Source organism: Chelonoidis abingdonii, chromosome 8 (assembly GCF_003597395.2).
Source record: "Chelonoidis abingdonii isolate Lonesome George chromosome 8, CheloAbing_2.0, whole genome shotgun sequence".
NCBI lineage: Eukaryota > Metazoa > Chordata > Testudines > Testudinidae > Chelonoidis > Chelonoidis abingdonii.
The window spans coordinates 32,821,852-32,886,697 of NC_133776.1; the positions used below are offsets into that span (position 1 = coordinate 32,821,852).

Consider the following 64,846-nt stretch of genomic DNA (forward strand, 5'->3'; position numbering starts at 1 on the left):
CTGTGCTGATGAGCTCTGCATGGTCACCTATGCTGACCAGCTCTCCACGCTGGGCAAACAGGACATTAAATTCAAAAGTTGGCAGGGCTTTTCCTGTCTACCTGGCCAGTGCATCTGAGTTGAATGTGCTGTGCAGAGCAGTCACAATAGCGCACTATGGGATAGCTCCCAGAGGCCAATATCCTTGAACTGCGTCCACACTAACCCTAATTCGAACTAGCAATGTTGACTTCAGTGCTACAGAAATTGACGTTAAGAGCCCTTTATGTTGAAGTAAATAGCTTCGTTGTGTGGACGAGTGCAGGGTTAATTCCATTTAATGCTGCTAAATTCAACCTAAACTCATAGTGTAGACCGGGCCTAAGTGGAAGTCGAGAGAAGGCAGACAGAGGAGCGTGGCTGGAGATATAGTGTTGCACCACATCTTCCTCTCTCCATTCTCAAGTTCTGACTGCCTAGAATATGCAAGTGAAACCTGACAGCCCTGCCAAGTGTAATCCAAGCTGCTCAGAAAATCAGAGGCAGCAAGATTGCCAGGGTCAGTCTCTGAATGTTTGTGGCAGCACCCAGATAGACACACCCACAGGTGATAACAATAACAATATATGCTATATCTCAGGTTGCTTTCACCAGCTAGGAGGGTCAGGGACCCAACTTGCTTTTCTAGTAAGTGGTACTGTCCTATTCCAGCCAGAGAAGATGGTGCCTTTGTCTCCTCCTGATACTGTTCTACCACAATGAAAGCCAGACTGGTATGAAAAGATGGATCTTTATCTTTAAAGTAGACAGAAAGCTCCAGCAAGAAAAATCTGATGTTTCAGGGTGGAGGAAGCCATGGTTAACCAAGCTGCCAACCACTTGGAACAATTCTGCTGGGCAGGACTTTGTAGATGCAATGGTGGAAGAGAACAGCATTTTCTTTGTGTCAGCCACAGCCATGGCATATGACTCTGTAAAAGGCTGAATGCCCCCTCTCAGAATGCAGGCTAGGCAGTACATATTGCTACAGTTGAGGGAGTTTTGTTAAAAGAAAAACATGCATCTCACCTTTAAAGGTACAGACCATGCACTTCTTGAAGCTTCCTGATTTTTTACATACCTAAAATCTTTATAGTCCCAACTGCCTTCAAAGAGATGCATTACAGAGCCAAACTCTGCTCTTTTTATACGCAATTATCTATTTAAGCACATTCTAGTAAGTGATGCCTGAAATATTTCTTTGGACTGGATTTCAACATTTTCCTACTCTCTAAGCAGTTTCCTCTTGTTTTCTGTCACAATCCCATGCCATTTGTGGTTCCATGTGCCCCCAACCAAAGCTCAAGTTTATGTTGTGCTTTCTCCACTTGGCGATTTTGGTTTGGGATCTCACAATTTATGTGAGTGAATCAAAGGCAGCTTCTCATCTGTCAATCACAGCCTCTGCAGATTTTGCCCTTAGGAAGTATAAATTGAAAACTAACTCTAAGAGCACACTGGATTTTCCTAAAACTTTTCTTGAATTTTCTAATGCTGATTTATATGAGGAAGTTCCACCAAAGAGTATGAGAAATCCATACAGCACTCTCTGTTCATCTCCCAGGCAGGTCATGAGGGTTCTTTATTTTAGTCAGACATGAACTATTACATAGAAGCATACTGTGACAAACACCTCGTGTTGTGGGACATAAACAGGCTGAAGTCAGTGGGAGCAGGGACAGAACCATGATGTTATAAGATACTATGATCTTAAAATATGTCTCTTTGCTCTGGATGGTTTCTAATCAAAGAGCTGTTTTGCTGGGGAGGACAAAGAGTCTGTTCACTTAATACTACAACAAAGGCCTGTCTCAAAGATGTGGAAGAACATCCATATGAGGAAATTAGCATCTAATGCTTCAATATCTCAAAAACAATCTTATTTTCATTAAGAGGTGGTTTAAATTATTTACTCCAGCTGGCAGACCTTTGGTAAATGTTTATTGTTTCCTTTGCATTCCTCATTCCTATAAAAGGTATCATCAATGTTCCTCTTTGTTTCATATCCATCAGAACCTGGTATATGAGAGAGACTCCAGTCACCACACACAGAATAGAAAGGCACGTTTACTTTAGCGAGCATTTTAAATAATATACTGTTTATCCACATAGGCTTTATTAATCCAGTGTTTATTATCTCAAATCAGACTGAGGGTGAGAAACAGCAGATAACCTATAACATATCCCTAAAAAGTTATGAATTTTACATATTCTCATGAAAGGAAGGGCTTCTGTGAGAGGGTGTCCTGGGAATTCATGCCCTGGAAAAACTTCCAATTTTACTGGCAGCTACATGGGCTCCAGCCTTCTGAGGCAGAAAACATTCAGTCCATCTACTGAAGAAATCTGCAAAAATAAGGTTATATTGACACCCTCTTGCTGTTTTAGGTAATGATCCAATAATAACTACTCCCAGAAATAATTTAATGGGAATTATTTTACCAGTAGCTCTTTCTTGCAACAAATCAATCAGTAAGCATCTCATAGCAGCAGCAGATGATACCTCACTATAGTTATGGTCATGTCAGTTTTTTCCATTTTAACTCTCTTTTTTCAAGGATTTAAAACTCAGATGTAAAAAACCACACCAGAAAAAAACAGTTGGCAAGAGGGTTCTAGTTGGAGACCAAATATTTTTTACAGAATTTAAAAACAATTTGTTTGGTCATCTTGAGGATAATTATATAAAACTACAGAGGTTTTGTGGTTTCCGTTGAGTTTTTGGTACTCCTGTGCCTCAAATAAATTTAACTGTAAACAGGGAAGGTAACAGATTAATTTCTGGTAAAACAGAGCAGCATCAGGGGGCAAGCCTAGCCCTTGGTTCAGAATGTGAATGAATGCATTTGGGTAGTTAAAAATATGAAACCCAGCCAAACTGGGACCCATACAGGAGTGAAATGTGTTGCTCTGCAGTCACTGTGAGTTTTGGTCACAGGTGCTAACTTCTGATTATCATGGACCCTTGTTTTCTTAAATAAAGTGCCTGAGGAATTTTGAAATGGAGTTAGTTTGTCACAATAAACCATAATATCCCTAGGAAGGAGTGTTTCCCTAACTACATAGGGCATGACCTAAAGCCATTTCCACAAAAGTCTTGTAAAAGGAGAATCAGGTCCCTAGTCTTTCAGTCACAAATGGGCCAGATTATATATCTTTTGTTTCAATTTGTATTGTTTTCCAAATAATAATTTAGATGATGCTTAGGGACAAGGTACATGAATATGAATTAATTTTATTTTCAGGTATTTTCTTGGGTCCACACAGACCCGACAGCACTGTGGATTATTTTATTCAAATTCATTAGACTAAATTCTACCTTCAGACATACAAATAAAACTTCTCTGAAGTTACTACGACCTTGGCCAACTCACTGAATCTCTGTCTCTCAGTCCCTGCACCCATCTGTAAAACAGATAATAATGTACTTACTCATCTTTATAAGGTGCTTTGACATGGTCAATTAGAAAGGTCCTACTTTTTTCTTATTAGTTTAAATTCAGTCCAGAGGCATATGGGATATGAGCTAGGCATTCTTTAGTTCCTGGAGAACAAGCTTCCATATCACAACTGGCACTAAAGGAAACTTTGTTTGCAGTCTCTGCACTGAAACCAAAGACTGAATGGATCTAGAGCCTGAATTGCCCCTTCACTCACAAACATGGGTTGAAGTATGTTGGCATGGGGTCTGGAGGATCTTCCACTGCAACTGACTGGGTCCAAATTGTCAGTCTCCAAAATTGTAATGTCAGCATAGTTTAGGAGTATTAAAGTTAATGTTGAACTTTATAAAAGAATATTAAATTGAGTCAACTTTTGTTTGTTGTTGTTGATGGTGAATTATTTCCCCACAGGTTCATAACATTAAAATGAACTACAGATCTTTGTAAAACTAAAAGAAGTGAAACCCTTAGAATACACATACGATGATAAATTTCATTTGATATTGGATACAACTCTTCCTGAAAATAAAGTTCTGCAATTTGTGCAACAGGATTGTTATTGCCAACTGTAAATATGCTGGAGTATAAAGGCATTATCATTAACCAAACTTTTTCAGATGTAATTTTAAAAACACTGAATCATGTCATGTTAATTGTGTTGAATTTTATAGTCTTTGCTTCAAAAACTATGATGAGCATAAATTGTGCTACTTCATGGGAGTTCATGAATTTGGCTTATTGGACTTCACAGATTTCATGCAGTCTACAGTTCGGCCTACCAAATAGCCTTAGCAATAACAGAACAAGCATTTTTCCTCTGCCAGGAAAGTTTTTTTAAAAAAAATAATCTAATCTTTTGCACATATTTATGCTGTTTATGTGTCTTACTTTGCAGTACAGCAATGGATTTAGTACTGACAATCATATTCCTTAAAACAATAAGTAACAATGGTTCTGTGAAATTCACTAAACAGCAACATAATAGATTCCAGATGTGTTTAAAATACACAATTTTGTGCTAAAGGCTAAAAATTCGGCCTTAGAGTGCATGTGTGCATCTCCCATGCCAGTCATTTTGTATTTAGACAAATTAAATTTACTATTGTAACACACATAGCAGATAGCTGAGTTTTAGCCATTGGTAAAATAGTTTGGCCTAGATTCTGCATTCCATCCGAACCGCATTTAGAAAGAGGGGAAGATCACAAGAAACCCGATGCAACTCCCTGATTCAGCGCTGTCCAGTCCTGGTGCAAAGTCCCTCTTCCTTCCCCATGCCCTAAACTTGAAAGGTGAATAATGGGGAACCAATGCAGGGATTCAGGGGGATTGAACAGAACATACATTGTAGGGTTTTTTTATGTCAAATGTTAGATTATGCCTAGTAGAGGATGGCTGCATCTAGGTCTTCCTTTGCAAAATGCTTGTATAACTTTCTCTACCCTGACTAATCTATCTTCAACAAAACAACAGCACCAACATTACAATGAAGGGGCAGACACTTTTCCCAGGTTCAGCACTTAACTTTGAGGGAATGAACCTTTCAGATCTGACCCCGCCCCCATATCATTCAGATGTATGATTCCTGGGTTATACATTCAATTGAGTCAGTGTAACCCACACACCTCCTGGGTGTGGTGTTCAGTCCCATCTAGTGGCACCAAGACCACTTAAAGAGAGAGTTAAATGAGTCTGCTCCACAACCTTAGCTAAGAGACAGTTGGCTTTTAGCTCATGCAGTAGACTCTAAAGGCTCATGCACTAAGCTCCAGAGGTCCTTGGTTCAATCCCACCCACTGACGACCAGGGTCTGTCAGTGTTACAAATGGGAGATCGTCTGGGATTTCAGCTGGGAAGTCTCTGAAGCTCACAACACGCTTCCTCAACTAGGGGAAGTATGTAACCTCCACACCTTCTGGGTGTGGTGTTCTGTCTCATCTAGTGGTGCTAAGACCACTTAGAGAGAGCGAGTCTGCTCTACAGCCTTAGCTAAGCACCAGTTAGCTTTTGGCTCATGCACTAAGCTCCAGAGGTTCCTGGTTTGATCCTGCCTGCCAGCGACTGGGGTCTGTCAGCATTACATTAGCACTTTCCATTTCAGCAGAGAAGCCAAGTTGCAAGAAAGGTCCTGAGTCACAGTAGAGTCTTTGTGGTTTCCCATCTCCTCTCAATGTAGAGGAAATCTTTTTATTACATATTTTGCAAAGGGTTTGCTCCTCATTGCCCTCTTCACCTGCAAGTCATACTTTTTTTCAGTGGACAGTGGTTTTGTTATAGAGGTATGCTGTAATCCCAGGGGGAAAAAGGATATTTTATATTTTATAGTTAGATGAACTAAAGTTTCTCACAGTATTCCCCCACCCTAGGGAATGTTTGTATTAAAGCAGATTCTCTGGAGGGGCAATTAAACCACACTGTTCCCTGTTACATCTATGGGTTTATAAATTAAAACAAAAGAAATGTTTTGAAATATTAGGAATACTGAACTGGAATAATTTCAGAAGGAGTTTGATTCCATTCTCACTTACTCCAGTGTTAACAGCGTCAGTGAGTGAAGTGCAATGTGTAAAACTGGTGTGAAATCAAATTCCAGCCTGTGTTGTACAGGTGTAACTGAGAACAGAGTACAACTCTGTGTTTTGCCATGTCTATAGTCATTTACTGTGTGGGAACGGAAAGTTATTGACAATCACTTTAGGATAACTGCAAGAAAAAGTCATGTGATCTGCTTTATAAAGATATTTAAAATACCAAAAAAAAACCTCCTGTGTCATATGAATAGCACAGAGATTTTTTCCCTCGATAAAAAGATCAGAACGAGTTACAGTATGTTCTCCAACTGCTACTGCCGCATTAAGATTTTGCTACATTGTAGTGGCTTTCTGAGGAGGTAAATGACTGCTCATTGATCTCACCTTTGAAAAGTGTTCTGCAGTAATGAACTAGCAACTTTATTGCACAACACCATATTTTATTAGTTAGCTCAGTAGTATTACACATTAAGATGCTATTGTGCCAGTCTAGTAATGCGAAAATTTCCTATTAAATGTCTTTTCTCTGAGAGCAGTGTATGTCCATTGCTCCTAATGATACACTCATAGAATCTATACAATTGCCTCCTTTTGCACATTTATTAGATTTGGTTCAGTACAGTCTTCCAAGTCAGAAGTGATGGGGCTTTTAAAACTGGCCTTGAGAAACTATAGTGTGGTGTCCAGAATTGAATGCAATAATCCAGTTGTAATTGGACCATAGAAGGAGGAAGTACTGTATTCTTTCTCTACTCCACTATTTAATGCATCTGTGTATACAGCCCCAAATTGCATTGTCCTTTACTTTCATAACACAGGGTAAACTAGAGCCAAATATGCTGTCCACTCTCATCCCTACATCCTGCTTTCTAGTGACTTACATGGTCCCAACCATCTTCATATTATCTGGGCATATTTTTCAGCATTACTCTTACCCAAGTTTCTCACTCCCATTACATATAGAGAGTTCTCTTTCCCCAGAATTATTAGCTTGCTTTTTCCTAATTGTACTTCACTTTATTTTGACTACATGTGAACAAACATTTAGTGTCATGGCTTCCCTCCCTGATATTCTTTCAGTCAGTGGCAATGGAGGGTGTACACTACATTGTATAAATATATAAAGAGTGTCCAGCAGATAGCTGCTACCTTCAGCGGGACTATGCCTTTATTAACAGAGTAATAAAAGGAATAGTTTAAAATAAACTATTGTTCTGTATCTTGCTCAAGATGCCAATTGTTTAAGCCAGGCTCAACTATAATACTTTTGAAGTTTATTCATATACTGTCAAGAACTTTTCTGACTTTGCTTGATGAGAATGGATCCAACGACGGTTCTCTTCCATCTCTCTCCTGAAGATGATTTTACTTCTCATGAACAGAAATAAAACAGATTCTTTTTGAACATTTCTGTGACAGGATCTCTTTACTGCTCCCTTTCTACTTCTTTCCCTGAGGCAAAGAATGATTAATACTCTTCTCTGCCAAGGCAAATGGATCTAGCTTTTTGGAATTTCCATCCATAATATTAATTTACTTGAATACTTGCCAATTCAGGCAGAATTTGGCCTGGAATACTGATTGATTGCTGAGACAATCTGTCTTTATTTTTAGTGCTCCACTGATGTGAATGGCTTTTATTGACAGTTGGGGATGCCCTGCCCAATGCTGGAACTCTAATGCTATCCTATTGAGACTGAAGCTCCTGGTTCCTCCCTAATTGTTGATGTATGAGACAGCTGTAAGATTGTCTGACATCAGTGACAACATTAATATGTTTCTGATTTTCTAATCTGATGGCCTTAAACTCCAGAGTTTTGTGCAGATGTTTCTTTTGTGTCTTGACTCTTTTCTTTGGACCGATATCTTTAATTTGCACTGCTGAAGCCCTTGGATAAAAAGTTGTTATTATCACTCTTAGAAGATCCTACAGAATCCATTACCTTAGCAATTTCTTTACCCTCTGTGGGACTCTGTAATTATACATTCATGCTATCAGCTAACAGACTTTTGAAAGTCCATTTGAAAATGCTGGCACAGTCTTATGTGAAGCCTGGCGTATGAGGAAATATCTGTGCACTATACATCTTAAAACATCCTGGTAAACATGCATTTCATTTGATACTTCTTGGACCTCTTTTGTCTTAGGAAGGTTTACAAATTATTAGTATTTATATATGGCACCCATGTTATCAAGCAATAAAGCAGTACTGGCCCTCTTAATCTCTTTCTCTGTCATGGTATCAAATGCACAAAGTCAACAACTGACTTGAACAATAGGAGGTAAAAATGTTTCAGAAAGAGGCGCAATTTTAATGTTGGTGTTCCTTGAAAGAGGTAAGAGAGAATGAAAAAGCAAAAACCTGGTGCTTAAGTTAGGGCCCGAAGAAATAAAGAGCTTTGCTCTGAACACATTTACATCAGTTCAAATCAGGTTAAAACACCTGATGTCAGTGGAGTTATGTTTGTGTAAAAACACAGAGAGATCAGAACCAGGCCCTATGCCTTTTGAAAAATCAATAGGAATACCATATTGATGGCTCTTTTCAAAGCAAAGGCAGAACTTCTGATCTGAAGTCTGGAACTTTCATTTGAGCTTTGCACTACCCCCATTCTCCATTAAGAAATGGCATTACCCTGTGTTTAGATCAGGATTAGTGGACTTGCTATGACCAATAAATTTACAGAGCTGGGTTCCTGATCAAAGTGCTATTCACTTCAAAGTGTAGCAGTCTATTGCTGCTGAAACAAGGAGTAGAGGAACTCAAGGTTCATACTGTCTGTATGAGAACAGCATTCATTAGTTAATATTTCCATATAAAGAAGACTGTTACATGCAACTTTGCTTGGAATTCTCTTAAAACCAAATGTCTAGAACTGCAGTGTCCCTGTCCTTTTATAAGAACAAACCAGGACTATTAGTACCACATTATGTCACACACAGCAGCAGCCAGCTCCTGTTTCCAGGTGTATATATGCCATGTGGATGTTGTTATTAGGGAATGGTATCTATTTAAATGTATAGAATAATAATGTCTATTTTTATTTGTATGGTCCTTTTTTAAATTTTAAGTTTATTATTCTGCCTCAAAATCTAGCTGATTGTTAGCATGGTGTTGCATCTTAGGTAAAAAATGCTGTTTTCCACTTCAAAAAAATTGTTTAATGCTCAGAGGGAAAAGACAGACTAGCCAGACAATGGTTTGGAAGCTTGTCTCCTATTTTGTTCATATAAAATATCTTCTTTGGACGTTCTTTCACTCCTAGGTCACTAGTTTAAGCATGGCCCAGGATGCTAGACACTGGAAAATGTTTATTCTTGTAAAGCTGTTCAGTTGTTTATGAAAAATGCTGGTAGAGAGAAAGGGAGCTGATTGAAGGGGAGAAGAAAGGAGGGCTTGGCAGTGCCAGTATCAAAGAAAGAAGAATGTATACCAAACTAGTGTATTCCCCTCTCAGATAGCAGTCATCTCTTGCTACTATTCTACTGCAATGCTGAAGGTTTAGAGTGACAACTCTGATAATGATGCATAATGGGGTTAGGGAAGGGTTAATAAAAATGGAATTTGTTTTATGCATTTTTCCTTTACAGAGAAGCTACTTACTTTCCTTTTCCTTGGAAGTTAAGAAAGCTGTGTGTCTGCATTAGGATATGGTTTTTAATTATATAAGCACATACAATTTTTGCACAGAATCACTACCTTATTTAGTGCATAAGTGAGACACAGAAAGGGACATAATTAAGATTTCACGCAAGCATAAATCTGGCATTTCCTAACTCTTGAACAGTTGACCTTGCAACCTAAATAACTTAATATATTTTGCATGCAATCTAAAAGTTCACTACTGTTCCTTTCACTGTTTTCTCTTGCTGAGATCTAACCTCTAAGGGACTGATGGGAATGCCAACTCTAGACTATACTAAAGTACACTAGTGGAGTAGTTTAAGATTAATACCAGTGGTAACACTTTAAAAAACGTTCAATTGCTTACTGAGCCCTTTTTCCTCTGTTCCTTCTGTTACAGCTGATGGAGACCAGTCAGTCTTGTCTCGGTTTCTGCTCATAATTGTTTGCTGCATAGCTGAACTGTTTTCTGCAATGTTATTTACATTTATTAAGTGTAGTTTTCTTTTAGATTGCAGTAACTCCTCACTTAAAGTCAGCCCAGTTAACGTTGTTTCATTGTTATGTTGCTGATCAATTAGGGAACATGCTCATTTAAAGTTGCAATGCTCCCTTGCAGGAAGAGCAGTCCGTTGCAGTTAGCTGGTGGGGGCTTGTAAGCAGGGCGGAGCGGCAGCCCCAGATCAGCTCCCCCCTTCCCTAAGTTCCCTGTACAGCAGTCGCCCAGCAGACTATCAATTTCCAGGCAGTTCAGCTGTCCCTCCCCCCACTGCCATTTGCTGCTCCTGCCCTCTGCCTTGGAGCTGCTCCCAGGAGCCTCCTGCTTGCTGTGCATGGGTGGGGGAGGGAAGAGGGAAGCTAATGTCAGGGACCCCCTCCCCCCCTACTCCTGCACCCCGCTTACCCCTTCTCGATATAGAGCATGGTAGGGACACAGAGACAGACAGAGAGAGCTTGGGGCAGCAACTGCTGTCTCAACTTCCTGATCCACTTAAAAAGACAATTCATTTAAGAGTGGGTCAGCTTACTTAAAGGGGCAGTGTGCATCTCTCTCTCTCCCACACGTAAGGTGTGCATCTGTCTCTGTCTGCTATGTTGTCCCCCCACCTTCTCCATTTGAGCTGCCTTGTTGAGTGTGAGAGGCTACATTAACAACGTGTTAACCCTTGAGGGCTCAGCCGAGTGCTAGTTCATCATTTAGCAGCAAGGCATTCCCTGGCAAATATCCCACCCTCTTCCACCCTCTGACTTCACCACCTCAACCAAGCTTCACAATCATCATAGCTGTGTACAGTATTAAATTGTTTGTTTAAAACATATACTGTGTGTGTGTGTGTGTGTGTGTGTGTGTGTGTGTGTGTGTGTGTATATTACACACACATACACACACACACATACACAGCCTGGATTGACTACAGGAAAGCCTACGACTCAATGCCGCACACGTGGATCTGTGAATGTCTGGCGCTATACAAAGTCAACAGGACACTAAAGACCTTCCTCAAGAACTCATGGGACTATGGAAGACAACACTGGAAGTCAACTCAAGGCAGCTTGCACAAGTGGCATCAAGTGTGGCATATACCAAGGTGATGCACTGTCCCGCTGCTGTTCTGCATAGGCTTAACCCCTCAGCCAGATAATCGCAAGGACTGGATACGGGTACAGGTTCAGGAGTGGAACATACCATCAGCCACCTCCTCTACATGGATGACATCAAGCTGTATGCTAAGAATGAACGAGACATCGATTCGCTAATCCACCTGACGCGAATCTACAGTGAGGATATCGGGATGTCATTCAGACTGGAGAAGTGTGGCCGGATGGTAGTGAAGAGAGGAGGTAGTCAAGACTGATGGGTGGAACTACCAGCGGGCCACATAGCAGACATACAGACCAGCTACAAGTACCTTGGCATCCCACAGTCACATGGAAACCACGATGAGGAGGCAACGAAGACAGCAACATCCAAGTATACCAAAGGATAAGACAGGTCCTGAAGAGCCAGCTCAGTGGAGAACAAGATCCACGCCATCAACGGATATGCCCTGCCGGTCATCAGATACCCTGCCGGTATAGTGAGCTGGCAAAGGAGGACATGGAGGCTGCCGATGTGAAGACCCAGAAGCTCCTCACAATGCACGGAGGTTTCCACCCCAGTCCACACCCAGAGACTGTGTACCAGCCGAAAAGAAGGCGGGCGGGGCTTGGTGAGCGGTCAAAGCACTGTCCTGGACGAAACCCGGAACATCCAGGAGTACATCAGTAAGATGGCCCCCAAAGTGAGCTGCTGAGAGAATGCCTGAGGCAGCAGCAGACATGAGGAGACCAAGCAGAAGAAGTGCCATGGCAGAACAAGACCCTGCATGGGATGTACCATCGACAGATAGCTGAGGTGGCTGACATTGGGAAATCCTACCAGTGGCTGAAAGGGCTGACTCAAAGACAGCACTGAGGCACTGATCCTAGCAGCACAGGAACAGGCACTGAGCACAGATCATTGAAGCTAGGGTCTACCACACTAGAGAGGACCCAAGGTGCAGACTGTGCAGAAGAGGCCTCAGAGAACAGTCCAACACATAGTGGCAGGGGTAGGGGTCTACCACAGTAGAGAGGACCCAAGGGCAGACTGTGCAGAGAGGCCTCAGAGACAGTCCAACACATAGTGGCGGAGTAAGATGCAGGCAGGAACAGCATACACTGACGGCACAACCAAGTGGCTGGCATGTGTACAGGAACATCTGCACAGCGTATGGGCTAGACCTCCCAAGACCAGATGGGAGATTCCACAGAAGGTTGCGGAAATAGCAGGGCTAGATTCTGTGGGACTTCCAGATCCAGACGGACAGGCAGGTACTGGCAATCAACCAGACATCGTGGTAATAGACAAGGACCAGAAGCACCGGTGGTGATACATATAGCAGTGTCAAGTGACAGCAACATCAGGAAGAAGGATATGAAAGCTGGAGAAGTACCAGGGCCTGAAAGAGGAACTAGAGAGGATGTGGAAAGTGAAGGCCAAAGTGGTCCCAGTGGTGGTAGGACCCTCGGGCTGTGACTCCTAAGCTGGGTGAGTGGCTCCAACAGATCCAGGAACAACATCAGAGCTCTCTGTCCAGAAGAGTGCAGTGCTAGGAACAGCGAAGATACTGCGCAGAACCCTCAAACTCCCAGGCCTCTGGTAGAGGACCCGAGGTTGAGGAAGACACATACCACCCATAGGGGTGAGAGGGGAATTTTTTTTTTTATATATATATATATATATATATATATATATACACATACACACACACACATTCCCTGAAACCTAACCCCCACATTTACATTAATTCTTATGGGGAAATTGGATTAGCTTAAAATCATTTTGCTTAAAGTGGCATTTTTCAGGAACATAACTACAACGTTAAGTGAGGAATTACTGTATGCCTTGTTTCCAGCCTGTAATATAGGCAGGGGCGGCTCCAGGCACCAGCGCAGCAAGCGTGTGCCTGGGGCAGCAAGCCATGGGGGGCGGCCTGCCAATTGCTGTGAGGGTGGCAGGCAGATGGCTTTTGGCGGTGTGCCTGCGGGAGGTTCGCTGATCCCGTGGCTTCGGTGGCAATTCAGCAGTGGGGACGTTGATGATGTGGCACCGGTGGACCTCCCGCAGGCATGCTGCCAAATCCACGTGGCATGCCGCTGAATCCGCGTGACCAGCGGACCACCCACAGGCACGCCACCGAAAGCCACCTGCCTGCTGTGCTTGGGGTGGCAAAAAACATAGAGCCGCCCCTGAATATAGGGTGTGTCCAACAGAGCCAAGCACAGCAAAGAGTAATGCCGCTCTTAGGCTTGTCCTAAGAAAGAGGGAAGAAGAGGTGCAGAAATAGCAGGATGTAAAATAGCATTCTTAAGCCTCTTTTCAAATTTTCTGTACTGTGAATGGATACACTCTTCTCAGCCCTAACTTTCTACCTCCCTGTGCACACCCATAGACCTTCTGAAAACAGTAACCAGCACAATTTGGGAGGGGTGCAGAAAATGCTGTGCCCGCTGCTGGCACGGCACACATGCAATGAGGTCTTTGAAAATCTGGCCCTAAGCGTGTGCTTCAGAAAAGCCACCTTTATAACCAACACCCTCTGTCATTCAGCAGTAAGGCCAAATATTTGATGGACATGAAGAATGAACCACCTTCTCATCCCTAAATGGTTGGTCTTCTCCACATTCAGAAATACATTGATAGGACCAGGGGAAGGGTGTGTGTGTTGGGGGCAGGGGGGGAAGAGATGGTGATTACACTGCTGCCTGTAGTACGTATCGTCTGCAGGGGTGCCCAGAGGATTTCGGGGGCCTGGGGTCTTCGGTGGCGGGGAGTCCTTCCGTTCCGGGACCCGCCGCCAAAGTGCCCCTTAGACCCGCGGAGGGGACCCCCACCACCGAATTACTACCATAGCCAAAGTGCAGCCGGGTCTTCGGCGGTAATTCGGTGGTGGGAGTCCCTGCCATGGGTCTTCGGGGCACTTCGGCGGTGGGTCCCAGAACGGAAGGACCCCCTGCCAGCGAATTACCGCCGAAGACCTGGCTGCACTTTGGTGGCAGGTCCCGCTTCGGTGGTAATTCGCAGGCGGGGGGTCCTTCTGCCCCAGAGTGGAAGGACCCTCTGCCGGTGAAGACCGGGAGCGGAAGAAGCTCTGGGGGCCCAGGACCCGCGGGAGTTTTCCGGGGTCCCCGGAGCAAGTGAAGGACCCTGCTCCAGGGGCCCTGAAAAACTCTCGTGGGGGCCCCTGTGGGGCCCTGGGCAAATTGCCCCTTTTGCTCCCTCCCGGGCGGCCCTGATGGTCTGTAAACTGGCCAAGGACCTTGACCTCCACTGGCAACAATCTACCACCTTTTACCAACATTAAATTCTCTTCCAAATTAAAATATAGATAATATATACATAATAGTTATTTAACCTTCAAGCTGACAAACACAAGCCTATTGGCCAACGTATGCTCACTTCCTCCTCTTTGGCCTCCCTGTTTCCCATATCACGCACCTCAAGTCAGCCCAGAATACAGCTGCTAACATTCTCTCCCTCACCCACTGAGCTAACCATGTCAATTCCTTCTTTGAATCCTTGCATCAACTACCTCTTAACTGATGTTTTAAGTTATCCTTGTCTCTAAGGCCCTGCACAGCTCAGATCTTGTTCTGTTGCATCTCTCATCAGTCTCCCTCAACTCACTCCACCAGTGTCAGTATCACTACCCCTTTCATTGCCTAGTGTTCTTCTGTGCTACATCTCACGCCTCACACCCTCCCAGTCCCGGTGGGGCAGGCTCTTACCTCTGCCCACTCAAATTCTTCCAAGGATTTGCTCCTTCCATGAGATCAACACTAATCTGCATGAGTTCAATGTCTTCTTCACTCCAGCATTATGTCAGAGGAGAGAGAGAGAAGATTTTTTATTTTTTAATTCTAAGTTTATAGGACCCTTCCTAGGGGTCTCCTGTGCATCTGGTCTTATATCTGTCTGTCTTTTACACTGTAAGCTCTTTGCGGTGGGGACTTCCCTTATTTGCGTTCTGTACCTAGGTAAGCATGTCAAGTGCTGAACAGATAACAAAATAAGTTAATAAACCATAAAATAGGTTTACATTATTGCCCTGCTAGTTGGTGAATAGTTTTCGGAACTAGTGCAGTTCTGTCCAATTTCTTACAGTCCAGTCTGCAGTTGGCTGTACCAAGACACACTATGTCTGTGCTATATAATGTCACTCATGTGAGCCTAAAATATTATCTTTATGTGTAGATTAATAAAAGACTGGATACATTTTAGGCTTAAATTATTACCAGTAATCAAATCAAATAAGAAAGTAAAATTCTAGGTTCTTGCCCAGGCAATTTCATTTCACTCTTGTTCACGTGTTTATTTAGTGTCCAGTCTGTCCTAGTTTATTTTTTTAATCCATTTATTTTAAGGACAGTCAAGATTATAATGCTGTTTGCAATAATTGTTCAAAATAAAAATGTATGGTTTTTACTACTATTTGGTTCTTGGTAAACTTCAAAAAATAGCTACAATAATATTAAGATTTCATTTTTTCACTACTTTTCTCAGTTAATTAACTTAGGCTCCAACTCTACAAACACTTACATATGTGCTTAACTTTACTAGATGAGTAGTCCCCACACGGCCTTAAAGAGTACCCTTGTTACAGTCAGATCTTAAATGCTACCTTATTCTGATGAGTCAATATTTACCACTGGTAAACAAAATGACGTTTTTAATTTACTTTTGAATTTTAAAGAATACTTTTTTTGAAAGCAGTACTAGTATTTTACAAATATTGACAAAGCTGTACATAAATTGTACAGATGATGACACTGAGTTTATTTGTATTCCGTATAAACAAAACTGGTGTGGTGTGCCACATTATGAAATGCAAAACCTGGCATTACAAACATGGTGTAATTAGTCATTTCTCTGAGATAATTAGTAGGTTTTGAAACCATTCCTGATAATGTAAATTAATTCAGGCTTCTTGTGCATGTCCAGGTACTAGTGCAGTCTGTGTGCACAGTAAATAGTATGTAGGATTATTCTCAGGACTATGCAGGGAACAGACTCACTTTCTGTTGAGGACTGTAAGGTTGATCAGTTCCCCACGCCCCACATAACTGAACATGACAGTTACAAATTCCGTGAAATTTGAGAGCTGAACTTAAATACACATTCCTCCTTCACTTTATGAAATCATTTCCCCTTTGCCAACACAGTAACTGAGTTTTTGAAGGATAGGGGAGATTTTCCCCATCCCCCAGCTGCGATCAGACATGTAAAAGTTTCTCGTGAAAAAAGAACCGCTGTCCCTGAAACGACGGAACTGTCAGGACAGCTCCTGAGGAAAAGGAGGAATCACAAAGTTACAGTTTCGCTGCTACTAATGTAAAAGCCCAAGGAACTGGACTAGCGGTTAAACAAACACTCCCCACCCGAGCTGGATGTTTACAGCCGCTTAAGCAGTGGCTCTGTGCTTTGTGTTGCCCGAACGGGGCTTCACACTTGGCCCAGGCAGGGCTCTGTGGTGATCTTCGCCTTTGACACCCCACAGTAACCTCCGTCCCCACCCCCTCAACCCACTCAGCCCGCTGACCTCCGCTGGACCCCGCGGCCAGCCCAAGACACGCGCCAGGGAGCAGCCACAGCCCGGGCTGCAGGGGCTCTGAGCAGCATGTTCCTGCCCGAGTCTCTGGGCAGCTGACTCCTGCCCCCGGGCCGCGAGGGAAGTTTTCCAAGCACGGGGCGAAAGGGGGTGGGGGCGAGCTCTAGGCTGGGGAAGCCTCTTCCCTCCTCCCCTCGCCTGGAAGAACAACCGGGATATTCACGCGGAGCGGCGCGATGCCAGGGAAACTCCTCCAGGGGGACCGCGCGGAGAGGCTGCCGAGCCTGCAACCTGCCTTTAAAAGCCCCGCACACGAGAGCCGCCGCTCCGCACAGGCGAGCCGGGGCGCCTGCGATGAGGCCAGCCGCGTGCTCCTGGGGCCTGGGGCTCCTGCTGGCCGCCGCTCAGCTCTCCCGCCAGCAGCAGCCGCAAAAGAGGTAACGGCTCGTCGGGCCAGCGCCGCCGGGCTCGTGGGGGCGCCCCCTCCAGCCGCTGCTTTGCCACTCGGGCCACGCTGAGCTCTGCCCCCTGCCGCTGCCTCCCGACCCCGCATACTCCCTCCCTCCTGCCCTTACAGCTGCCCCGCGCTGCGGCTCCCGCTCTCGCGCCTCCGGGTCCGAGCCTTGCAGGCGCTCGAGGCACCTAGGCAAGAGCACGAGGGGGCGCTGAGGCACCGCCCTGCGCTTGTGCCCCTGCTGGCGCCTCCCCAGCCAGCCTCTCTGCTGCTCCCAGTCCGGTTGCGGCGGCCGCGCTGGGGCAAGGAGCGGCAGGCGCCTCGCCTGGTGCCCCGGGAAGGGTGGGTGCGCTGCAGCCCCTTTGCCTAGAAGGAAGGAACATCTTGTTCTCCACAGAACGGCGCCAACGGTGCGCGGGGGCGGCTGGGCTCGCTGGCTATGTCCAGGGCGACTGTGAGGCAGGAGGACAGAGGTGTCAGTCAGAGAAGGAAAGACCCGGAGCCCCTGCCCCCCACTCCTGGCTGGGGGAAAGATGGGATCCGAGGCTCTCTTTGGCATGTGCTACACTGGGAGGGGATAAGCCTGTGCAGAGGGAAGATTCAAATGGACAAATGACCAGGGCACTAACCTTAAAGGATCCCGATCTAAATCAACCCATTCTGCTATTAACAAGCGAGAGTAAAATGTCTGGAATTCACACAAATGACTGAAAGGCCCTTTGCAACAATTGAACATTGCAAATTAACAAGTGACTGGACAAGAGCAGGAAAAAGCAGGGATACTGCATTACAAGATTTTTTCTTTTTTCATTTATACCCCTCTTGGCAGGGCACCCAGGATCTGTGCAGGCAGTTCTGACTGCAGCATCAAAGCCTTGGGTAGAATCTAATTACACTGGTCAAGTTAACTAACACTTGACCTATACCAGTAAATATTGTGCAGTATATATAATAAAATCTTGATGAGACATCACCCCAGCAACTTGCTGTTAAATGCTTGCTGAAGAGTGGGGCATTAAGATCACGCTTTGTAATTTGCACAAATAATGCTGAAGAGTAGTTAGGATCTCCTCTGTTCTACTTTCCTCTAATGAAAGAGAAACAAGGAGCACAGAAACACTACCCTTTTCTTGTAACACATGCTAGCATTTCTTGGTATGTACAAAAAAAGCCGGACCACTTCAGTTACTTGTATTTAATTTGAAGGGGATAAAAAGATTCTGGTTATACTTTCAAAGGGATTTTTATTTTATTTTGAGGGATATTGAAATTAAAAACAAACATCCTATTATGTAATTTCTTGGATGAATAAACTTGCCAGCACTGCATTCATGGGAAGAAAAAAAAAAACGCCCACCACCATGGCTGTTTGCCACATTCATGTCGTCTTTTAATACCGATTTTTGCATTGCTACATATCACCTTTTCAGCGATCTCAAGGAGTTTTACAGCCATGGCAAAGTATTTGAGCATGAAAGATGTGCTTACATTAAGCATGCTTTGCTGAACCAGGGCCTAATTACCCATCAACACCATTGGGCAAAATTAGGGTCTATAATTCCCACCAGTGCAGCTCCAAATGGATGCTGTGATGCAAACAGGAGTTGCATTGATGGAGAATTATGGGTCCTGGTATTCTCAGCATAGAAAAAAAATCTGAGATGGCTTGCTTTAGAATTCTGTGATAAACTGTCATTTTAATAGAGTGAGAATAATGGAGCTGGGGGGAAACCTAACTTTACATTCTCTATTGACTTACCTGCTGGAAAAGTGTTCTTTTTATAGAAATATTAATTTGTTATGGTATTTCCCCCTCCTATTTTGTTTACTATGAACAGGGCGAAGCTTGAACAAACTGTGCAAGTATAACACAGTATAATAAGGGCTGAGCTGTCAATTCTAGCTACACCTCATTTGGGGCATTAAAAGATGTACTATATTACAATTTAAATATCTGCTAATGTTATTCAATCATTTATTTAAAGTTGCTGTAGATTTGTGTATCAACGTTTTAGCTGACATCCCCACTACACAGGTTAATAGTCTTTCCATCTTCAGTATTATAGAAAGTGTTGATGGAATATATTTCTAAACTAAGCAGTATTTTTTTTTATTCCCAGGCCTGCTTTTACATGTGGAGGAATTCTGTCTGGAGAGTCAGGGTTTATTGGGAGTGAAGGATTCCCTGGAGTTTACCCTCCAAACAGCAAATGTACTTGGAAAATCACAGTAAGACTTTCTAATATCACAAAAAACACTTCTGAAAAGAATGAAGAGCTACCTGTTTTATAATGCCAACATTTTATATTAGGTGACAGATGCCTCTGATAATGAGTTGTTGGGCTGACATATTTCAGCTGTCTGGAACATTTTTTAGGGTTACATTAGGTACAGTGCCAAAAGTGAAATCCTGGAAAGCTGCATGGAAACTTTTGAAAGACACCATAATAGAGGCTCAACTTAAATGTATACCCCAAATTAAAAAACATAGTAAGAGATATGTACATTAGAGGATGCTTGACACTGAAATGAGTTTGCAGAGCAGCCACATTATATCCATGAATGATGCTAATAAGTGAGCAAACACTATTAAACTGAATGGCCAGAACTGAATATCCCTTCAGTGCTGGACATGTTATAAACCAGGGACTTCATAAAGAGGCTTTAACTAAGCTCCTTTTACTTTTCCACAGGTATGATGACAACAAATTATGCTACCAAAGAGATACTTAAAGCCACACACTGCCCTCTGGCTACATGCACAACTCCCATTAACATCAGTGGAGAGTTTCTCTGGGGTCAGGACTAGTATATGGGCTCCAGTCAAGGAGAGAAATGAGTGCTCTGAAAATTCTCTTTTGAAGTTGCCACTAAAGAACATATAAAAAAGAATAGATAGTGGTAGTGAAATAGGACATCACAGAATAATACAGCCTTGCTACTATAGAGACACTGATGCAAGTAGGAAACCATGATCTTGTGACAGTTTTTAAATTACTGTCAGAGCAAACAAATGATGTAGATTTAATATTTTTATTATGCTGCATTTGGATTAGGGTGGAGAACAGCTTTTTGTGCTGACTTTAATCAGTGCCCAACTTCTTCTAGAAAAGAACAATCTGAAGTATGCTCCATTTTCATTTATAAACTTGTTTCTCACTGTCTGAAGAGACTCAATTGCTTTAACATTTACTAGTGATTACTGGTTAGCTTTCCTGACATCTGATTGGCTGGCAAAAACTCTATTTGAAGTCATATATAAGACTGTGAGACAAGAGTAGCAACAACACAGCTGATTTTCAATAGCAGTTGGTATCATGAAATAATTTTGAAAACAGTTCTTCATAAATCTGAAACATCATATTGAAGATGATGATATTGAAAAATGACAAAAGTAAAGTTCTTATAAAAGACTTAGATTACAAATGATTGCTAGGAAGTATACACTGAAGAGTCCTGTGGACAGTTCTATTCCTTATAACTAAATCAGAAAAAAAAACCAGAACTGATTTTATTTAAGGAGTGTCCCTATGGTATGTTTTCATTGCAGAGTTCATTTGAGCGATTGGCAACTGCTTCTGAGCATCCTGATTAGCTTAGCCTGGATGTGAGCAACCACACTGAATCATAGAATATCAGGGTTGGAAGGGACCTCTGGGTCATCTAGTCCAACACCCTGCTCAAAGCAGGGCCAATCCTCAACTAAATCATCCCAGCCAGGGCTTTGTCAAGCCGGGCCTTAAAAACCTCTAAGGAAGGAGATTCCACCACCTCCCTAGGTAACCCATTCCTGTACTTCACCACCCTCCTAGTGAAAAAGTTTTTCCTAATATCCAACCTAAACCTCCGCCACTGCAACTTGAGACCATTATTCCTTGTTCTGTCATCTGCTACCACTGGGAACAATCTAGATCCATTCTCTTTGGAACCCCCTTTCAGAGAGTTGAAAGCAGCTATCAAATTTCCCCTCATTCTTCTCTTCTACAGACTAAATAATCACAGTTCCCTCAACCTCTCCTCATAAATCATGTGCTCCAGCCCCCTAATAATTTTTGTTGCCCTCTTTCCAGTTTTTCCACATTCTTCTTCTAGTGTGGGGCCCAAAACTGGACACACAATACTCCAGATGAGGTCTCACCAATGCCAAATAGAGCAGAATGATCACGTCCCTTTATCTGCTGGCAATGCTCCTACTTATACAGACCAAAATGCCGTTAGTCTTCTTGGCAACAAGAGCATACTGTTGATTCATATCCAGCTTCTCATCCACTGTAACCCCTAGGTCCTTTTCTGCAGAACTGCTGCCTAGCTACTTGGTCCCTAGTCTGTAGCAGTGCATGGGATTCTTCCATCCTAAGTGCAGGACTTTGCACTTGTCTTTGCTGAACCTCAGATTTCTTTTGGTCCAATCCTCTAATTTGTCTAGGCCCCTTTATATCCTATCCCTACTCTCCAGCATATCTGCCACTCCTCCCAGTTTAGTGTCATTTGCAAACTTGCTGAGAGTGCAGTCCATGCCATCCTCCAGATCATTAATGGAGATATTGAACTGAACCAGTCCCAGGACCCCCACTCCACTTGATACCCGCTGCCAACTAGACATGGAGCCATTGATCACTACCCATTGAGCCCAGTGATCTAGCCAGCTTTCTGTCCACCTTATAGTTCATTCATCCAGCCCATATTTCTTTAACTTGCTGTCAAGAGTACTGTGGGAGCCTGTATCAAACACTTTGCTAAAGTCAAGAAATAACATGACCACTGTTTTCCCCTCATCCACAGAGCCAGTTATCTCATTATAGAAAGCAATTAGGTTAGTCAGGCATGACTTGCCATTGGTGAATCCATGCTGACTGCTCTGATCATTTTCCTCTCCTCAAAGTGCTTCAAAATTGATTCCTTGAGGACCTGCTCCATGATTTTTCCAGCGACTGAGGTGAGGCTGACTGGCCTGTAGTTCCCCAGATCCTCCTCCTTCCCTTTTTTAAAGATGGACACTCCATTACCCTTTATCCAGTCATCTGGGACTTCCCCCGCTTGCCATGAGTTTTCAAAGATAATGGCCAATGGCTCTGCAATCACATCTGCCAACTCGTTTAGCACCCTCAGATGCAGTGCATCCAGCCCCATGGACTTGTGCTCATCCAGCTTTTCTAAATAGTCCCAAACCACTTCTTTCTCCACAGAGGACTGGTCACCTCCTCCCCATACTGTGCTGCCCAGTGCAGTAGTCTGGGAGCTGACCTTGTTCATGAAGACAGAGGCAAGAAAAGCATTGAATACGTTAGCTTTTTCTACATCCTCTGTCACTAAGTTGTCTCCCCCATTCAGTAAGGGGCCCACACTTTCCCTGACCACCTTCTTGTTGTTAACATACCTGTAAAAACCCCTTGTTACTTTTAACATCCCTTGGTGGCTGCAACTCCAGTTGTGATTTGGCCTTCCTGATTTCACTCCTGCATGCCTGAACAATATTTTTATACTCCTCTCTGGTCATTTGTCCAAGCTTCCACTTCTTGTAAGCTTCTTTTTTGTGTTTAAGATCAGCAAGGATTTCACTGTTAAGCCAAGCTGGTTGCCTGCCATATTTACTATTGTTTCTACACATCGGTATGGTTTGTTCCTGCAACCTCAATAAGGATTCTTTAAAATACAACCAGCTCTCCTGGATTCCTTTTCCCCTCATGTTATTCTCCCAGGGGATCCTGTCCATCAGTTCCCGGAAGGAGTCAAAGTTGGCTTTTCTGAAGTCCAGGGTCCATATTCTGCTGCTCTCCTTTCTTCCTTGTGTCAGGATCCTGAACTCGACCATCTCATGGCCACTGCCTCCCAGGTTCCCATCCACATTTTCTTCCTCTACTCATTCTTCCCTGTTAGTTAACTAAAACCTCTCCAGTGCATCAAAGATACAACCTATCCTGAAAGATGATCCCTCACTCTCACAGGATCTTGGAGACAGACCTGTTCCTTGCTTTAGTCAGACTCCCCGGCGCCGGCCTGCCCAATCCCTCCGGGTCCCTCACACGACACAACAAAAACACTAACCCAGGAACCTATCCTTGCAACAAAGCCCGATGCCAACTTTGTCCACATATCTATTCAAGTGACACCATCATAGGACCTAATCACAACAGCCACGCCATCAGGGGCTCATTCACCTGCACATCTACCAACGTGATATGCCATCATGTGCCAGCAATGCCCCTCTGCCATGTACATTGGCCAAACGGACAGTCTCTACGCAAAACAATAAATGGACACAAATCTGACATCAGGGGAATCATAACATTCAAAAAGCAGTAGGAGAACACTTCAGCCTCTCTGGCCACTCAGTAACAGATATAAAGGTGGCAATTTTATACAAGAAAAGCTTCAAAAATAGACTCCATTGAGAAACTGGTGAACTTGAATTAATATGCAAACTAGATACTATCAATTTAGTCTTAAATAGAGACTGGGAATGGCTGAGCCATTACACACATTGAATCTATTTCCTCATGTTAAGTATCCTCGCACCTTCTTGTCAAACTGTCTTAAATGGGCTATCTTGATTATCACTACAAAAGTTGTTTTTTCCTGCTGACAACAGCTTATCTTAATTAATTAGCCTCTTAGGGCTAGGGGAACTCCCACTTTTTCATGTTCTCTGTATGTGTATGTAACCCTTCTGCCCACCTGAGCTGGCAGGAACAAGGGCCAGGTTCAGTATCCAGCGGTTCCGTTTTAATAACGCAATGCAAAACTGGCTCAAGCCCCCATCCAGTGACCTGGGACAATAATATACCACCCCCCAGGCAGCTCTAGGAGGCAATACTTCCCCTCTCGCAAGCACAGAGTCTGAGTGTAGCAAAATCCTTTTAATAAAGGAGGGAAACAATGCGGCATTATGTTGGGGAAACATCACAAATGAGATTCATAACACAAACCATGAGCAAAAGACCCACCCCCAAGCTAGTTTGGCAGTGTCCATTTTCCCTCAAGGTCTTAAGTCTAACCACCCAAAAGATCACCCCAAAGTCCCAAAAATCCAACAACCCAAAAGTCCCTGGTCAGTGCAGTCCCAGAGTTCAAAAGTTTATCTGCAAAGTTCTACACACACACCTCCAGCTGGGTAGATATGGGGGAAGAAAGGGGCACACGAGGAGTTAAGGGGCACCTTACATGGTCCAAAGCTGACTTCCCTGCCTCTCCATGGCGTTCTGCTGAAGTCTTCACGACGAGCCGTTCTACTCCACCAGCCGTCCCGTAAGTCGCTCCCGCCGTCCCACAAACTGCTCAGCTCTGCCAGCTGCTTAGCAATATATCTTCAGGCTCCCCCACTAGTTAACACAGCACTCAGTGATCTCCACTCTTTAGTGATTTCACTTCTTAGTGATTTCTGCTTGTGGTAGGGGAGCCCCAGTGCTGGTGCACCATTGGCCCAAAGTGAATTTAGCACAGCAGCCTGTAACTAGACCCTTAATGGAATCAAAATTAGTTCTGCTATTCAACAGGGGAGAGAGGAGGTGGTGCAATTGGCATTTCAGGCTCTCAAAAGGAGCCCATACCATCAGGTACAAATACTTATCCCCAGCCTCTCTTGATTCACTGGGTTTTGGAACTCATGTCCCTTGTCTAGCGAGTGCTACTTAGTTGATGGTGAGTCCCTCTGTCATAAGACTGTTCCACTGGCCTTGATTCACATAATTAGGGTAACTACATTTTATTCTTCCTGCCCCAACAACAGAGAAACTGGGGATCCCACAGCAGCCAAAGTGACCATTTGGGCAGCTGTGGGCTCATGCTGGGTGGGGTGGGTGTGCCAATGTGAACAAGACCAGCCACTGAAGTTCTTTTCCACACTCGCCACAATTCACCACCAGATGTCAGGGTAGAGCTCATCCTGACTCTGCTGACATGTATATACATATATCTCTTTGCTATATGTTCCATTCTATGCATCTGATGCAGTGGGCTGTAGCCCACGAAAGCTTATGATCAAATAAATTTGTTAGTCTCTAAGGTGCCACAAGTACTCCTGTTCTTTTACCCGCACATGTGTATTGCTAGAACTTCTGGGGACACATCCAATGGTTCTTTGTGCTGCAGTAAGCTGAGACACTGATTTTTTCCACAGTGAATTGGGCTCGCAGCAGGGAATTGTAGGAAGGCATTGGAGGACTATCCACACTCCAATGAGTTAGCCTGCATCCTCACTGGAAAGTGGGCGGGTTACCAGCCCAAGTGAAAGTGGCACTCAAGTCCAGTCAGGCCAGCTAGCCCAGGTTTAAATACCACCAAACTCTGGTAAGAGAGTTGTATGTGTGGCTGGGAGGGAGGTGGAGGTAATACCCAACCAGGAGCCCAAGGTGTAGCAAAGACATCTCCTTAGATACCATGTAAAGGCCGCCTCAGCTAGTATCTGATACTAGAGCACCTTTTGCCAGTCCATGGTAGCAATGTGGAACTTGCAGGAGAATCTTTCTCAAGCCTGCAAAACTTGAACAGCTATTGTTTTACTTTCTGTGTGGGTTATCAGAGGCATGGAAGTGTTTTCTCAACCAGAGAATGCCATCTTCTTTACGAGAAATCCAAAGTTAATTGAGGTAGGGCAAGCAATTTGGAAGTAAAATTCCTTTATATTATATTACCTGTTTAATGTTTTATAAAGTGATACAATGTGACCTAGCAGATAGAGCACTGGATTGTAACTCAGGAGACCTGAGTTTTATTCCTGCCTATGGCACTGGTATGCTGGGTGACCTTGGGCAAGTTAGTTCACCTCTGTGCCTCAGTTTTCACATCTGTAAATTGGGGATAATGATACCTTCTTTTTGTAAAGCTCTTTGAGAGCTACTGATGAGGAGTGCTACATAACAGATAAGTATTTTATTATTATATCTGCTGATGTCTTCCAGAGTTACTTTGCTAAAGCTGGAAGAGACACAAGCCCAGTTAAGTTTCTGTTATTTAAAGATGCTGGTTAACAGAAACAACTGCTGTATTCTGAGAGCTAGAAGTGTGCAGCACGTGCTAACACTTGTATTGCAGCTGTGGGAGACTATTCAGAAACCGTCGGTTGGTGCTGCTGCTGCTAAGAAATCATCTTTACTCTTGTTTCCTCTCCTGTAGTAACTTCCATAGTGTCACTCACTATATCACATACATTTGCTTTTAATATTGTATAATCTCTTCTTGGTCATCACCCCACATAGTTATGTTGAATAGTCTGAAAAGTTGTATGGCTGTCCTGTGTCTTTTTGGCAAATCTTGCAGTTCTTATAAAATCCAGCATCCTCAATATGTAAAAATAATAGTCAAGACTGTCACAGTCATACAAGGTGATGTTTTTATAGGTTCAGTAGCTGGATTGCAGAACAAGTTTTCTGAAATAAGCAGGGTTTAAAAAATTCACTGATCAGTGGAACTGGAAACTTGCCCTTATAAGCAGAGGTGCTTAAGTGAGTTTCTCTAGACTTTAGCTCTCAAAAGCATCTAGTTTGTACGGTTGTGAAATTATCCTTCCAAATATGCACTGCTGCATTGCTTCGGGTGGGGGAAAAGATCAGCAGCTGGAGAGGAGGGGACAGGAAGGAAGCGGGCACAGAAGTTAGGCTTCCTTTCATTGCGTTACTTTCTCATTCCAATATACCTTTCATATTAATTCTGGCTAACGTGTTTAATCTCCTGGCTAATAGACATCTGATAATTTTTTTAAGTCTTGACAAAAGGAATAGTGGAAAGGGTATTCTAGTGATCCATAGCACCACTATGGCTAAACACTCAGCATTTTTATTATTAAACCCTGTTTTGGAAAGGTTTATTATTCAGCCAAAATCATTTAAGTCAAGTTTAAAACTTGGCATTTAAGGCTCTGGTCCACAAACAACTCCCTTTCTCTCTGCCCCCAACACTGTAGTAAATAATATGGAAGAGCAAGACATACCAACAGCTTTCCCAAAGAACAGGAAGAGGTGTACTTGTAAATAGGCTCTGTTTGAAGTTAGAGCAAACTATGCATGGTATTAGGAAGAGAGATAAGTTTCTCTTAGTGATGGCACAAAAACATCCAGGGACCTTACTGTGCTAGGTGCTGTATATATAAAATAAGAATGGCCCTGCATCAAAGTGCTTACGGTCTAAATACTGGTGTTTTTAGAACAGTGCCCACCATAAACAACTTTCCCTAAAAATGTTTAGGGATATATTCTCCTTTCTCTGCTAGAGAGGCATGTATGTTCACTAATAGGAGTATATAGCCTTTCTGTGTATTTAGTGCAATAGACCTGAGGGTGGCAATTTTGCAACAGAGAAGCTTCAAAAACAACTCCAACGAGAAATTGTTGAACTCGAATTGATATGCAAATTAGATACAATCAACTTAGGCTTGAATAGAAACTGGGAATGGCTGAGCCATTACAAACATTGAATCTATCTCCCCATGTAAGTATTCTCACACTTCTTATCAAACTGTCTGTACTAGGCTATCTTGATTATCACTTCAAAAGTTTTTTCTCTTACTTAATTGGCCTCTCAGAGTTGGTAAGACAACTCCCACCTTTTCATGCTCTCTGTATGTGTATATATATCTCCTCAATATATGTTCCATTCTATGTATCCGAAGAAGTGGGCTGTAGCCCGCAAAAGCTTATGCTCAAATAAGTTTGTTAGTCTCTAAGGTGCCACAAGTACTGCTGTTCTAAAATTAAAATGATAGAAATTCAGCTTATTTAGGAGACTGATTTAAAACAAAGGTCTTTCTCTTTCAAAACTTCCCCTTGTTGTTTTGTTACAGGTTCTAAGGTCTCTGATAAACAAATGAACTGTGTGTTTTGGTGTAAGCCAGGCAGACCCATGTGTCACCCCCTTCCCTGTGGCATGCCAAGAGGTTACCAAGAGTTCTAGAGCTGTAGGAATTTAGATTTCCCAATACAAGATTGAGGATCTGACTCTAAGGGTGCCCTATCCACCAGCTGGTGTAAATTGTCATCATTCCACTAACTTCAATGGAGCTATAACAATTTATACCTTCTGAGGATCTGCCTGAATTTCTGCAGAGAATTTATCTGCATGAGCACTAACCCAGCCAGGCAACACCACAACTTGGTACTACAGAGTTTTGTTAGATATTGTTTTGGGGCTTCTGCAGGAGACAGGCTTTCTCCTGGTTATCTTGGCTTGCTGTGGGCTAAGGAATTGCCAGCTACACAGGGCTTACTCAGGACAGAAGTCTATTGTATAGTATTAGGTCCTATGTAGGAAGTTTTATAAGCTTGTATTATAGGTTCTTTTGTTCTTTAAATATACGTATACAAAGAAAAGTAATGAATTACTCAGCAACAGATAAAAGCCAAGGCTGACATTCCTGTCTTAAATACAGTAGTGGTGGTTTGCCTCTACTCTTTGTGCACAATAGTACAATTTAAAGTTGATGTGCCAATCTAGACTTTCATCCACAGCTCTTAATTTGTTTGCATTTGAGGCTTTAAAATACACCCTTAATGACACTTCAGCATAATGTTTGCAGCTGAACAAGTATTTGATAAAACATCTGAACGCTAATCATACAGTATTCTAAACCTCTCCCTCCCCTCCCCATCCCCCCCAGAGAATTCTTATGTAATGAGTGGACAGTGCCCTTTGATGCTGTATCCTATGTTGTGGTATGGAAGGTTGCCTTTCACCACGCTCTGTCCTCCCTCCCCCTATCTTAACTTTAGTATCAAAACTGGTCAGGATGCTGTCTAGCCAGAAGTGCAATGACATTCCCTGGCTTCTGTAGTTTCAGCCACTCCCTTTTAGTGACGTTTACTCTGCTTTCTCTTCAGTTTGTATAAATCTTTCGCCTTTTACTTTGCAGGTAAGACTCCTTGAGACCTTACTTTCCAAGACCTTAATCAAAATATATATTAAAATCAGTGTAAAGACAGTACATATTTAAACTATTAGAATCAAAGTATCATGCTACAGGATAATCAGGTTATTAAAGATACTGTAAGCTTTAAATACATTTCCTTAAAGACCTACTGAATTCACTTACTGATTTTAACACATTTAGTATGTTTATTGTTTAACTTTAAAGGCAGTAAGTCAGAGGAACAGCATGAAGTGGCATAAATGCTGTTCTTCCAGTTTCAGTGCCACTAATCTCAGCAGCCCAAGATTTGACAATGTTCTGTCAACTAATTTAATGGTAGTTTACCTTTGAGTGTAGTACAGTTGACAAGCTAATTTGTATTAATAAGGAAAAGTTGTGATTCTTATCACTAGAGCTTTTCTAGATGTCCTGCCTGTGCTGTCCTTTTTCTGTAAGTTTCCTGAGAACATGTTTTGCTGGTTATATTTGTAATTAATTTATTTGTTGCTGTTGAAAACTTCTCTAGTTCTCCAGTTACAATGTTTTCAACAAAGTGGCAGTGGTTCTAGAGGTCATACAGCTTATACAAAGTAGTTTGCAATGTGTGCGCTTATTTGCTTCAAACTGATTAAGCAGACCTGTGGATTTCTTCCCCTCACTACCCACTAAAGCCTGGTTATTTCAGAAGCACATTAGTTTGACCTGGTGACTTGCTTTAAATTTTTCTGAAACATAGCTATTGTACTTTGGATGAGTTTGCCTGGTTTTTTATGTGGGTGGTAACAGAGTGAACATCATTTTTGCAAGAAAAATGTGAACAAGGAGATAACTTCTAAGTAAATTTAAAAGGTTTAAAATGGCAGGCTGTAATTTACCCACCTCAGTTTTGTCTGCAATATACCTCTTTTCTGTTCTCAGAGAAGACAAACTTCCTAGAAACACAATAAATATTTTTCCCCTTATTTTATGTTTCACAATTCTTGGTTGTATACTATCTATATATATTAGCTTTTTGATTGTATGGTATACTTTAATATTATGACAGTGACCAATAATGCTACTTTACAGTAGGTAAAGTTTTAAGGGGAATGGTAACAAAATATTTAATCTTATACCTTTGGGTCATTGATTCAGCTCCAGCCCAGGTTAATGTTATCATCAGATCGCTTTGAAATCAGTTTGGAAATTGGTACTCTGTACAGTTTACAGTGAACAGATGGTCATACCACAAAAACAAGAATCAAAACTGTTGTCTTTTCTGGCAGAACCAGCAGAGATTCCAAGGACTGAATGGACTTACAGGAAGTAAGAGTTGGGAAATATTGGCACTACTGCTGCCTGTACTAGCCTGTTCTGTGGCTAAAGAACAGACTTCAGTCTCTCAGGCTCATTATAGTCTATATCACTTATTTTTGCTAATAAGAGTCTGGATTTTAAAAATAGTCACATAAATATGGAGAAGTTTCAGGAACTTTATTTATTTATTGGTTTAAAGTGGCTCATGTATGAGCTTTATTAGTCATACTTTGGTTGTGTGTTAAATATTTAAAACAGGAAATAATGGTGGCATCTCAGGCAACATAGTGCAATAATGGCTGGTAATGTTTTTTAATTGGTTACCGACTGTACTAGTCCATGAATACAGTCCCGGTAATTACATTCTGCCTATCTATGTTCCCTCTTCAGGTTTTCAAATGAACAGGATATTCTTCGCTTTCTGTCCCAAACTGTTACATGGTCTGTTAAATAGGTGCCCCGTCAGTGTACTACTCCTCGTAGTAAGAGCTTGCAGGCCTTAGCCTCCAACACCTTTCAAGTTTAGAACTCCTGAGCACATGGAATACTCTTTTGGTTGAGCAGCCATCCCCCCTACTGCCTCCCCCGGTTAAATCTCTTGAGAACTCACCCCTTTCACAGTGTCCACAATGAAGTGATTCAAAAATACTCACAACTTATTTTTCCATAGCTCATACAAAACCCAAAGCCTTAACAGATATGCACATGCCTAACCTGCATAACTATATAACATTATTGCATATACAATTCCTACCATTCATCACCACCACTCATGACATGTCTCAGATTTAGATGGTAAATTCTTTGGGTTCCAAAAATATATATGTTTTTTCTTTGTGGATAAGTGCACTGACTTTTGAATTGAGATCACTTTGAGCATTTTTAAAAAGCTTCCCCATCTCTGCTTTAAACATGTAATTATTTCTATCCAAATATATTCTCCATTTAACCAAAAATTTTTTAGATGTTTTTTGTTAAAGCAGCAAAACAGCATTAGGCCTTAATGTTCCAAGAACACAGTGTTACCCTTAACCAAAAAGTAATTTAAAATGTAACTTGTGTCTAATTCCTTATTACCAAAGGCTCTCTTATCATTGCATACTAATGGCTTGCTTGAACTCTGTATCCAAACTTGTAGTTTTACATATTCTTTATCAAAACAAGTATTTCCACTACATCCATGGAACTAAATGGGTTCCATCTAGTTGTTAATTGTAGCTATGCAGTTTTAGCCATAAAGTTTCCCTTTTTCTTTTCTACATTGATAGTGTTTATTAAATTACTACTAAAAGTGATCAGAAAATGTAAAATCCCCCAAACTGAACAGGTTTATTATAAACCCTTGAATGCCACAGATAACCAGGATGAGAGTGGCAAGTGAACTAAATTCAAAATTGATTGGCTGGTTCATATTAAAAAAAAAAAAAATGGCCCTGACATTAACCAGTTGGTTAGCTCTCCATTGAGGAGTTCAAAGGTGGATGTGACATCACTGGCAGAGGATGTGCTTGGGCCTTAGAGTTGCAGTTGAGTTGGGATGTGATATTGAATAGCAGTTATTAACATTTGTCAAAGCACTGTTTTGAAGAGAGGATGCTATACAACAGGAAGGGAATGCTGCAACAGGAAGGGATGGAGCTGGGAACAGAGAGGGAGCATTCCATATTTGTTCGATATCTCATCTGTACTTGAATGAAGAATTTGATTGGTAAGTTGGGGAAATATATGCAATTGAAAACACAAACAACAGTTATGCAGAGCACCAGAGCAGCTAGTCATGTGATGATGATGTTGTTAAGATACATTACTCTCTCCCCTCTACAGGTGCCTGAAGGAAAGGTGGTAGTTCTGTCTTTTAGATACATAGACTTGGAAAGTGACAACTTGTGCAGATATGACTTTGTGGATGTTTACAGTGGTCATGCCAATGGACAACGCCTGGGCAGGTTCTGTGGTACTTTCAAACCAGGTGCCCTTGTGGCCAATGGCAATAAGATGTTGGTACAAATGATTTCAGATGCGAACACAGCTGGAAATGGATTCATTGCTATGTTTTCTGCAGCAGAGCCACATGAAAGAGGTATTTTACAACTATGCAAATATTAAAGGCAAACATTCAGAGGCTGTGCTAGCCCATCAGGGGCCCTAAGCAGGAATATTTCTGGGGTCACACCTTACCCTTCACCCATCCCCTAAACATACTAATTGCATTATTTCCACAAACCAAAAAATATACCAACACATCACATGTTAATATACTTGTTAAAAAGTCCATGTTAAATAATATGAATGGTATTTTGGGGATAATATTCCATGAGAGCCCTAAGCAACTGCTAAGTCTACTTATGCCTGGCGCCATCACTGCAAACATTATCTTGTCTTTTATAGAATGTACTTAGACGCTGAGGCCAAAGCTACTTTTAAAGTAAGGTTTCCTACTTTTCTGAAAGTTATAACATCCAGAACCCTGCATTCTTGGTACTGAAAGGATACAATAATGAAGAAGCTGCACGCTTGTGTTATAGTCAAGGATAATGTATTCACATTATTTGGTATAAGTTTTATTATTTTAGGGCTGGGAGGAGGAGAAATGAAGCCCTAGTCTGTCACTTTAAAAAAAGTCTTCATTTTTGTTAAGGTTGAAAGTTTTTTTCCTTTTCATTTTCAGTCATGGATATTGACTCCTCTTAGGCACAGATGACAATTCCTAAGCTTTTCTCTCACCCTCAATTTTGCCATGAAAGGAAAATAGTTTTAATTTTGTAGTCTGGGGACAAGGGAGAATCTTTTGTCAGCAAAGTTAATCTTAATACATTGCTATCATGGATCTTACAGAAAAATTATAGAATGTTAAAGTCTCTACAAAGTAAAGAGACCAGTCACAAACAATTTTTAGTTTCTTTACTCCTCCCCATCGGCATGGAGGCCCTAAATGCAGTGGAACTAGCAGGGTTATGTTGTACAAATTGGTGTGGCTGCAAGGAGGCTATACAGTGGTCTCTAAAACCCCTTACACCCTGTGGAGTATTGCTGTGCAGGGGCTCTGCAGAAAAGGGTCAAGTGAGCTGTATCTTCAGCTACATGTACCTACAGAGGAAGAACTTCAGGCTAAGAGGATTTTCTTTGGATCTCATCTGAGAACCCCTGTTATACCAATAAAAACTAGCAGGATCTTATTAAAGGGGACAAGACATTTGTCACATTTATTGTAAATACCAAAATAAAAGATAACAGCAAACAACGTTGTTTGGCTACTTATTCCTATGATTACTTATATATATATATATTATATATTCATTCAAGTTCTGTATGGATATTATAGTTACCAGCCTAAAGTTGCTTGTGACAGAATACTGGCCAGGTACCCTGTACACAAGAGTGGAGCCGAGTCCGGGTCAGGTGCACCTGATGCTCCTGGAGGCTAGCAGCAGAACCATAAACTCAAAATCCTCAGTCTTCAGAGTCCAGTTTTATAGGGATTTTTCCCTGTGTCAGTCCATGACAGTTGCTTCATTCTGCTGTTGTTAAATCAATCAGCAGGTGGCTGGCTCCATGTTGTCAGATGTTTGTTAGGTGCTTGGGGTGGTCGTTCTGCTGTTGCAAGATCAATCAGCAGGTGGCTGGCTCAATTCTGTCAGATGTTTGTTAGGTGCTTGGGTGGATTCCAGTTCGCCCTCCCGGGGTCATCTGGTTGATTCCACTTGACACCTTCTTTGGCTGACACTGAATTTTTCAGGCTGGTAACTCCCTAATCATTCATTCATCATTTAAACTAGGCACTCATTCACATACACTCTTTATCTTAATTACATTTATTTCACTGTCTCTTTACCTTTTGGAGTGTGAGACTCCCTATCTTTTAACAATTAAAAGAAGGAACATAAAGTGAGATAAAAATGACTTTACAGAGGTGGAGGTCTCTATCTGTAGTGATTACAAAGTGTCACTTAGAGAAGGGCACTTAGAGTCAATTAACCTTTAACAAGTTTTATACAAAGTATTTCTGTGAGCAGGCTTCACACAGACACAGCTGGTGGCTTGCAGGTTAGAGGCTAAATCTGGGGAATCACATTTATTTCTAATATAAACCTTTAGTTATAAAGTATTAATTAACATTAAATCATTTCTAACAAATCATTTTTCATATAAACCATGTCTAATATAAACCTCCTTTAGTATCCCTACACAAAAGCTTATTTCCTTTGGGTACACACAGGAGCTGGGAATTTGGCTGTAGTGGAACAGCTATATTAAATGCATTACACATATGCCCTGTGCTTTTGGTCAGTATGTTATGTTTTGTATTTCTAGGGGATCAGTACTGTGGTGGACGATTAGACAAGCCTTCTGGGTCCTTCAGAACTCCTAATTGGCCAGATCGAGATTACCCAGCAGGAGTCACTTGCTCGTGGCATATTGTAGCCCCAAAGAATCAGGTGAGCTTTGATATCTCTTTTTAACAGTTATCCACAAAAGTTAACATGTAGGTTGGCAATTTATACTAGTTACTTTGATACTTCTTTATGCTTCATCTTTTTTTGTTGTTGCCCAGGTTTCTGCTCTGTAATCTGTATCATGTCAGGGAATACACAATGATTGAGGCATGTTTGATAGGTTAGTTTTCATAACTATGTTAGCTTCCCAAAATTCTTTTGCATGCCACCCAGACTTTCCTATTAATCTTCAGCACATGACCATAATCTTCCAAATGAAAAAGCTGTCCCTGATAAGTGTATTCTTCAGATCTCTAATTTTTTTCCATTTACCAAGGTTTTTCCCCCCTTGAACTAGAGGCTGTAAGTCATCTTAGTTTTCCTGTATTGATCTTTAATCCACATTCCTTGCTTGCCATGTACAGGTCATTTAGCAATCTATAGCTTGGCAGTGATTTTAACAATATTATCTGTAAATTGCAGATTACTTTAATGCTTCCCATTTATCTCCAGGTGGCTTGAAAGCTTTCTACAAGCTTGTAGTGAAAACTTACGACAGGATTTTCTTTTTGTATTCTTATTCTTGAGATCCTGTCCCCAGGAATGTTTTAAGCATCCAAATGACACATTTTCTATAGATTTCCATAGTGCTTCTCTCTGTGCTGTATAGTTTCCAATGAGTCAAGGGCTTTTTCTCATCCACAAAACAAAGTTTTGTATTATTCACCAGTTTTCCTTTTGGCTAGCGAATGTGAAGGTGCTCTACACTAAAAACAAGCCATTCAAAGATTTACCATTCCACTGGGCATATTTTCTATATAGATAGGGTTTCTACTTCTTTATTAGACAAGGACTCAATCAAGCCACATCCATTTCCCTTCCAAATCAGCATATGACCATTAAGGCAAGCCATGCTCTAATTTTAGACCAATAGTTGTTTTGGTGAACCCAGTAAATAGGTTCTCCTCTATAGTGGCCTCTTCTCTCCTTCCATTTCATCATTAGACTTTCTGACTGAACGGCAAGATGTCCATATATAACACAGAGAAGCAGACTAGACATTCTGTTGCTTTCCTGCATACATACATTTTGTTTTTATTCCCTCACCATTAGTTTTGTCTTCTGTTTTTGTCCTTTTTTCTTCCTCCTCCATTTGCTCTGTTCACTATTTGCTACCTTGTTTACTATCCCCTTTCCTTCCCCAATTACTCTCTTCCTCTTATCCTTCTTATGTCTCTGTTTTGTTTCCTCTAGTACCTCTCTCTCTCCCCACCATCCAAGCCAGTGTCCTTGTTCTGTATGCTCCCCCATTTTCCTTCTAACTCCATTTGCCCCACTCCCAGCTGCAGCCAACTGAGACTGTGAACCAGAAGACCATGAAAAAGAAGCAGCCACTTGAGCAACACCAGTGAGGGTCCAGTGGAAAAAAACAAAAACAAAGGAAAACCTTGAATAGTCAAGACAATCTTCATACCTTTTATCCCCTTGGTCAAAAAGGGCAGATTGTAGTAGTAGAGATCCTCCAGCAGATAAATAACAGCAAGTAATACCCATATTTTAGATCTCTGCTTCACCGTTGTTGTTTTTTTTCCGAATAGCACATGCATCATTAAAGGATGGCTCGCTGGAATCAACTCTACAGTTACATAGTTTTACGTATTGCTGAAAGGTGCTTGATGGGTCCAATATAAGAACCTAAGTAGACAGCGCAACTTGATAGTGCATTCCACTTAGTTATTGAGCAACTAAATTGCTATCTAGTTGAGTATGGATTCATTTCTCGGTACATCTACATAACTAAATCTCTGAAATATGCTATCATATTAAATATACTATTTTTTTTATTCAAGTAATTCTTCAGCATAGTAAGATCCACATATGCTACAACGGGTCTTCTGCCTACTTGCAGCTTTGGGGTTGAACTCACACCTGTCAGTCACTGGCTGAAGGATCTCTCTCTGCTGTTAATTACTGGGTTAGAACATAGTCTGAGACAAATATGGTATCAAGAGAACCAGCCAGAATACAGAGGCACATATCTGTCTTATCGTTGGAATCATAGTCTGTTCACAAACTCCCCTAGCACATGACAGTACTGCTACTAAAAAAAAAAAAAGCCAATTAAATCAGGATTTGGATGAGGAACTCTATTTCTAGAGCCCTTTACTGTTCCCCCCTTCCCTACAGATAGTGGTTGTTAGGACAAACCTTTGTATTCATATATTGAAGACAGCTAATTGCTTAAATAAGCAGACACATTAAACAATTTTCATTGATTGACAGCAAAGTGAATAAGGCACATTGATGTTAGTTTTATTAGTGCTCCTTGTCATCTTACTGTAAAAAGCCTCAATTAGGTATTTGTTTTTCCTGCAGGTCATAGAGTTAAAGTTTGAGAAGTTTGATGTGGAGAGAGATAACTACTGCAGATATGATTTTGTGGCAGTATTTAATGGTGGGGAAATCAATGATGCTAAAAGAATTGGGAAATACTGTGGAGATAGTCCACCTGCGTGAGTAACTTATTTGGCTTATTGACAGCTCTAACTGTATGTCCTTTTTGTTATCAGTTCTTTACTAGGTTTTTCTTGTAGAAAAAGATCATATTTTGCCAAAATAACTTCATCAAGTACATACTGTGGGCTTTTCCTATTATCTCAGATATATTGCAACTATTCTACCGAATAAGGTTAGACCAGGGGTCGGCAACCTATGGCATGCGTGCCAAAGACGGCACGTGAGCCAATTTTTAATGGCACGCTGGAACCTGCCGGGACTCCAGCATGCCACTAAAAATCCCGCCCAGCCCGGCGCGCTCTCCTCTGCCCTCCACTTCCCCTGCAGGGGCAGGGAGCAGAAGCATAGTCGTGCGCGCGGGGTGGGCAAATGGCCCCACTCTCCCGGCACGGCACGGCAAGCCGAGGGGTCCGCGCTCCGGGGCTACCTCCTACCCGGTAGGAGGTAGAGCTGCCGGCCCTCCCCCGCCTTCTCCCCTCCCCTGGAACCCTGCTGCCGCGCGCAGCACTCTGGGGTTCGGGGCTGCGCGCTCCCGCGGGGCAGGGTTTGGCTCCGGAGGGGGCCAGACATGCTCCCCGCTCAACCGAAGGGGCGGGGCTGTGTGCTCCCGCAGAGCTGCGTATCTAGCTGTGTGTGGAGGCTCATGGTAAGGGACCCAGGGCTGGGGGCGGGGGTTGGATAAGGGCTGGGGGCAGTTAGGGGAGAGGGAGCAGGGTGGGTTGGGAGGGGCATGGGAGTCCTGGGGTTTGTGAGGGGGCAGGAGGTGAATGGGGTCAGGGCAGTCAGCGTTCCGGGAGCAAGGAGGGTCCTGGAGAGGAATTTAGGGTGGGGGGGGTCTCTGAAGGAGGTGGTCAGGGGATAGGGAGCAGGGGGGTTAGAGGTGGGGGGGTTGGATGGCGCATGGGAGTCCTCGGGTTTGTGATAGGACGGGGGCGAATAGGGGTCAGGCAGTCAGGCCACCGGGAGCAAGGAGGGTCCTGGGGATCTGAAGGGGTTCAGACAAGGAGCTGGGAAGGTGGTGGGTTGGATGAGTCAGGAGTCTGGGGTGCCTGTCAGGGAGGCAGGAGTGTTGATGCATGAGTGTCCCGGGGTCTGGCTGAGACAGGGGTGTGATAAGGGTCGGGGCAGTCAGGGGAAAGGTAGGATAGTCCAGTCTGGGGACAAGGAACAGGGAGCCTAGATAGGGGGTGGGGTCCCAGGAGGGGTAGTCAGGGACAAGGAGCAGCGGGTTGAGAGTTATTAGGGGAGCAGTCACCCAGCACTCTCCCCCAGCGTCTGACCCCACACACACACCATGCCCTGAGCCCTGCCCCCAGACCCTGCCCTGAGCCTGTACCTTCCTCAACATACCCAGCCCTCTGCTTGACTCCTCATCCACCCGCAACCTAGCCTGACTCTTGGCACCCCCACCATATCCGCGCCCCCTCTCCTACACCTACACCCCTCACATACCCAGCCCAGCCTGCTCAGCCCTTGGTCCTGGCTGCCAGTCCCGCACAGCCCCCTGCTGGTCTGGGTTCTGGCTGACAGACCCTTGCCAGCCGGGGTCCGCCGCAGGCCCCGCTCAGCCCACTGCTGGCCTAGGTGAAACAGAACCCCAGACCAGCAGTGGGCTGAGCGGCCGGCAGCGTAGATCAACATTTTAATTTCATTTTAAATGAAGCTTCTTAAACATTTTGAAAACCCTGTTTATCTTACAATACAACACTAGTTTAGTTATATAATATATAGACTTAGAGAGACACCTTCTAAAAAACATTAAAATGTATTACCGGCACGTGAAACCTTAAATGAGAGTGAATAAATGAAGACTCAGCACACCGCTCCTGAAAGGTTGCCAACCCCTGGGTTAGACTTTTAAATGCCTATGTATGTGGAGAGATAATTGCTTATAAAGGTTTCCTCTTTCTTTCACATGGGCTGTGAACATGCCCCAGAGCATGTAATTTGTTTGCTCATAACTCTGTGAAATATGGTTGTTCAATTATTTTACTTATTGATGATTATGCTTTTCACCAAATTGTTTTTCCAGTATTTATTTATTGTATGTTAAATCTTGTCTTACCTCATCTGAAATCTGTTCACACATGTCTCAGTCTCCCCTTTCTGTTTAGTTAGTTGGTGATTTTAGTGCTTTGGGCCTCTGACTAAAGCAGATGTCCTCCCATTCTGGTCCCAAATACAACAGCAAAATATATCCTTGGCTGTCCCTGGGCTACAGACTTAACCTGTACTGATGTAGGGCTGTGCTAGTTGACCTTTGCAGGTTCCACAGTTCCTTGTTCATTTTCCGCTGGGTGCCAGGCTGACAGATTCTTCACCCCTGGGTCAAAGAGGTTTCCACACCACCTGTCAGTAGAGCTGTTGAGGAGCCCTGGGGTCCTAAGCCACAAAGGGCTTCTATGCACTCCACCCAAAAATCACCCACTTCACTGTTTAAAAAAGTAATTTCCATTGCCCTTTTTAAGAAAAAAAAAAGTCTTCCTCCCGATAACTTTCCAGGCTACTTTAGCACAGCCTTCCTGGACTCCTTTCCAAAGTCTTATCAGTCTGGCCTATTCCTTGAGCTTTTCCAGTTCCTTCCAGGCTTATGCTCAGAGAAATACCAATTGAATGCTATCACAATGCCCATACCCAGTCTTACTTCATCCCTGCAGCTTCTCTTTATGTTCTCTGGAATGCCTTCCCTGTGTGCCTTGCAACAACCTACACAATTCCCAGGGTCTCTCAGGGATCCTCCTTGAATTCTACTTGGAGCAGGGATGTACAGGCCTGCCCTTAAAAGGCCAGTATGCCCTGTAACAATATTCTATTGGAAAACATTATTTCCAAAGGTTGTTCTTAGTTATATTTAGTTTTTCTTTCACTCTGTGTACTGAAGCACAAGTCCAAGGTTTAAATATGGTATTTTTATGATCTCGATTAATCTGTTATGGGTTCTGTAGCATTCTATATCTATGCTCTTTCCATGGTAATGCACAAAGCCCATTCCAAAAATTACATGAAGTGGGGCATTTGTGCCTCAGATGCCCCAAAATTTTTCCATTACAAACACACGAAGTCTTTATTTTAGGATCCTAGAAGTCTGCTGTAGACCTCAGCTACCTGATTCCACCACCACATTTTCAGCAGCTGCTACCTAATTCTGTATTCACTATTAACCACCTTAATTATGGTAATTTTCTCTTCAGCCTTGTCTCATTCTCTGGGATCACTGCTCACCTTCCCTTCAGTTAGTGCCTATGGTTGTACTCTTGCTGCATTAGGCCTTGTGTTCATGCAAGGGCTACATTATATAGCACTATCTGCAGTTGTGCTGGCATACTGCTAACGCAGTTATGCATGTTAACATCAGAGGACTCAGACGTCAATGGCACAATCCCACGGCCTAGGATGAACCCAAAAAACATGAGGCAAAGACAGAATGTGCTTCTGATCCAATTAATTTACATATTGAATTCAAATGATGAACTCACAAATGGGTTGCCTGAGTTTATTGATCCTTAAACTACCAGAACTTTTCCACCTTGCTAGTCAAATGAAGATAATAGAAGAACATAGTCTATAAGCATTTGGGACAACTTGAGGATTAGTGCATGGTCTGTTTTGAAGTATGACAGTAATAATTTTTTTCCTCACTCCATTCATTAGTTAATATATATCAGCAAGGGACTGATGTTTATGGATTCTTAGTTTTGCCATTTACATTTAATAATATTTTCTAAATCAACATTCATATATTGTCAAAGTGTGATGCATGATTGATTTTTCTTCTGCTCTGGGATATTAACATGATGCATACATATCTCATACTTACTATAAGTCTCATTGTAGTTATATTACTGCCAGAACTAAAACCCAGAAAGACTGTGAAAAATTCTTTACTGCATAACTATCGCAGCTCCCTGAGAAAAGCCTCTAAAAATACAGCTCTAATGAGGAGTTGTCTGGAGTTAAGTGCACTCAGCCTGAAAAAAGCCAACCACTGGCACTGTAATTATATAATCAGGTCTGCAAAGTTGGCAGTAGTAAGTCTTAATTATTCTAGAAAATGTGTAAAGTTTCTATGTGAGGTTAGTAATTTAAGTATCTTTCTTCAGCTATAGTATGGCTTCTTGATGCTGAACTATTTCAAAAGATGCCATGTTGCATTTTGTTTCAAGAAATACAAGCTTTAAAAAAAAAAATAAACCACAAAAGTCTATATTATTTGAAGGGAGTCTTACGCCTGAGAGTGGTCACTAGTTCAGTTATCAAGAGGAAATATTTCTTTATACAACAACTCTTTCAAATGAAAAGTTTGATGGTCTGAGATAAATTGTCCTTTATAATTATTTATACTATACCTTCTTAGAATAGGTTTTCGGTGGGTCCATACAAAAAGACAGTTTTGTTTGTGAATTGTCCTTCAGTACAGCTCAGTTAGTAACTACTGTTATTAGACTTATTTTGAAAAAGACCTTTCTAAATTAAAAATTTAATCTTTTGTAATAATTCCAGAAAACAGAACAGATGGATGTTCTTTCCCCCACATGTAATGTTTTGGAATTAGAATAATAAAAGACAAATTTAACAAAATCAAGTTTCCTTAGAAGTAAAGGTCTGTTAGTCCCAGGGACCAGTGAAAAGGAAGTATCTTCTAATTTTTTCCCTTCCATTTTTCCCTTCCCCAGGCAGAAGCCACATACATGAGTGACCTATGTGTCTAAAATTCCGGAGTTAAGATGTCTTCTGACAGTTACTGTAGTTACAATTCATTAGTTGCCTGGCAGTACCAGGAATCAAGGGTAAAATCTTGGCCCTGTTGAAGTGATTCAGAGTTTTGCCATTGATTTCAGTGGAGCTAGGATTTCATCCTGCATATTTGGTTAACTTTATTTTTCTCCAACCACTAGGATTGGCTCTGTGTCTAGAGTTGGGGCTTTAATTTAACTTTCTGAGACCAAAGACATTTTGTCAGCCATATGGTCAAAGGTCCATCATTGTAGCAAAACTAAAAACAGTAGTACTGTAAAAAGTGCCTGATGTTGATAACAAAGAGCTTTGCACATGCTGGACCAGGTTCTCCATTATGATCCAAACCCTTCATGCTGCTCAGGTGGTGCAAAGGGATCAGGTTTGGCTGTAGTTGGACAGAAGAGAGTTTCCCTGGTATTCATAATGATACTGCTCTGTTCCTGCAAGTTACATCTTATAACTTTGTGAAAACAAAAATGGATTGTTGCTTTGCAATAGCTCAGTGACAATGGTTTTATGCTATAAATAAATGCGAGGAACTTTGTAGCAATTAGAGCAGGGGACTGAGGGTTAATAATCTTGCTTTGTTTTTATGCCTTGGTCATTCCTGTGTCCTTGACCTAGCTACTTGGGGCCTGATTCAACTGCTGTTCACCTCAGGTGAAAAATGAATATGATCCTCCTCTTAACCCTTTATTTCTCTATCTATAAAGTGACACAGTATCTACCTTACAGGGCAATGTGAGTCTCCATTAATAATTTTTAAGCAGTCTGAGGACCCTTGGTGACTACTTGTATAGTTCTAGAAACTTGTATTGTTCTATTCTCTTCTAATCTTCAATTTTATTTATTTTGCTTCCTTTTCTGTCCCTACTTCCCTTACCCCAAATAAGCAAACAGAAAATAACAAACCAGTAACCCCTTTATCTGTTCTCCAGCCACCACAGTTAAAACTCACTTAAAAATCACTACCAGTACCTCAAAGCAATCACCTGTGCACAGATCCTGCTAACTACGCCACTGTAACAATGCTGGTTCTGACGAGACCCTACTGAGAGTGCCAGTTCAGGACAAATTGCTTAAAACAGGGCTGTTACAGCTGAAGGCTGGAGTTTTTCCAAACCAAAGGCAAACCAAACTACCCAGACAAAGAGGACTTTGGTCTCAACCCACTGGCTAACCACAAGTCACACAAGCAATTCCCTTAAACACTCCAGTTTCCTAGTATCACCATCAGTGCCACTCGTTATGGGGACAAATGGTTATGAAAACCAATACTCCAGTAAAAGAAAAAAGGTTCTCAATCCCAAAGGACCAAGCCCTAGATCCAGGTCAATATACAAATCAGATCTTACCCACAAATCACGCTGTTGCCAGTCCTTTAGAATCTAAAGGTTTATTCATAAAAGGAAAAAGATATATAGAGGAGAGATATGGTAATAGCAAAGTTTTGGTTCAGGCTTGTAGAAGAGAGAGAATAAACTGGAGGGTCAAATCAAGTCTCTGGAGTACATCCACAGCTGGGATGGGTCATTCAGTCCTTTGTGTCGTGCTTCCGTTTGTAGCAAAGTCCCTCCAGACGTAAGAAGCAGGATTGAAGACCAGATGGAGATGAGGCATCAGCCTTTTAGAGTCTTTTCCAGGTATAAGAACACCTCTTTGTTCTTACTGTGGAAAATTACAGCAAAATGGAGTCTGGAGTCACATGGGCAAGTCCCTGCATACTTTGCTGAGTTACAGTGGCGTAGTCATGCTAGAATCTACAGAACCGGGTCAATTAAGCTTTGGGTCAGAACCCCACGCTATTCAGATTTGAATTTTGGAATTGAGAGCTTGGTTGGTTAAACTGCAGTTGCAATAGGTGAGCAAAGAGCATATGAAGGCCGTGGTGAAAAAGCCTTGGAAGATTTGTGTTCAGAAAAGAGGATAAGCTTTAGAAAGAAAGCTACAAATCAAGATCTGTTAATAGCCAGTGATCAGAGGGCAAGAGCGCAGCCCTTACCTGAGGCTATAGAAGATGCAGAAAATTAGAGTGCAGAAGGCAACGAATAAACTGCAACTTGAGCATGAAAGGAATCTAGCAGATCTTTGATTGCTGGAAAAGCAAAAAATAGCTGAATTAGAGAAGCTGCTGAGAGAGACTGGATCACAGAAGCCCCCTTGGGAGCTGCTACCCGATGTGCCAAGACTACCTCTGTTCCTGCCTTCCCTACCAGCTTGGAAGCCCAGCACCCTGTCTTGCTGAATCAGACACTCCCGTCTGCTCCAACACAGACCCAGGGTTGGAGTTACTTGCCCCAAAGCTGCAGGTTTACCTGAAAGCAGCTAACAGAAATGTTCCTGTCTTTAACACTCAGGTGCCCAACTCCCAATGGGGTCTAAACCCAAACAAATCCATTTTACCCTGTATAAACCTTACACAGGGTAAACTCAAATTGTTTGCCCTCTATAACACTGATGGAGAGCTATGCACAGTTGTTTGCCTCCCCCAGGTATTAATACATACTCTGAATTAATAAATAAGTAAAAAGTGATTTTATTAAATACAGAAAGTAGAATTTAATTAGTTCCAAGTAGTAACAGACAGAACAAAGTAAGTCACCAAGCAAAATAAAATAAAATGTACAAATCTATGTCTAATCAAACTGAATACAGATAATCTCACTCTCAGAAATGCTTCAGTAAGTTTTTTTCCTCTGACTAGACTTCTTCCAGGCCTGGGCATAATTCTTTCACCTGTACAGCTCTTGTTCCAGCTCAGGTGGTAACTAAGGGATTCTTCATGATGGCTCCTCTCCACTCTTTGTTCTGTTCCACCCCTATATATATCTTTTGCATAAGGCGAGAATCCTTTGTTCCTCTCTGGGTTGCCACTGCCTCCTTCTCAATGGAAGGACACCAGGTTAAAAATGGATTCCAGTTCAGGTGACATGATCACATCACTGCAAAACTTCATTGCCCACTTGCCAGCACACACATATACAGGAAGACTTACAGGTAAAACACATCCATCTGCAGACAATTGTCCTGGTTAATGGGAGTCATCAAGATTCCAAACCACCATTAATGGCCCACACTTTGCATAATTATAATAGGTCCTCAGAGTTATATTTCATATTTCCAGTTTCAGATACAAGAGTGGTACATTTGCACAAATGATCACACTCAATAGATTATAAGCTTTGTAATGATACCTTACAAGAGACCTTTTGTATGAAGCATATTCCAGTTACATTATATTCACTTATTAGCATATTTTATAAAACCATATAGACTGCAACTGTCACAACTGGTGTTTCTGATGGACACATTTATAACAACGTATTATGTCCCCTGCTCCTCTAATGAAAAGCCAGGTGCTGTGGAGCACTGAGAGTACAGGAAGTGAATAGACTCAAAGGACAGTAATGAAAATATTAGCTTTATGAGAGAGGGGTTAAATTTTGAGGCTGCCTTCAATAATTACACAAGACAGAGCTCATTAACCAGTTGTTACAAATAACATAAAACCACTGTAACAGAACTGATGCACTTCAGGAGTACATTTGTATTGGATCCATGCACTCTTCATGTGTTTGCAGACATTTTACTTTCTACCTCATAGGGCACTCTAGGTGAGCAATTCACTATAACCTTGCACCTGATTATGTCTTACAAATCACTATACCATACTATAAATCAAGATTATACTGAAAACCTGCAATTTAATAGGATCTTTTTCAGTAATCATATTTTTTTTTAAACATTCCCAGTAAGTAGCAGAGTCTGGTACAAACAATAGCAACAGTATCCCTAGGCACTTAAGCTAATACAGTTGAAAAGATTCTTCTCCTGCTAGCCAGAAGTATAATCTTGTTATAAGTAACTAGTATCACCTGTGCAGTATTAATGTAATTCAAATAAGATGATGACGTGATGTGCATAGATAGGTCAAATATCCCTCAGATGTTTATTTTTACTGCTAGCTTTTACATAGTGAATACTCAAGGTTCTTGTAATTCCACTGGTGGGTGCCAACTTGGTTGCAAAAGAGCAAATTCTGTGCAACTCCAGAATCAGCTCTTTGATGCAGAATTCCAGATAACAGAAAGAGAGAGAGAGTGTGTGTGTGTCTTAAACCAACAATTCACTGAAGTCATATTTCACTTGTGGAATATCAGCCAAAAATGGAAATATTCACAGGTTTTATTTTAAAGGCCTAATTAGGAATATTAAGAACAGCCACTTAAGGCTTATGAAAAAAACAAACATTTATCAGATTTGTTAAGTGGTAGAGAGGCAGGCAGAATAATTTTATAAGATTTACTTTTAAATCCATTTCTTCTCTTCTTCCTCTCGTAAGAATATTTTTCTTTTTGTTTCTATTGTCTTTCCCATTCGCACTCTTGCATTGTGACCCTTGTTTTGTATGTAAAATGCATATTAACAATTATTAATGAAAATCAAATGGATGTCTCCAAAAAGTGCAAAAGAAGTAGGAGAGGGGAAAGGAGAATGCACTGCTGCTACCCAGTACATGACAGGATCGACTGTGGCCGCAAAAAACTTAGTGACAGAAGTTCTTATTGAATTACAGTAGTACCTTGAGGTAATCAGCATTGGAGTCCCACTGTGGTAGGTGCTATACAAACACTATTGATGAAATGGTAACTATTTAATGGAGGTATCCACACTCATATGTATTACATTTATACATTACATTTAAACCCCACAACAAAACTCAGTTAGCTGTGCTGAGATTTGGGGGTATATATCCAATTATTGAAAAAAAAGCTAAACTCATAGAAGGCAATAATACCTGAACTTTTCCTTTACTTACTGTTCTACTTTTCCAGGAGTTTCAGAATCCATTATTGAATTCAAATTTCTCCATCCTTTCAAAAATGAATAGTAGATTTTTTATTTGAATTTGAAAAAAAGACCTTTTCCCATATTAGCTAGCTACCAAGGACTTTTGAAATGTTTCCCTCCTTTTCATTAGTCATTATTGCTCTTTTTTCATGGTGCTGCTGTGAAGTCAAAGCTGAATTTAACATTCATTTTGAGATCAGTCTTAAAAATATGGGATTTATGATTAACTGTATGATAAAACAGAAAGAGCTGGGTGATGAACTTATCTGTGATCCAAGCATGAGTATCTGAAATGCAAGCAAACACCACCAAAAAATGAGTTATAGTTAGCCTTGATTTATTCTTCTCTCCATCCCAAGCAGCACCTTTGAAACCAAAGGTGCTGCATGGGTGTAAGGCCCCTATTTCAGTATCACTTATACACATGCTTAACATTACGCTCAAGAGTAGTCCCCGTGAAGTCATATCTTCAGAATATTTGTTAGCAGAGTCTCAGTGTGAAGGGAATGGCACTAGTCATGTGCATAAAGTAACGTGCATAAGTCTTTGCAGGATCAGGCCTAACTGATTGAAAGGCAAATTATTCTATCAGTGACTGGTATATTGAACTGCTTTTGTATATATATTTCCAGTTAAAAGTTTGCTTGAGTGAGTCTCCTGAAAACAGTTTCCCATAACAATGAAAATTACTGTCACCTACTGAAAATAATACTGTAGCTCTTCAGAGCACTGTGGCCTAGTGGACAGAGCACAGGACTGTGACTCAGACCTGGGTTCTATTTCTGCCAGTGCCATTGGCCTGCTGAGTGACTTTGAGCAACTTTCATCACCTCTGTGCCTCGGTTTCCCTGTCTGTAAAATGAGGATAATGCTGCTTTCCTGCTTTGAGATCCACTGCTAAGTATTTAGTCATTTTGTGTTATGAATGTTATAAGAATTTCCTGGTTTAAAGGCATACAACCAAAGTCTTTTCTTCTGTTTCAGGCCCATTATATCTGAACAAAACGAGTTGCTCATTCAGTTCTTGTCTGATTTAAGTTTAACTGCTGATGGCTTTATTGGTCACTATAAATTCAGAGCCAAAAAGTTACCCACAACCACAGCTCCAGCTACGACCACTCCCCCTGCAACAGCAAGTAAGTTGTACTGGTTTTATTTTATATTGAAGAAGAATTCACTCCAGGAAAAGGAAAGATGAAGGGAAACTGTAGTAAAAATATGTGAAAAAGCAGAACTTGGTTTTGTGGTTTGTTTGTATTAAAAATGTTGAGGGAGTAGATGAAAATTAATGTACCCAGGGGAGTCACTAGAATCCATTTAACATCATTAAAGAAAACTCCTCCAGTCTAGAGTTTCCTGTGCCTGTAACTGTCACAGGTGAGAAAAATGTTAGCTCAGAAAGTCTGAAGTAGCATTTCCTACATTTGCTCATTTTTCTGGCAGTTACCTAACAAGTAACTTTCACTATGGTACTCACATAGTGCAATGCAAGACTGATTTCTTGCTTATGCTAAATAAAATTCTGGTTACTCTTCTGAAAATTGTTTCGGTTTAGACTTCTGAGGAAACCATGAAATCGTTTCAGGATGAGTTTGTACGTAAAAATTGACCGTACTTGTCTGTTTGTCCAGTTGGTGAGATCTAACAAATGGTGCAGACACCAGCTGAATTCTCATTATACCCTACTGGCAACATCACAGCAATGTTTTATCTTTTGGGTTAGGTTTGCGCAAAAGATTGTGGCGTGTTTTGTAAAAGAAATATGCAATACTGAAAAATGAGAGCATCCCTTTTATACTTGCCTAAATATAGACCAGGGGTCAGCAACCTTTCAGAAGTGCTGTGCTGAGTCTTCATTTATTCACTCTAATTTAAGGTTTTGCGTGCTGGTAATACATTGTAATGTTTTTAGAAGGTCTCTGTCTATAAGTCTATAAACTATTGCTGTATGTAAAGTAAACAGGTTTTTAAAAATGTTTAAGAAGCTTCATTTAAAATTAAATTAAAATGCAGATCTTAGCAGTTTAGTGCAGTGGTTCTTAACCTGGGGTGCACGCAACCCTGGGGCAGGGCGGGTGCAAGGATATTTTGCTCCCTAGGCAAAACTTCCACCTTGCCCCCCACACACCACCCGCAACATCAGTTCATTGAGAGGCAAATCCCAACGAGCCTTCATAGACCCCAGGGGCCAGCCATGCCCAGGGGCTGCTCCCCAGACCAGGTTCCCCCTCGCCGCCCCCTGAGCTCCCCTGGTGGGTGCACAGCCCCACTGTGAGCCCTTCCCACCCCACCCAGGTAGCCCCTGCCCTGAGTCCACTCACTGGCTTTGCTGGGCTTGGGCCACTGCAGCAGCTCGGCAGGGAGGAGCCACCTTCCGAAGGCACCAGAGAGCCAGAGCGTCTCATTTACGGGAGCAGCAAGCCCCAGCCATGGAGGAGCCGGCTTGGTGCAAGGGGGCAGCAGCCCTGCAAAGGCAGCAGCAGCGCCACTAGCGGGGAGCAGCTGCACCCCCCACCCCTCCTGCCTAGGCTGCGGCCTGGCGCCCCTGCTCCTGCAGGCTTCAGAGGATGCGTGCAGGCGCCAGCCCCTACGCGTCCCCCAGCTCCCCCTCACCTAGGGTTACCATATTTCAACAATCAAAAAAGAGCAGAGAGCCCTGCCGTAGCCCCGCCTCCATCCACTCCCTCCCACTTCCCACCCCCATTGCCCTGGTCAGAATCCCCAACCCCCTGCTCCTTGTCCCCTGACTGCCCCCTTCTGGGACCCCTGCCCTGCAGAACCCCACACCCTACCTAAGCCTCCCTGCTCCTTGTCCCCTGACTGCCCTCTCCTGAGACCCCTCCCACAGCCTAACTGCCCCCCTAGGACCTTACCTGTCCTGACTGCCCAACCCTTATCCACATCCCCGCCCCCAGACAGATCCCTGGGACTCCCATGCCCCATCCAACCACTCCCTGCCCCCTGACAGGACCCCCAGAACTCCCAACCCTCCCCCTGCTCCCTGACTGCCCCCCGGGACTCCCCTTACCAGGCCCATGCCAGTCAGACGCTGACTCCACATGGAGGCAAAACTTCACGTGGAGTGCTGAGGCAGTGGGAGGGGAGGAGCTGCGAGAGGGGCAGTGGCGGCTCACACTTCCGGGAGCTGCAGAACCTGAGTGCGGTGAGGGGCCAGCCGGGGGGCGCGCCTGCCTGGGCTGCGTCCCGGTGCCCCCACCAGGGGCGCTCCTGCAGCGGATGCATGCGGGTGGCTGAGTGAACGGAACCCCAGGCTGGCAGAGGCTGAGTAGGGCCAGTGGCCGGGACCCCAGACCAGTGGAAGGTGTGCCCCTGGCTCCCCCCTCACGCGCTCAGGCTCTGCAGCTCCTGGGAGTGTGAGCCGCCACCGCCACCCCTCCCACAGCAGGCTCAGGGCACACTCCAGGGAGCTGCAGAACCTGGGCACAGTGAGGGGGAAGCCGGAGGCACACCTGCCGCCGGTCTGGGGTCCCGGCCACTGGCCCCACTCAGCCTCTGCCGGCCTGGGGTTCCGTTCACTCAGCCGGCCATATGCTGAGTGGGGCCAGCGGCCGGGACCCCGGCTGGCAGCCGCATGCCAGGCAAAATTGGCTTACATGCCAAAGGTGGCACACGTGCCGTAGGTTGACGACCCCTGATATAGACAGGGAGTTTAAGATCAGTGGGAAGTTTCCCATATGCTTCGCCAAAATCACCTCATTGCTGGGATTCTGGCAGGCTTAATGCTTGCAATCTTCATATCCTGAATGTGAGAAATTAAATATATAACAGCAGCATTCGCACAAATTATTTATGATGTTTTTTACAGTACATGGGTTGATTTGTACTTAAAACAGATCAAATTGTCATGATAACAAAGACTTCAGAAGGGTTGTCAGAGGTGTGGTGCTGAAAATATATAATGAAAAGCTGTTAAATAGTCTTTGAGAGAAAAACATTTTAAAAATAGAAATAATGAACTATAAAAGATAATTTTGATATGACAGTGGAGGAAACCCTAGTAATAACTAATGGAGTTCTTCCGCAACATAAAGTTCTCTATTTTAAGTTGTTACTTCCCATATTTGCCAGTCCCTAAACTTCTCAGCTGTCCGATATTCAGCTGTTTACGTCAAGGGGCTCATTCATCTATTTTGGTAACTTTTTTTTTTGTAAGCTTTATTAATTTGTTCTGAGCTTTTTAAACCAGTCCTTGTGGCACCATTGATGTTAAAAATAAAACCAATCCACTAGTGATCTCACCGAGTATGTAGCAGACGCAGAGTTGACCACAAAGGAGAGCTTGTTGGGAAGAGACAAACAGGAAGAACTCTCAATTTGTGATCTTGTGTCCATGGCTTAGACCTGTGTGACCAAAACCAACCATCCACAGTTTAAACTTTTGGTGAATTACTGAATAGCATGTGGAGAAATGTTGTGGATATTTTGTTGGCAACAGAAGCCTTCGTAATAACAAGCATTTATTCTCTTGCAAATCAAAATAGTTCATCCCTGCATTAGACTTGTTAAACCATTAGTGACTGCCTAACTTTTAGCAGGCACTTCCATTAACCATCATCTTTAGTTATACACATTTACAGTACCATTGTTATTAGGAAAAATGTCAGAATACTGAAAAACCGTGAAGTCTTCAAAGAATTAAAAGTAGGTCAGTGACTATCAATTAAATGTTTCACATAATGCTGCATTGTGATTTTTTTTTAAAATTTCACTGTATAGGTCAAATCATGTTGCTTACAGTATAGCTACAGATAAAATTGATACCAATTAAAGGTTTAAATAACTTCATCCAGACCCTCTCCAGTTCATGCTTTCCTAAATCGCAACATTTCTCATCCACACAAGCATCTTCCCACTTCTCATATGCTGTAGTGAGGTCTCGTATCAACCAGATTTTATTATTTTTACAAAATATACAGTACTACTCAACATTAACAAGTCACTGGGACCAGATGGCATTCACGCAAGAGTTCTGAAAGAACTCAAATGTGAAGTTGCGGAACTATTAACTAAGGTTTGTAACCTGTCCTTTAAATCGGCTTCGGTAACATGACATGAAGTTAGCTAATGTAACGCCAATATTTAAAAGGCTCTAGAGTGTCCCCGCAATGACAGACCAGTAAGTCTACTACGAGTACGCGGGCATTGTTGAACAATAGTTAGAATAAATTTGTCAGACACATAGAAAACAAGGTTGAGCAATAGTCAACATGGTTTCTGTCAGGGAATCGTGTCTTACTAATCTATTAGAGTTCTTTGAAGGGGTCAACACATGTGGCAAGGGGGCTCCTGGAGACATTGTACTTAGATTTCCAGAAAGCCTTTGACAGGGTCCTCACCAAAGGCTCTTACGTAAAATTAAGCTGTTAGGATAAAGGAAGTCCTTTCATGGTTGGAACTGGCTAAAGACAGGGAACAAAGGGTAGGAATTAATGGTCAATTCTCAGATGAGAGGGGTAACTAGATGGTGTCCCAGGGGTCAGTCCTAGGACCATCCTATTCTAATTATTCATAAATGCATCTGGGGGGTAAGACAGTGAGGTGGGCAAAGTTTGCAGACTGTACGTACACTACTCAGATTGTAGACCAAGCGATGTGGAAGACTTCAAAAGATCTCACAAGCCTAGTGATTGTTGCTAAACAATTGCAAATGAATTTAATGTAGATTGAATGTCGAAGTAATGCACATTTGGAAAAAATAACCCAACTATACTACAATTGGGGAGGAATTTAGCTATCATACGGAAGTAGTGTAAAGAAGATCTTGAGAGTTCGTGCGCTAGCTGAGATGTCCATGCAGAGACACCAGTGGTGTCAAAAAGCGAACGGGTTTAGAATCTTAAAAGGGATTGAGAGCAACGAGAAGCTATCTTTGCGCTTATATAAATCCCTGTTGCCACATCTCGATATCCTGTGTACAGGATGTGGTCTTTCCCTCAAAAAAGATGATTCTAGTATAGAAGGGCTCAGAAAGGGCATTAAATGCATGCGTTGAGAGAGTCCTATACGAGAAAGATTAAGAGGCTAGGCCTCGTGGAAAGGAGGCGACTAAGGTGGAATGATGAGGTATATTAAATCTGAGTGATGTAGCGCAGAACTAGATAAAGGATAGAGTTATTTACTGTAATTCCCATTATACAAGAACTACGGTCCCCAAGAAATAATAGTAGCAGTTTAAAACAATAAAAGGAGCTCACACAGCGCAAGCTCTACTTGTGACTCTTACCTGAGAGGTTGGTGAAGGCTAGGACTCCGTGTTTAAAGGACTGATAATTCCTGGTGGCTAGTCCTATGTGCTGATTGCGTAGGGTAAAGAATGGTGTCCCTAGCCTCTGTTCATCAGAGGATGGAGATGGATGTCAGGAGAGAGATCACTTGATCATTGCCTGTTAGCTTCACTCCCTCTGGGGCACCTGGCATTGGCCATTGTCAGTAGACAGATGCTGGGCTAGATGGACCTTTGGTTTGACCCGGTACAGCCATTCTTATGTACTACATATACTCACTCAGTAGTATACCCTGAAGTATGATGAATGCACACTAAATCAGCGTTGACAAAATATTTTGTGATGCATTCACGCAGTTATTAATATGCATTTCATGCATACTCTCTAAATAGACAAGGAACAAAGAGGGAGAAAGGAAGTACTGTTTTACAGATGGGTAACTGAGGCACAGAAGGATTAAGTGACTTCTCCATGGTTGCACAGGATATCGGTAGAGCTAGGAAATTGAACCCAGATCACCTGAGTCGCAGTGCAGTACTTTAACTGCAAGATTATCTTTTCTGTCTGAAGTAGAGGGCTGGCGCAACCCATTAGGCGACCTAAATAGTCACCTAGGGTGCTAACGTTTGGGGGGTGGTGACCGCCCCAGTCATCAGCAGTATTTCAGGGGCGGGACCATCCACCACCTCTGTCAGGGGCGCCATTTCGGGGGCGAGACCTTCCGCTGCCTAGTGCGCCAAAAAAGCTGGCGGTGCTCCTGCTGAAGTGTACTGTTAAGACTGCATGGCAGTGGGTAAGAAGACAAGGAGATATTTTGAATGCATGTCTCAGATCACATTATATTGTCAAATATAAATATTGCAAACTGTTACTATAAATAAAAAAAGAAAAACTTGCATTAAAAGAACTTGAACAGTGATGACTTGTAAACCCACAAAATTAAGACTATTCAGCAATAAAGCTGCCATTTTTAATGCCATCTTGGCATCCCTATTTACTCCAACACACACACACACATCACTTAACATTTATACTTGAATGCATAGACACAATAGAGATCAATTAAGGCTGCACTTGCATATTTTATGACTTAGACACCAAATAGGTCCCAAAAAATGGATGCCTTATAGACAGGTTTTAGTTGTACCCCTGACAATTTATTGTGTGCAGTTATGTACAAACCAAGTGGGCAGCTGAAATCTCTACATTTATAGTATGCATTCTGGATTGTACAAGGCGTTTTCAATTCTGTTCAGTTAATATGGCTATCAGAACAGATACGTGAAGACAATATGTATATAATAAAAAAGGTCCAATAAAGATTGAGTATGGAAGTTGGAAGAAGACAACTATTGAAATCATCTTCAGGCATTTCATCCCTTGGAATCCCAAATCTAGTTTTGCAGATTGAAAATGCCAGGAAGAATCTTGAAAATATTATTTAGAATGTTTAAATACACTCAATATCAATTTTACTCATTTACTTTTTTGTCCTATGAAAAAAAGCTTTGAAACCTACAGTTGCCCTCTGCCAGCAAAAATGTAGAAGGAATGGGACTCTTGAGAGCAATTACTGTTCAAGTAACTTTGGTAAGAACAACAAAGTTTATTTCTTTATAATTAGTGACTTGGGGCTATGTGTTTAATCTCTGAGGAATTACAGAGAATGTGGTTGTAAATTGCCATTAGTATGCAAAGAAATGTTTTCATATTATCATACTGTCTCTCTCTTACGTATCTATGACTCAGTACATTCCTGGAGATGTTTTTAAATAAAGACAGTGAATATGTATCAGAAACAAACATACTTTCTCAGTCTAAACACAAATGACTACACAGAAGGTGAACTGTTGCTATATGAAAGTGTCGATTCAGGTACTGCGCTGGCATGCTGTCCTGCTGGAACAGCCTGTATATATTTTATTCAAGATATGTTTTCTGTACGTACTTGCATTACTCACTATTCCATAATTCAGTTTGTAGATGTGCACAATATTTTTTTAAATAACCTAAGGCGAAATATGGAGAAGCTGTGAAAGCTTATGAGCCATACTTTTCTTATTCAGAGTCTCTCCACTTCTGACCACACTGCTCTCCCCCCAGCCTCTGAAGCAGCTGCAGCCATGCCACTCAGCCCGGCCCCCCAGAGCAGGCTGTGGCCACTCCACCCAGCCTGCTCCGGAGCACACTGTGGCTTTGCCACTCGGTCCAGCCCACTAGAACATGCTGTAGCCATGCCACCTGGTCTGGCCCACCAGAGCAGGCTGTGGCCATGCTGTCCAGCCTGCCAGAGCAGCTCTAGCCAGGTCAGAGCCATCTTCCCCTGGCCCTCCCCAGATAAGGTGGGAAGGGATGGGATGAGGAGAGTGTGGAGGTCCCAGACTAGGGATGGCGTCAGGTTGGGGGTGGTCACAGGGGTTACTCCCCTGACTCCCAGCTTCTCCTCCCCCCCAAAAATTTCCCTATCAGTTGCTGTCCCGGTCTGTCAGAGTAAGCAGTTGGGGCACCGGGACACTTTGTTTACTTGGATTTACCTCTGCGCCTGTGGACGCTAGGAGTAAACAAACCATCTCGGCCCACCAGCAGCTTATCCTGATGGCCCGGGAACCAAAGTTTGCTGACACCTGAATTATAGGGTCGGCTTATGAATGAGTTATAAATTTTTTTCCATTTTTACTTATCCATCTTGGGGGGCAGTTGTCTTATAAACAATCCAGCTTATGATCAAGCATATATGGTAAATGGTGTTTTAACGTATTTGCACAGTACGATCAGTCAGTGACTTTGTTTAGTTACCTCCCAAGGTGATTCCCCCCATGTTACTGTTGGAAGCCTCTTTTTAAATCTCACTCCCTTCTACTGCTATTGAAACCTCATGTTGTGGCCACCATCCTCTCTGCCAAAGAACGTTGCCCACCGTAGCCTTTCAAACTAATCCAGTGAGCATATTGCTAATTGTCTTTCCTCTAGTACACTGGGTGCAACTTTGTGCCACTTCACCATAGCAAAACAGCTCTAAAGACCGTAGATTTGACGGCCCTGGAAAAATCCCCTCACAGGTGGATCCCTAGATAGCATAAGGCCATAACGTAATGGCTTATGCCACTTCCCTTCCTGTCTGCCAGCATAGAGAGGTGGCTGGTAGTGCAAATTAGAGAAGCCTTCAGGTCTCTTTAATTTGCCCTCAATGCAGATTGGCTCATGATCAGAGGGACCTGAAAATGGCCTTAAGCCATGGTGTTTGCTCCCTTTATTGAACCGTGCCAACAACTTGATCACAGCCCATGATCTGGGTCAAAGGCTTTTTTGGCCACTGAGTGACACAGTGCAAGGCACTTCCCTTCTATACCATAGGGCAAGTGGACAGCTTTTAATACTTCACCCAGCTTCTGATGCCTTGAAGTTTGTTTCTCTTTAAAGTAAGATTACTGAGATGTTTGTATATGTGATCTAGGGTTTGAATTAATGCAGAAGTTTTAAATTTTGCTGGCTTTGACACCCTTGGAAATAAGAGCAATTTCTTTTATAATATGTATTGTATACCTGTAATATTTGGTAGCTGATCTTTTAGAAGTATGTTTTCTTAGTCTCCATTAATGTAATATCTATAGTGCTATTGTGATGAGACTTCCACCACATATAACTGCAAGAAGTTCTAAATTAAAACAATACATAATTTCACAAATGTTTGATCTGAACTGTTGCTTACACCAATGTTTAAACTATTCAGCCAGCACGTATTAGATAATTCAGGATCTATTTGAGCTCATTCGAAGGTGAACTGCAGAGGAGAAAAATAGTTGTACTATTTATTGTTCCTTTCATAATTACGGCCTAAAATTTGCCTCTGCTTGTTTCTTTACATTAGGAATATTAGGTCATGTCTCTTTCTTGCTGAGGGCTCTTCAGAGGATTAGAAAACTAGAGTTAGGATAGTGACTTTATGTAGGTTTAAATTTAAGTGGCAGTCTGTGAATTACTGAAGTCAGTGGAGTTCCATAAATATAAACACAGTGTGAGATCAGAGTCAGGCCCTAAAACGCACCATTGCCTTTTGACACTGAAGAAAACTGCAGTTCTGCTTTCAGCCTATTGTCATGTCACTATCCCACTCCATTTCTCCAGTCCTCCAAAGAGCTCTTGAGCAAAAACAGAGATGACAAGACCTGATATTTCTATTGGGGAAGGAAGGGGAAAAATCATCCGAAAGAGTGTACTAAACTTTAGAGGTTGTCTTTGTGTAGCTTAAAGAGTAAATAAAAAGGCATGTTTTTCTTGCTTTGCAGTTCAACTTCTAAAGGAAAGTGTAGGTGTTTTGTGCAGCCTAGCAGCCTCACAATTCAAACAGCAGGTGGGAGGTTCTTACTATAAATATACTATAAACAGGTTTGATTTTCTGTTTCTCAGAGATCCTACATACCCACAAGTTCTGTTGACATCAATGGGATCTGTGGGCGTTCAGCATCTCCAAAAAATCAGGTCAAATATTTTTTATTGCGCATGTGAGCTTAGTGGTGCCTCTTCCTTCTCAAAAAAGAGATACGGGCAATGCAGGAGCCCAGTGTAAGACAATTAAATAATAATGAGTAAGAATTTCCAACTATTTTAAAAATCAGAAAGAAAAAATAAGGGTTAATAAAGTCTGACCTCCTGTGATACACAGGAAGTCAGACTAGATGATATGGTGGTGGGTCTCTTAAAAGAAATAACTAACATAATAGAGTTTAAGTATCAAAACTTAGAACTGGATTTCCAGATTGTTGGTGTTTTCTGGAAACAGTTCAATTTTTGACAGACCTCAATATGATCACCAAACTTTACCTATAATGCTTGACCCATTCGAGGTGCTGGGCTTTTTGCAATGTTGCAGCTCTCATTTTGGTGGCTGATAATGTATTTCTGTTACCTTCTTACCCTGTAGAAATAAGCAAGAGTTAAAGGGGCATCCATCAAGACTGACAGATCAAAAAATTTAACCTTCTATAAGAATAAACATGATACTGAAAACTAATATATTCTTTCTTCTAGTAATAACAGGAACTGCTATCACAGCAGTCACACGGGACGGCAGCTTACATGCAACAATATCAATCATAAATGTATATAAGGAAGGAAATTTAGCAATCCAGCAAGCAGGCAAGAATATGAGTGCCAAGATCATTGTTGTTTGTAAGCAGTGCCCTCTCATCAGGAGAGGTAAGTAAACGAGAAATAACTGCTTTAGGTTTCTGTAAAACTTTGCTCACCATGGCTTCCATTTTCATAGCTCTACTAACAATTTTAATTAGTCAGCTAATGTATCAGAATTATTAATTTCAAGAAAAAACTATCTAATGGTATAATGCATTTTTACAGTTGTTTTCACACTTGATCCAAATGACAGACTTCATAGATAAACATCTACTTGATTGTAAAAACCTCATTATAGACTTTAAATCTGATACATATTGTAGGTGAAACAATTCTTACAGCTTCATTGATGCAATGGTTCAGTATCGTTATGATTTTAATAAAATCAACAGGAACTTGTTTTGTTGTTCCCAAATAAAGCTTAACTGGATTTCAGTTTTGGATTTCGGTATTTGGGAGCCTGTTTTCACATGCAGTTATTTAGATATGGAAAATGCAAACAGGTTAAACTCAATACGACAACCAAGAGCACATTTGAAAGCACGATGACCTCTCCTCCTCCATAGCCGTTCCGTACTGATTTACCTAATATCTCTCTACTTCAACTATCTTACAGCCAGTCTAATAGTAACAAACCCACTCGATATCAAGTAACTTCGCTACAGCTGTACCAAACAAAATTCTGTATCAAGTATGTCAACCAAGGCAACAGCCAATAAAATGTAATCAAGTTGGCAAGTGTATCGTTATACGAAATGCTTTGACAAGGTTTCATAGTAACAAGAAATTGAGAACAGACCTCAACCCTGCCTCCTGAGTAAGCTGTAGTAAAAAGCAACAAAGAAACCAAAAATGGAACCAGAACAGGGAAATATCAGAATAATTTAACCAGAGTATAAAGCAAAACACTCAGTATGCCACTGGTATTTCCAACAAGTATCCAAAATGGCCAGCACTGAAGAAGAAATCCTAGTCAGAAATTAATTTTTGTTTTTATCTTTTGCTGCCTGGAATCTGGATATCTGGGAGATATAACAAATGTCCTTGATGGAGCAAACTGATTCCCTTTAAACATCCACAGTGGTGGATTAGCCACAGGACCATGCCCGGGGGCCCTCACCAACTGGGGGGGCCCTAGAAGAAGTCCGCCATAAGAGGTGGAAGCCCAGAGCTCCGGCCACCAGGCAAGGGAAAGCCCCCATGCCCCAACCCCACTCCGCAGCAGCAACAACACTGGATGGGCAGGGATATCCCCCCAGTGACCTCCAATCCCATCCCTGGCAGAAGCTGCGGGATGGGGGAAGCCCCCCTAGCAGCCTCCAACCCCGTCAGAAGCTCCTGTGTGGGGGAAGCCCAAGCACCCCACACCCATTCCTGGCAGAAGCTGTGGGGCTGCAGGGGAAGCTCCCATGCCCAGCCCTGAAGTGCCGGGCAGGTGGGGAGGGAGAAGCCCCAGTGCCCTGACCCTCCCCTGCAGTAGTGTAGGGGACAGCAGGGGAAGCCCCAGCACGTGGGTCTCCGCTGCAGCCCTGGAACTGGAGGATACTTGTGACAACTGGCTTTTGAAATCATATCTGTCAATGTATATGAGCTTATTAGACACATTTAAACTGGATGAGACACATTCTTCTCTAGGTAAGAATCAAACTAGCTGAGTTAGGACTTAAATTACATAAGATTGTTTTCAGAGGACAGATTGCCCAACTTGTAGCCAAAACTTACTTTTTAAGAGAAAGTGGGGGATGCACCTTGTATGCAATGTATGCAGCACTACCTGTGGAAACTGAGTGGAACTGTTCTTTCCAAGTGATGTTTAGAAAGAGATTTGTCTTACGTCACCTTCCTTTCTATAGGTCTAAACTACATCATCATGGGCCAGCTGGAAGAAGATGGCAGAGGTAAAATCCTGCCCAACAACTTTATCATGAGCTTCAAGACTAAGAACCAAAAGATCCTGAACACCTTGAAAAACAAACGATGTTAAAATGTGAATCCTGTACTTGCATTCTGTCATCTCTTTGTGAGGGACAATTTTCATACAGTAGAAAATCAGGAAGATAAAATTGACCATAACCAAGAAGATCTTGTCAGTCTACTGTCCCTTACGTATAACCATGTAACTGGCACTGTCAATTACATAAATATATAGAGAATAGATTCCTAATTTTAAACTGCAAGATTTGCAGCATAACCATCTGATCTGAAGCATACCAAATTCTGACTCCTTTGAAGCTGTTAATTTATACTTGTCTCAGAAGGGTTTTTTTAGGAATGAGTTATGTGCAGATATAAAATAAGAATAAGTGCAATATTTATAGTAATTCATTTTAACTTAGCTTTTTCTTCTAAAGTTGTTTTATTATATGGGTTCTTGCATTATTATCTATGCTTAATAAAATATTTTAAAACCTCATGATACACCAAGGAATTATCAAATTCTCCATGTATTTAGTGGGGCATGCTAAAAATAGAAAATCTCTGATCATTTTGTGATGCTCTGGGACTGGTATAGCAAGAGTGGCACCACACTTTCTTATGGCGTTTACATTAAAGTCAATGGGAATTGGATTAGGGCTTTAAAAAAATCTGAAACTACTACAATACAATCCTTTTATCTAGTGATGTTTTATCTACATTATTTTATTTTTCAGTATTTCAAAAATAAAAGCCAAATTATATTGTTAGCCTTCGCTACATAGGTAAGGGCTAGGAACCAGTCCAGCCCACTGAACTACACCTGCAAACAGTATGCTTTTGTCTTTCATAGAATGGGAGACCAAGATTCAGAATGACACTCAGCTTAGTACTGGGGATGGAAATGGTAGTACAGCTGTCCCCATAGGCTGATGTGGAAGAAAGAAGTGCTACAAAGTAAGAGTGATTCATTTTCCATTAGACAGTATTCCCACATCATCAGCCTTTATACATAAAGGAAAGGAGATGACTGGCAGGGAGATGCTTGTGATATAACGCCAGTTACTGCTGTCAGTTCTGTCCGTTGCATCTTGTCTGATCCTTATTCTGAAATAAAAACTCAAAGGAGATGGAGGAATGTAGATTTCACTGAAACATAATGGAGAAACTGAACAACAGGTCTGTGGAAGGCAGACAAACTGTTATTTCTGGTTCTACAACTACACAAAGCCTGAACTTTGTCACTGACAAGTTGTATGTGGTAATAGAAGCTCAGGCTTCCTTGGGTGCCTAAGAAATTATCATCCTTTTCAATAAATACTGTCCAGAGGTCAGTTTATCCCTTGGATCCTCAGATTAAAAAGGTGACTTTAAACGTAACCAAATAAAAAGAGAGAATTCTTAAAGAGACACCAATTTGAAAATCATGTTTCTAAAATGTTTCACTCCCCACCACTGTTTGCATTATGGTAGTGCCTAAAGATGCCAACAGAGACTGACATCCTATTATAGGGATTGTACAGAACAAACACACAATGAATGTAAGAAAGTTCCTGCTCTGAAGAGTTAACACAGAAAAAGTGGGGAGGACGTAGAGATGAAATGATTTACCCAGCATCACCTAGCAGTTCAATGATAGAGCCAGCAATAGAACCCTGGTTTCCTGGCTCCCCAGCCATTGCTCTACCCACTAAACCAAGCTGCCTCTGCGGTGATCTTAAAGTGACATTTGTTTTCAAACCACATTTATAATGCTCCGGTTTTACACTTAGTTTTCAAGTACTGGTTCATGTGTAGACTCTTTATGCATTCTGGTACTTGCATGCCTAGACAACAACTTGGTGACACCTTTAAACTCATGCAGTGCTCTGGAAGCCATGTGTACTCTCCTCTACTTACAGGATGAGGAGAGAAGAAAACACAAGTGTTCTAATCTCTGTGATAGAGACTATGTAAATCAGTGGTGGGTAAACTACAGCCTGAGGGCTGCATCCAGCCCTCCAGACATTTTAATCCGGCCCTTGTGCTCCTGCCAGAGAGCCAGGTTCGGGGCTTGGCCCGCTCCATATGGCTCCTGGAAACAGTGGCATGTCCCCCCTCTGGCTCCTAGCCAAAGTTCCCTGCCAATGGGAGCTGTGGGGGTGGCACCTGTGGACTGGGCAGCGCACAGAGCTGCCTGACTGGCAGCCTCCGTATAGGAGCCGGAGGGGGGACATGGCACTGCTTCTGGGAGCTGCTTGAGGTAAGTGCCCTCCATGGCCTGCACCTGTGCCCCAACCCCCTGCCCCAGCCCAGATCCCCCTCCTGCCCTCCAAGCCCCTCAGACCCAGCCCAGAGCACCTTCCTGCACCCCAACCCCTCATCCCCAGTCCCACCCCAGAGCCTGCCCCCCCCCAGCTGGAGCCCTTATGCCCCCTGCATCCCAACCCCCAATTTTGTGAGCAATTCATGGCCCGTCATACAATTTCTATACCCAGATGTGGCCCTTGGGCCAGAAAGTCCCCCCCCCATGTAAATATTAGATATTACTTTGTGAATCACTGTTCACCAATGTATCCCCCAGCCTCACAACAGCCACTAACACGTGGGTGCCTGGCTCACTTCCACAACAGATATTTTGGATGGCATCATCCCTGTGCTGGTGGGTTGTTCCCCCCCCCCACCCAATCACCAACATAGGCAGTTTTGTTGGTTTGCTTTTTGGGGGGACGCTTTTCTATAATAGCTGGGAGAGTCCAACAGCTTACTACAAATCTCTTCTCTCAACTCATGGCAGAGGGGGCTCCTGACCCAGCTACTATTCACATCCCCTCCTCATGAACTTCACAGCCTGAACATATCGCCTTATTCCCCAGGGATTTTCTAGAAACAGCTTCTCTTGTCTTGCTGAGGAAGCCCTATTCCACATAGATCCCTCATCCTGTTAAAGGATTTTCTAAATACTAGTTTGAGATATTTACCTGTATCTCCCCCCTTCACCCTAAAAAAATCCAAAACACCCACCCCAACCCCATTTACATTGGAGCAAAGTACAACATTTTAAGAAGTAACAGACTGCTCAGGGGACAGTGATTCCAAATATAAATTTAGAAATAGTAAATTTGGCATGCAGTCACTTACATCTAGTCTGTGACAGACCAAACAGGACCAAAAGAAGATAAAAGACGGTTACTCACCTTTGTAACTGTTGTTCTTCGAGATGTGTTGCTCATATCCATTCCAAGTAGGTGTGCGCGCGCCGCGTGCACGTTCGTCGGAAGAATTTTCCCCTAGCAACACCTGTGGCGGGTTGGAGGCGCCCCTGCGTGCGCCCTTGCGCACCGGCATATATACCCCTACCGGACCCGTCCGCTCCTCAGTTCCTTTTGCTGGCCTACTCCGACAGTGGGGAAGGAGGGAGTGTGGACATGGGATATTGAGCAACACATCTCGAAGAACAACAGTGTACAAGGTGAGTAACCGTCTTTTCTTCTTCGATGCTTGCTCATATCCATTCCAAGTAGGTGAATCCAAGGCCTTACCTAGGTGGTGGGGTCGGAGTTGGAGCTGTTCGATGCAGAACAGCCAGCCAAGAGCGATTGTCCCGGGACTGCTGTACAAGGCATAATGGGCAAGAAAAGGTGTGCACTGACGCCACGTGGACTGCACGCATATTGTCTTTATAGCCCGAGGGCTAGGAAGGCAACCGAGGAGCTTGCGCCCTCGTGGAATTGTGCAGTTACGTCGTCCTTGGAGAAGTGTGAGCCAAGGCATAGCATGTTTTATGCAGGGCCGTTCCACCCGGATGAGATTGTTTGCCGTGAGACAGGGTCAAACCTTTCATCCTGTTCTGCAACGGCAACGAATAGTTGGAGGTCTTTCGGAAGGGTCGGGGCGGTCGATGATTAGAACGCCAGCGCCCTACGGAACATCAAGTGAATGTCAAGTCTGCTCTTGCGAGATGCTTGAGTTTAGCATAACATGGAAGGAAAATGTCTTGTGTTCAGGTGGAAATTGGGGAGACACCTTGGGCAGGGAGGCCGGAGTCGGCCGAGTTGTACCTTAGTCTTTATGATATCGTGTATGGCGGTCCGCTACCAGAGCGCGAAGCTCCGAGACTCTCCTGGCCGATTAATGGCCACAAGGAACGCCACCTCCACGATAGGTACAGGCGAGAGCAGGTTTGCCAAGGGTTTCGAAAGGAGGGCCCATAGTTTCGAGATTGAACCAGATTGAGGTCACCGGAGGGGGCGGGACAGCGGACCTAGGATACAGTGCTCCAGACCTTGAGGAACCTCGAGACCATCGGGTGGAGGGAGAAGGCGGAGGAAGAGCCCTCTCTGGATGGAATGAAGAAATGGCAGCTAGGTGGAACGCTGATTGGATGATGAGCCGCGAGGCCTTGTTGTTTAAGGTGCCATAGATTTCCAAATCACTTGGATGGGGCCTGAGCCGGTGACATTCTTTGTTGACTGACACCAGCAGGAAAACCTCTCCAGTTTGCCAGGTAGTGCCCTGTTGAGGCTTTCCTACTCCGGCGCAACTTGATGCACTGGGTGGAACAGCGCAGCTCCGCAGAGCTCAGCCAGCCAGACACGCCGTCAGGTGCGAGGGACCGGAGTTCGGGATGGGAGAAAGCCTGCGTGGTCTTGTGAATATTCAGTCTTGTATGGAACGGCCGGGAACCGGAATGGCTTATGGACAGG

General features: G+C 42.7%; 1 protein-coding gene across 1 annotated transcript; it reads left to right on the forward strand.

The window, feature by feature from the left end:
* Nucleotides 1-16,842: 16,842 nt before the first annotated feature.
* On the forward strand, nucleotides 16,843-60,660 carry PCOLCE2 (procollagen C-endopeptidase enhancer 2). The gene is made up of 9 exons (XM_032801660.2): nucleotides 16,843-17,185; nucleotides 19,323-19,431; nucleotides 32,159-32,414; nucleotides 34,646-34,770; nucleotides 37,144-37,280; nucleotides 47,857-48,008; nucleotides 54,624-54,707; nucleotides 58,146-58,313; nucleotides 60,101-60,660. Exons 1-9 carry the CDS (start codon nucleotides 17,103-17,105, stop codon nucleotides 60,229-60,231), a joined length of 1,245 nt encoding a protein of 414 aa, XP_032657551.1. The 5' UTR covers nucleotides 16,843-17,102; the 3' UTR covers nucleotides 60,232-60,660.
* The last annotated feature ends 4,186 nt before the right edge of the window (nucleotides 60,661-64,846 follow it).

Coding starts and splice junctions, on each gene's coding strand:
- PCOLCE2 (XM_032801660.2), top strand. CDS start 17,103: ATGAGGCCAGCCGCGTGCTCCTGGGGCCTGGGGCTCCTGCTGGCCGCC. Junction 48,009..54,623: donor CACTCCCCCTGCAACAGCAA/GTAAGTTGTACT, acceptor TATGAAAAAAAG/CTTTGAAACCTACAGTTGCC. Junction 54,708..58,145: donor TTACTGTTCAAGTAACTTTG/GTAAGAACAACA, acceptor TCTTTCTTCTAG/TAATAACAGGAACTGCTATC.